This window comes from Mya arenaria, chromosome 5 (assembly GCF_026914265.1).
Source record: "Mya arenaria isolate MELC-2E11 chromosome 5, ASM2691426v1".
NCBI classification, from domain to species: Eukaryota; Metazoa; Mollusca; class Bivalvia; order Myida; family Myidae; genus Mya; species Mya arenaria.
The window spans coordinates 49,198,336-49,259,283 of NC_069126.1; the positions used below are offsets into that span (position 1 = coordinate 49,198,336).

General features: G+C 33.7%; 3 protein-coding genes across 6 annotated transcripts; 1 reads left to right on the forward strand and 2 right to left on the reverse strand.

Annotated features, from left to right (window-relative positions):
* Nucleotides 1-2,157: 2,157 nt before the first annotated feature.
* Nucleotides 2,158-8,500, reverse strand: LOC128233544 (Schwann cell myelin protein-like). The gene is made up of 9 exons (XM_052947264.1): nucleotides 8,406-8,500; nucleotides 7,886-8,185; nucleotides 6,988-7,272; nucleotides 6,290-6,577; nucleotides 5,750-6,058; nucleotides 4,465-4,620; nucleotides 3,740-3,785; nucleotides 3,561-3,616; nucleotides 2,158-2,362 (listed from the first exon to the last, which is right to left on the reverse strand). The coding sequence occupies exons 2-9, from the start codon at nucleotides 7,950-7,952 to the stop codon at nucleotides 2,256-2,258; spliced, it is 1,314 nt and encodes a 437-aa protein (XP_052803224.1). The 5' UTR covers nucleotides 7,953-8,185; nucleotides 8,406-8,500; the 3' UTR covers nucleotides 2,158-2,255.
* A 24,684-nt stretch (nucleotides 8,501-33,184) lies between these two features.
* LOC128233542 (hemicentin-1-like) lies at nucleotides 33,185-47,767 on the reverse strand. 4 transcript variants are annotated; one of them, XR_008260721.1, is made up of 14 exons: nucleotides 47,629-47,767; nucleotides 44,194-44,520; nucleotides 43,099-43,437; nucleotides 41,286-41,579; nucleotides 40,886-41,185; nucleotides 40,421-40,702; nucleotides 39,755-40,012; nucleotides 39,126-39,410; nucleotides 38,172-38,447; nucleotides 37,510-37,824; nucleotides 36,770-36,917; nucleotides 34,865-34,907; nucleotides 34,603-34,667; nucleotides 33,185-34,394 (listed from the first exon to the last, which is right to left on the reverse strand). XR_008260721.1 is itself a non-coding variant. In XM_052947259.1 (11 exons), the coding sequence occupies exons 1-11, from the start codon at nucleotides 47,681-47,683 to the stop codon at nucleotides 37,093-37,095; spliced, it is 2,850 nt and encodes a 949-aa protein (XP_052803219.1). In that variant the 5' UTR covers nucleotides 47,684-47,767; the 3' UTR covers nucleotides 36,798-37,092. The 4 variants fall into 4 exon arrangements, 1 of the variants encoding a protein (XP_052803219.1); XR_008260720.1 differs by having other exon boundaries at nucleotides 34,603-34,661; nucleotides 39,719-40,012; XR_008260719.1 differs by having other exon boundaries at nucleotides 39,719-40,012.
* Nucleotides 47,768-50,254: 2,487 nt separating this feature from the next.
* On the forward strand, nucleotides 50,255-59,705 carry LOC128235230 (uncharacterized). The gene is made up of 4 exons (XM_052950009.1): nucleotides 50,255-50,412; nucleotides 58,021-58,175; nucleotides 58,351-58,456; nucleotides 59,033-59,705. Exons 2-4 carry the CDS (start codon nucleotides 58,021-58,023, stop codon nucleotides 59,342-59,344), a joined length of 573 nt encoding a protein of 190 aa, XP_052805969.1. The 5' UTR covers nucleotides 50,255-50,412; the 3' UTR covers nucleotides 59,345-59,705.
* Nucleotides 59,706-60,948: the final 1,243 nt, after the last annotated feature.

Below are 60,948 nucleotides of genomic sequence, written 5' to 3' on the forward strand. Positions count from 1 at the left end.
TATTTACTCGCTAAATTGGTCTGAAACACGAATCAATGGGTAATATGGATGACATGGTGTGTCTCTGCGTGCACGCACGCGCGTTAGTGTGTGTGTGCGTGCGTGCGTGCGTGCGTGTGTGTGTGCGTGTGCGTGTGTGTGTGATTTATATTTGTGTAATGTGGTAATAAGCTGTTAAGTCAAAAATTGTTGTTGAAAAACGCTAATAAAATCTTAGACTTCTCGTTTTTTTATCGTACAACGCCTCATGTACATTGCTGCTGATCGCACTATATCGTACAGAATCGCGATTGTTGTACAAAAGTCCAATACAATCGTACCAATATGCTGTTACTCCCACCATTTCGTATACAATTACATACGTACTTGCGCGCGATGTATGGAATGAGACTCGTACAAGTGTTGATGATGAGTGAAGATAATAATTACCTACGGACATCGTGAAAGTCCGGCAAAATATCGTGACAGTGTGAAAAGGATAAAAGCTTCACTTAGTTGAATGTAGTTAAAATATGTTCGCGTATACTTGCAAATGTTGCAAAATGAACTCACATTAATTGAATGAATTTCTTAAAAAAAGGGAACTAGATCAATGGATGCGAAATATTTACTGAGTACTACTACTACTGCTACTGCTACTGCTGCTGCTGCTGCTGCTGCTACTGCTACTGCTACTGCTACTGCTACTACTACTACTACTACTACTACTACTCATACTACTACTACTACTACTACTACTACTACTACTTCTACTACTACTACTACTACTATTACTACTACTACTACTACTACTACTACTACTACTACTACTACTACTACTACTACTACTACTACTACTACTACTACTACTACTACTACTACTACTACTACTACTACTACTACTACTACTACTGCTGCTACTACTACTACTACTACTACTAATGATACTACTACTACTTCTACTACTACTACTACTACTTCTTCTACTACAACTACTACAACTTCTACTACTAATACCACTACTAACCACTACTACCACTACTTCTACTACAACTACCAATACTACAAATACTACCAATACTACTACTACTACTTGCGTGTTTTTGTACGGTATAGTCTTTGTTGTCTCTCGAGTTCCATTCCAGGACATTTTTCCCTTCGCGCCGACAACCTGTTTGGTTTGAAAAAAAGTGTCCACTACAACAACTGCTACTGTAAAATACGCCTGCACCACTCTTGTGAGTATTAGACGGTATCGGTTTCTTGTCAAAATATTACGATGTTAGCGAGTTTTCACAGCATGTAGTTGGTTTTTGAGAATGTGTACTACACATAGAAATTGGTACTTCACGAACACGAGTAACAGACTCATCAAGAGTTCGGGTTTCGTGCCGTTTAATGTGCCATATTGAACGTTGTTTTTTTTTCGAGTGAAGAAAATTGTCCAGGATAGTGATTTACATTTGTGATGGAAGGTAATAATGCGTGTGCTCTACCACACCATGTTAATGTTTTCCGGTCTACTTCACTCTTCTAAGTATCTGACCAAGCCAAAACTTGGAAACGGCATTTTTCGGTATCAATGTGTTGATTCTTTAAGGTAATACAAACCACATTCGTTGTAATAATCGCAATTATTTAAGTTTTTTTCTACCAGATTATTTAACTAATAAGGTAAAGTTTGAGATTGTAGTTTGCGATAAGATTAATTGTTGAAAATACCCGGAGATATGGGTCCGAGAAAACCTCTAGGCACATCTTCCTTACAGGTAAGATGTTATGATATGAAACATTTAAATTTTGTATTCTTACGTGTTGTAGCATATCTTGGGCCAGTGTAGAGACACTTGAATTGAGTTGTTTTGTGTTCATAATTCATTTCAAAGTAGGCTTCTCGAGGGTCAGTAGAATAACCCGACCTCTATTTCAAAGTTGAATATTCAACGTATTCCGATACTCCTTTATAAATAGATCTAAACTCTAAGCTATCTCGCTAAAATTTATATCAACGATGATACAACCACAACTATAACGCAGCGTATTTGTTTGAAAATACCATATACTTCTAAATAACTGATGTTTATAAGAATAAATATTACATTTATTATGAGGACGTAATTATAAAGGGAACCAATTCCAAATTGAATTGAATATTCACTTTTCAAAACACAGGCAGTTTGGATAGCAATCTAACCAAGATCCAACCATTCACAATATAAGTGGCACACAGCATCAAAAATCAAAACGACAGAGATGTACTTGTCCAATTCTAACGTTTATGTCAACGCACTACTTTTGGTTGGTGTCAGTTTTAAGTTTTCGTATACATCGCTCTCCTTAGTTTTAGTTTGCATTGTAGTAATTCCGGTTCTACATCGGAAGTCTGAAAATATACATCACTAATTAGTAACGCTTCATTGAAGATGATACTCAATTGAATACTACATGATATTCAAAAGTTTGGAAAGTTAATTGCTTAATTTGTTTGGTGTAATACAGTTTCAATATTCAACATTTCCAAGAACACTACAGAGACAGCAGTCATAGCGTATTAACCATATACACAGCAAAATGAAGTTCTCAATGGCGTATAGACTAATCACAAAGCAGTTATATCAATCGAAACCGTTTAGTATGATGGAAATCGCTTCAGTCTGCTACGAAGGGATATCAGTCGCAATTTACGTTTGTTATTGACATCAGTGATCAGTCATAATGAAACCGAGACACATTGGTGCATTGTGTGCGTTCAAATGATCACAATCGCAGGCTTAAACATAACTATACTGGTAAGTTAGTATTGAATGATTCGTCGATTTATCTAGACATATCATAGTGTTTTATATATTCTTGAAGCATTCATATATTCTTAAATAGTTAATATAGTAGTTTTGTTGCAAGAAATTGTATAACACATCCTCGGGTTTAGTGATATTAAACATGTTTAATGATTTCGAATGAGCATAAAATACCTTTTTTATACTAAATGAAGTGTTGACTTTCTCCGAAATTACATGTACAAATATGTGTAACCATATACAAATGCGCCAGTTTTTCCACTTTTAATGTGCACTAAATACAAAAACATCTGAAGTCAAAACCTTGTACAAAAAAGACAGACCATGCATAAAAAAGACATCATAAACTTTGTAACAAAGGTCTAAGACTTGTGACTAGGACTCAGATAGTTGACAAAAATGAAAGAAATTGCAATGAATTAATTTTTGTTTAATCTCTTTATATCAGGTGATCTTCTTGATTTGTACGAATCCATTCCTGATTTGCCATTTTCACTCGGTATTTGCTGCTTTTTTGCAAAGGTTTAAATCCGAACCTGTCTACTTTATCATATGTAAAAATAAAGTCCTATTTTGAGTGTTACATTTTAACTATTCCATGACGCTAAGACATTCAAGTGAAACAATAAAAATGTGTAAATAACTGTATATTGAGCTTTTCTTTGTTTTGTTAACGTTGACTACATGTACATATAAAAGTAACGATAACATTTTTTCTTTCCAATCATGGCAACACCCTGATATGGAATCATAATACCAGGAAGGAAAGACATTCATAAATACCAAGGTCAGAATAATCGGTAGGCGTTCTTGTGTAAGCCATTGTAAGATCTTCGTATCTGAAATAAACAATATATCCGTTGAGTATTGGAGTAATCCATGTTAGAGTGTATACTATAGTATTGCAGATCATTGTAATGCACTACTGCGATCATTACAAAGTTTAAAACGTTAAGATATACCGGGTATCATCTTTCAAGGCACTTCCATCTCTTCGTCGGTCACCGTCTGGAATTCAGAACCCGACAATTGCAAAATAATCAGAAGAATCACTTTAATATTATGTATTTTATTAAAGTAACTAAGTATAGTCATTCGTCTTTTAGTACATATCAAGATTGTCCAGAAACGTTTATTTAGATCCCTCCATGTACTTATGATTGTTAGACACCGCGTTGTACATCTCGAACAACGATTCTTGTTCTAGACTTGACAATTTTAAAATGGCATTGAAAACAAGACAAGGCGACAAATAATCGGAAACATTGCACAATAGTTAAATAATGTCTATGCAATGAATCTTCGGGTAGCGTGTACAAGATAGTGTGATCAATATATTTGACTTAGCAATCTACAAGGAGCTTACTCAACTGGATAATTTTTCGTATTTCAAAACTTGTTTTGGAAAGACTTCAGTGTACTTAAATTTGTATAATATATACATCTTAATGACACAATAATGAGTAAATGATAAGTTGTACGTACGTGAGATGCTATATCTGATACACGATGTATATCTAGCTTTCTCTACTTTATGTTGAAGCATTATTTGTACGTAGATATTTAAAATTGGAACAATTTGTCGAAACCCATGAACGGTGCCAGGCCCTGATTTTGAACATAGAGAGAAATTCTAGCTAATGATAGTCAACATTAAATCCAAGTCTTTGTCTTGTAGTATACTCACCGTGATGACATTGCCGTTTTTTATAGAAGAAAATAGCAATGAGAATTGCTACAGCTACCACAAAGCTCACAGCCCCGACTATACCTCCTACCACTGATCCAGTACCATTGTCAGAAGTGGGTGACGTATAGGTTTCACCGTCAGGCTCAGGGTTACCTAGACACATTTTTAAATGGTGAACAATTAAGAACAGTCATCGTTTGCAAACATTCCGGTGTAGATTTAAAGTTTTGATGCAATATATAACGATAAAACTCGTATACTTTGTAGTTTTAAAAGGATTGTATGAAGATCGTTTTCATACGACTATATGGCATTTCTTCCAGGGGTCATGTTAAGCATGATAATAATGTCTATACTACTCTATGTGCAACATGAACTGTTTGAAATATGACCAGCAAGTCGGTGGCGATGCCAACAACGCTAAGGCTTTTGGAAGATGAAAAATAAAACGAGCTAATTAAAATGATAATGAATGTTGTTGTTTCTTTAAAACGTGGATCATTGTTATTCACAAAGATGTACATTTATAAGTATTAATAGAATCATTTACATTTTTACCAAGTATAGTATGTTGTTATCCTTTATATGACCTTTTTTGTTTTAAAAGTTGTACGATATTGTGTCCGTCTAAATAAATTCCTATCCTGTAAGTTAACATAACAATGTGTACTATATCCGTCTCTAGAAACACCCTATGAAAGAAAAGTTGCCTCTTTCGCGGAAGTATATTTTCAGCCATATTTCTTCTTAATCATATGCCATATTTCGCCTAAGTTCAAGCATGCTTTGTTAAGAACAAAGTGGCATACCCTTACACATTCTCCGTACATTTTATCGGAGTATCCGACATGTAGGTAGTTATACTCACAGTAGATTACATTTTCTGCATTGCAAATAACACATTGAAAAACTTGCTTTGATATCTTGTTACTTGAATGCTAAATACAGGGAGTTGGTCCTTGAAGTGAATTGATATTATTTGACTGATTTAGAAGTATTGTGTTCATGCTAGCTTTATTCTCACAATACGCTTAATGGAAATGTGTGTATTTGATTTGACTGTAAGAAACATGATTATAATATGATTACGCATAAGTTGTTTTAAAACCTTCTGTTAGCATATTTCGACGTACAGTTGAAGTGATATTCACAAGTAAAGTAAGGTTTTGAGTAACGGTATTTTCAGATTTATAATATAATACGCTCATATATTTTTGTATATTTTGCTCATGTCGATGAAATTATGCAACCAGAAATGCAAAAATACATACATGTCACTTACTGTCTACAATAATGTGAAACGTTTCGACCATGCTGCCAATTTCGTTTTCAACCCTTACAGAGTAATTGCCGGAGTCCCAGGGTTCCGCGCTTGTTATAATGAGAGAAGATGACATGTCATCTGAAGTGTTGATAATAACTCTGTCAGATGTTGTGTCATTCGGAAGTTGCATACTGTTTGAAATATTTGTCCATATAAACTGGGTTGGTGGAGGGTTCGAAAATACACTGAAATGAAGTTTTATCTTTGTTCCCGGTCTAGTTTTGAAAGTTGAATTTTGAAAGTAATTCGGTCGATATAAAGGTGAACCTGTAAATATAATGTCAATGAAACAGTTCAGAAGAATTAAAACAGACGACAAGTCGTTATCAGGCCGACATGGTCAGAACGAAAAACTGAACATTTTCTGATTGGTAGACCTACGCGTAATATACAGTCGTTTTGAAGTTTTTGATGAAAAAATATTATTTTTAGTTAAATAAACATATTTTACTCTTTCTAAAAAGTAATTATTCTGATTCAATGCTAGTGAGCACTTACATTTAACATCTACTGAGACGTTTCTTTTGTCGGGTTGCCCACGGTTATGCTTGTTTGCTGATATACAAGTAAACTGACCAATGTCCTCTAAGCATGAACTGTTCTTGGTGTAAGATAACAGATAATTGTCATTGATATTCTTTAAAATCGATCCATTTGTTGATAATATCCTGATATCAGCAGGTGGGTCACTGTCTACTTCACATGCAAACCTTACTTCATCCCCATGGTGAACTGTAGTTGTAGTAGTAGTATTCATAGCAGTAAACGTAATGATTGAAGCCTTATCTACAAATTAAAAAACGTTTATTAATATTTATCAATTTCAATCACTGTGTTCAGTAGTATTTGCGAACTAATATAAGTATAAGTAATACACTGCTCTTACGATGTTAAGAGCATAAAAATCAACAAAGAAAATGTAACCAGCTACGAACAGAATTTTATTCATTGGGAGATTTGCGAGAGCAATTCTGTAAAAGTAATGTGATTATTGTAATAATAATAATAGCAACACCAAATGGCGTTGTGTTTAGGTGCTATGATTAATACATATACAAGAGGCTCAATTATCATTGTATCTGTGTTTTTGGATTTGTTTGTCCAACGGTATTCGGCAAAGGCCTTAATACTATCTCATCTAAGCGTTCAATCAAAGGTTAATATTTTACAAGTTAAAGTTAAACTAAAATACATACATTGAACATCGATAGTAATATTTTTCACATCGCTTCCGTTAATTTCCATACATCCAGACGGTTGCATTACATTTCGTGCAAAACATGTATATATGCCATCATCGGCTCGAGAAATATTCTGTATAATGAGGTATTGACCAAATATATTTATTCCAGGCAGTTGTTGACTTGTCCAAAAATAAGATGTTTCCTTTGAATTTCCCGGCTCTGCTTCACAAGTGAAACTGAAGTGAACACCCTCAAGGACCTTAACAAATGCATTAAGGTTTGTTATTCTTGGTGGATCTGAAAATGATTTACAATTTTATCAACAAATACTCTTCAATGCTCTTTGAAAGCAGAACCTCGTTAGTGAATTGAACCATTTTAATTTACAGTAGAATTTTCTAAAGCACAACGATATCTAAAGTGTCTGTTTCATTGACTATCAATGAACCTGTTAACACCCGCGAAAATTGAAACTTGATTTTGTTTAATTATCAATGATCCATAAATGCAAGTGAATTGGCCGAAAATAAAGGTTGTTTTTTTTAAAGTAAATTTCAATACAACATTTATGATTTACAAATTGAGGCCCATTTTGCGGACAATCTCTGTGACAGACATGTCAATTTCATTATGAGCACTTTATTGTTTTAAATCACTTTTTGTGCAGCATAAATTTAAACGGAGCAATTATTTAAAACTGGATCATTTTAACAATCAAGTATCCCATACTCAACATGTTCTTTTTGTTTACTGCATCTCGATTAAATACTCCAGATCAGTGCAATCATGCGGTTCGTAATTATGCACCATGCTTAATTTTAAATAAACGGACGTTATTTCCAAAGTAGTTATTCATCATTATTTATTCTGCACAATACTAATGTGAACAACTACAGAAAAGTAAACTGACACAATATATCAAGATAAAACGATGAATTATTTCGTCCAACATCTGTACTTCCGTATGATGTGTTCATTAGGTTGGAAGCAATGCAAACATAAGTTCCTTTGTCTTCTTTAGAGGCTTTTGTAATATCAAGTGTACACGATTGTGAATGATTGGTCCATTGGCAAGTTGGTTCCGGATTTCCAGCAGCAACACATTCCACTCTCACTCGATCAAGTTCTAATACTCGAATAACATTTTGTTCTATCGGGGAGTTTTTTATGCACGTTGAATTAATCCACAAAACAGGAGTATCTGGCGGATCTGAATACAAAACAAGGGATAAGTAACTCACCATAATGATGAAAACCCAACAACAAATAACGTTATAGAGACTTATTCAGCAGTAGCGGAAACATAACCTCGTGGTGAAGAAAATAGTGTTATTCTGCAATTAGCCTTTATTAGCATTTTATAATCCATAACAAAGTTAAAATAGAATTTAACACAATTGTGTTGAAAATATGTATAATTCCATACGTACATAAAACGTTTATTTTGATACTTGAATCCTCCGAAGCTTGATTACTTTGGTAACCACTAGGGTATAATGTATTAGAAACTTCACATGATACGTATGTATCACTGGTGAAAGCTGTAGTGAGTATTTTCCCCGCATGTCCTGTTGACCAAGTGTAAGTTGGTGGCGGATTTCCGTCAGCAATACAGGCAATGCTTATCTCTTCATTCCTTATTACCGAAATGCTGTTCGTTGTTATAATTAGGTTATTTGTTTCATATTTGAAGTGAGGTTTGACTGGGTGATCTGTATACAGAAATTGAAAATATGTGTGAAAAGGCAATACACGACTTTAAAGTGTGATGTCCTTTAGGGTTTCGATTAAAGGCTGCTCTCCTAAATGGAACAAGCAGTGAATTTGTCATGTTGGTCAACATATGGTAGGATGACTCAAAAACACTTAATTTATATGGTTGTATAGTAAATACAAGGAGTTTGAATCAACAATTTGGTCTAAGAAATATTATGACACACTTTTGATAGACTTAACACTACGTATCTTGTTCTTTGGAAAGAAAAACATGGAAAGGTTGTTTTAAAAGATATAAAGATTTTTAGCACAGCATATACTCATATACATTATACACACAAACTGTACGTACTTACATTGAACATGCATTTCAAATGATGCATTAGCATATCCCTTGATGGTCGGTCCAATGCTCGGGCTCATTACATTTTCGACCAACAGAGTGTAACTTCCTTGAAACCGACGTTGAATATTCATAAACGATAGAAGTTGTCCCATAGATGTATTATTTGTGGGCCATATCCAGGTGTAAATGTTTGGTTTAGGATTGCCGAAGCTTTCGCAAGCTAATGTAACATTTGAAAATATTGTGACGTTTAAAATACCCGGGGACAGTGTTTCTGTACCGACCTTGCATTTTATTTGAGTCGGTTGAACTGAAACAGACACATACTATTTGCCATACTAATAGTTATCATTAACGCCTTTAATCAGTGCAATAATATACATGTATAGGTATGGCTTGCGTATCGGATTCTGGCAATACTTCACTGTTGTTATTTCTTCAATCGATTTCAATTTAGACGTTCAATGAATTCAATAAGTGCTTGGTTACAAGACACTATATATGTTTCACAGTATACGCAATAATATTCGATCATGAAAGTGCCATCATTCCACTAAAAGTGTACCGGTTTCCGACAATTATTACTGAACATTATATCTTCGATTGACTGTTTTACCAGGCAAATGTAAATACACTCGTGTTTCAAAACATGATGTACGAGCCGGCTAACATCGAACTCGCATTTTCAAAGATGTTTTGGTACCAGAATAGTTTTTCCGATCATACTTGGTAATTTATTGAAAACTAAGTCAATAAATTTTGTATCCTATACACAAAATGAATATATAATCAGAATACAATTCGAACTGTTTACTAGTTTTCGAAATATTGACCGGTCAAATAGTAAAGTACAGACCGGTGATTTATTTAGACAGTCATGAAATAGTTTATGTGATAACTTACATAGGACGTGAACGGACACTGCATGAAACTGAGACCACCCAAGAACGTGAGAGGCAAGACAAGTGCACGTCGAGTCATTCCATTCACCAGCAAACCAAGACACAATGCTGACAGCACCGGATAGGATATTCATGTCAATCTGAGTGCCATTGTAACATGACCATGACAGGTTTGCGAGTGGATTTCCACCATGAACAGAACACTGCAGATTCTGTTCTGTGGCAGAATTCCGAATCATGTAGAAAGCTCCATAACTTTGGTGACCATTTATGTATACGAGCTTCTCTGGTAGGTCTAAAATTATTGTATGACATGCAGATTACATTTTGTACGGCGCTCAAGACAACTTAAAGACGTTCCGGATACTCCTCTTTTATATGTAGAGTCAGTGAAATTAACACACACGTTTTCCTCGTGAATTAGCACTTTACTTATCAATGTGTATATATTATATATCAGCCCTGAACTTCCGAGATAAAATGACACATTTCACACAGCAATTAAAACAAAACTTGCGCCCGTGCGTATGTGCATGTATCATTTTGCAGCCTTTATATTTAATTTATTTGTATAAAAGTAAAACTAACATCAATATTATATCTAAGTGTATACGAACTTACATCTTACATCAAGACGAATCATTTTGCTTGATACTTGGTGGTTCTCTTCATTACTTGCATTGCAATACACACCTATGGCGTGTTTTCCTCTGCTTACAAGGTACGTTAGGGTGCTCTTAGTGGTGTATGTTCTGTCAATATTCACAATAACCTCAATTTTCGAAGAATTTAAGATATTATCTTCGCCGAGGAAGCCATCTATTTTATTGTCCTGGTACCAGCTGATATTTGCCGCAGGTATACCATGTGGTGCTTCGCATATTAGCCGCAGTATATCCCCTTCGTTAACTGTCATTGGATCGTGCACGTCTGGGTTTATTGTAGCCAATCTAATTGGTACTATTAAAATAACATTTTAAAACTCACAATGGTGTAAGTAAAAATTTGCTTTAACATTGTTTGTGTTAAAAACAAAATTAGTTATTAAAAGGCAATATATTAAAATGATTTGAATTTATTATACTAAAGGTATTCTTTATATCGATTATAAACGTTATGAAAAATTCAGGTTCTGCCCTATTACCACTTAACTCGGTATGCGGGTTGTGGGTTTGTATGCCGATTTTATAACGATTGTAAGCTTCCCACTTTCAACCACAAACCGTTTAATACTGTTTATAGAGATTGTGCTTATTTCAATCACATATCGTGATAAGTTTCGCTACATCAACAGAAGCAATACAAAAGTAATTGCCAAGATAATCAAAAAACAAAATGTTTACCTTTTACAACGATATAAACGTCGTTACTTTTGGTTCCAATGCCATTCCGAATTGCTATGCATTGCCATCGCTCATTGTTATTCAATCTGGTTAGAGTGTTCGTTGTACACATGTACGTCGTGAGGTTTACACAGGAACAAGACGCGCTTGTTATTGCCGTTTCACAAACACCATTATAATAACGTATCTGATTAATGGAAATTGTATTGTTTGAGAAGCCGACATATTCATAGTGTGTCGCTGTTGAGCAACTGAATGTCAACGTTGAATTTTCTGTGGCAAATTCACGGTCCGTTGAAAGGACGACATCTATACATGCTGTGAAATTATTTAAAAAAGACATGCAATCGTAACGACAACAATTCAAATAAATTAGGGCCATTGTTTTCGTGAAGTTAAATATGTGTACAATACGTAGATACAAACGCAGTGATTGAATTTATTTACAATTGCTAATGATCGGAGCATTAGTATTGTGAACTAGTGTTTGTATTCACAGGCGTCCCACTACGTGTTTTTACGCAGGTTTAATTAAGATATTGATTTCGAAACAGTGATAATAGCTAGGTATGCGAGAGTCACCCTCATGAATGCATATGCATATTTCTAATCGACAAAACTGTATCAAATGTATTTATGCATTTTATCAACAATAAGTAAAAAAGTAAAGACCGTTGGTTATTCTCTTTAAAAAAAGGCAATTATGGCATTAGATCTGAAGACTACAAATTTTATAAAATAATAATTGCATTTTAAAATGCAAACAATTTCAATTTATCACCGGCCATAATGAAAGTGCAAATGTATTTGTGAAACGTTATTTCGTTTGTTTATACATTTGTACATCGACTGGCACGACTCATACAGTATATATTAAACATTTACTATGTTTGAAACTTTGGTATTATTTCTTTATAGTATAATGATATAAACATTATCTCTGAACGTTTTTTATATATATAAACACTATCAACACTCAGTAATGGTGACTTAGGAAACAAGACTGATAATAGACGGTTTAACCATACATATACATTATGTCCATACGTATATATACATATCAAATTAATAAATTCATAAGTGGACAAGAAATCGGAACAAAAATCACATTACATAAATAAGAGAAACATCATTCGACAGATCATTACAAAATCAAAGTAATTTTTAAGTTAACAATGCTTACAAGAAAAATATAAAAATTCAATGTTATAAATTTAATAGCAAAATGTTCAATAAAATGGAATGGTAAGCATTTTGACACTTGTGAAGACACACAAAAGTAACAATAAATGTTTTGGATGTCTAACACATCCAGGGTATTTATATTGAAATCTGGCAATGAGGGCTGCTCCTGCCCTCCGGGCATTGGGGTCTAACTGGCCACAAGTAAGGTGGTGTATTTTCTGGCGCATCTTTAATCTGTCCATCAAACTACACTCCTCTATCAATGCAGATGTTGTGCAGCAAACTTTTCTGTGTTGATCTGCAAAAATATTCCTGTTTGATGAAGGCATCTGTTCCAAAATAAATGATGTTGTTTAAATATAGAAAAAAAATCATTGGAAAAGAACATATAACAAATGAAATGCATTATGGCTTTCTATAATATGCTTTCAGGTGTACTAAAGAATTTTATCAGAGAAATATATTTTTATAGGATAATTTACTATTTGGATGTTTATAACACAATTTCACTACATTATATAAGAATTAAAAATATTGGTACAAATTTTTAAGGGATCAGTAAAATTCTAATATTCAACAGACTTGATAACTAGCTTTTCATTATGTTACCTTGAACAGAAAAGGTTAAAAAAAACTTCGAACAAAAAATAGCCTGCTTGACTATTCCACAAGTTTTAATATAATTCATTTAAAGACTTATGTCAATTCTTAACTAAATAGAATTAATTTATTTCATGAATAAGAATGTTCCTATTTGTCTAACTTTGCTTTGCTTTGTAGGTATTAAAACGTTTTAGGTATAAAAAACATTTAGTAAGCCTGTCATAAAGTTTGAATACATATGTATTGTATGTACCTCAGAGTCTATAATGAGCTTTGTGTCCAGTGTAAGCAAGTCGCCACTGTTCTCGTTAAAAGGATTTCCAATTTCTTCAAAGATCTCAACAAGAGCCTTCACTAGGCAGATGAGGTTAGAACAGCTGTAGTTCAAATGTCAGGTGAACCATGATTGGTGTCATCTTCAAACTTTGCCACCGTTTTAAATATTTCGAGGCCTACACACATCTAGCGTTGTATTGCATATGGACTGTCCGTCAAGCCGACAGTCAAGCCATTACCTTTCACATTGGCATTTGCCAGTGCTTGATAAAGTGTCATGGCTGATTATAGAAGGCTTGTTTTGTGTGGAATTAATTTTCCTGCGAAAAACTCTTTGCAAATGGCAGGGTACATTTCTAAAAGAGAGTATATGTCTCTGATATGCACCGAGAGCCATCTAGCATAATTGATATGGTCAAAGCTGAATACCCTGCAATGACCATTGCACGCGGTAGCTCAGACAATTTCTTGTCATAATTGATTCTATGATCTAAAATATATAAAGATCCATTTCAAGCACAACGGACCAATATTTAAACTACGGTTGCCCAGCCTTCATCTTGTCACACCAGTCTGTGTGAAATTCAGTAAGTTTTCTCCCGCTATGATAGCTTCTTTGTATTTATCGTAGGCATCATGCCGCAGGATTCAGATGTCCGCAGCTGTTATCTGTTAGGCATGCTTTGCCCTGGTTAAATGTATGGCTTTCAATGTGGAGTCATCGACTCCACTTGTTGCAATCCCGGCATTAAAGATGGCAGTTGCCTAAACACTTACATCAAGTCAGTTGCCAAAGACATTGAATGCTGTCATCTCAATGTGTATCTCAATGTGTATCAACCATGATAATATATTCATATTTTCCATGTGTTGCACTGTAATGATTGTGTTATTGCAAACAGTGGATAAATCATTACTAGCACTGGATTTCGTCGAGTGTTGAGGTATTCTGTTGCAGCCTTAACTACATTCATCGAGTGTTTTACTATGGTATCCGAATGTGCGAATTCAAGGAGCATTGACATGAAAGCCCCAATTGTACAAAAGTAACAACAGGAGCTGGTCTGATCATGAGACAGACATTAAATGGATGGCCAAAGAAAGGTAAGGGTTTAACAACATGATAAAAACAGTGGTGACAGAGCTATACGACATGGTCGTTTTTAGAACAGAAACATGGAATGGTTAAACTCGACCATAAGGGAATGCCGTTGTAGCCTTTTGTCCCACGTTGGAAGACAATCGTTAAGTAAGAAAGATTACTAGGAAAATACCATATATTATACAATTTTGGATTCAGTATTTTTTTTAGATTTCCTAGATACCAGGATTATGAGCGTTTAATATTCGTCGGTGATGTTGACAAAAATGGCCATTTTAAATGATAAAAAGATTAAATCTGGAACAAAAATACTTCATACATCATTTTTTTTTGTGCCCAATGGATTTCTTGGTCTTAAATCTGTAAATTAGATACCAAGAACGTGAGGTTATGACATATAGTTACAAAGATAAAAGCATTTGAAGAATTGGTAGGCCATTTTGGCGGCCATTTTGAAAAATGGTTGCCAGGGTCACTAGGGAACGCTGCTGAATTTCGTTCATATATAAAAATAATCAGTAGGGAATAATTTATACGTGTGCCAAGTTTCATGCTTTTAACCCAAAGTGCATGATCTTATGCTTAGCCGCCCCACTAAAAGCGTTCATTATTTGCAAAGATTAGCAATTCAGACATATACCTCGGGGACTTTCCGTTAAGGGTATTATAGACAAGGGTTGCACAGTTATATTTACATCTGTCTGTAAACGTTAGCCACTGAAGTTCTTGTAGCAATCCGTTAAAAGATGATCGTTTAGGATTTTTTTGCCCTATTTTGCAAGGATTTTATGTAATTAACTGGAGTTTCCTTTGCCCCAAATATGACAAGAAAAATCTAATATTGGAAGGATATATGCATTGTGAAACAAACGTTTCATCTCATCACTGAGGTAGAACAATAGAAGTTTCAAAAGTGAAATTTTACTGTAGTTTGTTTTGCAAACTATTTCTATTTCCGGACGCCATTTTAGGTTATTAACTATATAGATTTCAAGTAGTTTTTGCGCAGTCACATTTTCAAATGCTGTTTTATCGCATGTAAGATTTAATTTAATAACTTGTTTTGTTTTATGTATAGTTCCGATAACCATACACTTGGATTTAGATTTTGCAACTGTCAATATCTTTTACCCATGCATCTAGTAAACTTGTTAACGCTGTGCAACATGAATGTTTTTTTTTCTAAATCCAGACTGTTTAGTGTGTATAATGTTTGTAGAATGAAAGTAATCTTCAGCTTGGTTTGCACTGTGCAACATTTGTTGGCAATATCGAACTTGGACGATAGTTACTTGGTTCATCCTAACATCCTAATTTAAACAATGGTAATACACGTGCAGTATTCAAAATGTTAATTATAATAGACGCAATGCATGGTGTGATGAAGTCATCGCATATTTAATTATTCTAGGGCCAATCTCATATATCACAATTGATTTAATCATATCAAGTTTATCAATGATCTGTGTTACCTCAAGGGGTGTTATATAATTCAATTTGAACGTTGTGTGCCCTAATTTAACGTTTAGGTCATATTTTAGTTTATTAAAACGTTCGGGATTAAAGGGCATTTTTTCTATTATATTTGATATATTTGTAAAATGAGTGTTAAGGATCCGAATGTTATTAATAAACTATAATTTCCAAATATCAATTATTAACACAAGTACAGTCAGTCATGTCAACAATCTACGGAAGAGCCTTAATAAAATAATTGATGAATAATTGAACAATAAGTATTAAGCAAGCGGTATATGATGTACTTAGCAATTTATATTTTAACGTTAGAGTGTTTAATTGGAAATAATAGCATTGTCTTTTTTTATAGCTCGGTAGTAATTCAATCAAAGGAAGGAAGCCAAGTATATTCATATTGCTTTCCCGGAATCAAAACTGGCCACAACCAAGGAGTCAATTGTTTTACAAACACACATATTTGAAAAAAAAATACATATTCATACCAAAAACCATTACACTTAGACCTTAGATATTTGATATATATATATATATATATCACCGACTAGTAGTTTTGAACTAAGTTGCCTCAAATGACCACATCACTGGCTTAAATTGAATGTATTTATTTTTATTGCGGTATAGGATTATTAAAGTACTATTAGGTATAGGTCTGGTTACTCGTGCGTAAATCAGGAGTTTTCCTCGTGCATTTACTGAACTGAATTGGTTATTCGACGCTCAGACGGGATAGAGAAAACATTGCAAATTGTCAAATCTCGAGTTTTTTCTTAATCTTTGGTATTCACTTCGGGAAGATGTCATTTGACTCTGCGGGAATAAATGACCAAGATCAGCTTGAGTTTAGCCATAGGCAGCTTTCGTCTATTTCCTTGGGCCAGTCTATCCAGCCGGAAGACCGTAGCAGGAGACCGGAAGTACAACGTGGCAAGGAGCCTGTTTGCACATCTCGTAGCAGGGACTCGGAGACCTTGAATGATAGAGACCCTGGAGCAAGTTACAGCGGAGATATGGGTAGGCCTGGGCCCTCGGGGGATAGAGAAGGAGATTTGTTTGGAGCTTTTGATTTATTCAGATTTTATTTTGACACGAAACTTTCAACATTAAAACAAGAGCTAACGAGTACAAGTTGCATACAAAAGGAAAAAGATAAAATTCCTTATTTCAAGAATACCTCCTGCAAAATTCAGTTTCAGTTCAATACTGACATTTCAAACTTGTTACACTTTATCGTGGATTCTGACAGCCTTGATTCAAATAAAGAAAAAGCTTAAGAAGCGCTAAGGAAAATTAAACATAGAAACAAACTTATTCGTTTGGCGGACAATTCCCCTGGTGGCTGGGCCACAGTCAAAGAATATGAAACCCCAGAATTGGGCTCTGATAGCGATGACGAGCGTAAAATCAAAAGGGCTGAAGCCAAGGCTGTCAGAAAACTTAAAAAGGGTAATCCTACAAATGCTGATTCTCTTTCTTTTCTCCCTGATCGTATGGAGCGGAGGCCAGCACCAGCGGCAACCTTTGGATACCCGGGACGTTCTTCCGGTGCGGGGCCCATCTTCCCCTCACGGCCCATGGCTACGGGCATGCGGGATCTTTTTCGGACCTACAGTCCCTATCAAGACCAGTATCAACCCCAGCAACCTTATTCTAGAACGCCAGATAAAGTCATCTGCTTCGCATGTGGAAAACGGGGTCACTTCCGGCGCGAGTGCGAGTGGCTAGCCAGATTAACCAGTCAGCCAACCGTGATGTCAAGCCCACAGGAGCACACTCAGCCACTAAATGATGAGTATTAATTCAATATTTGTAATCAAGATCATTGTTTTTAGTTTGAATCTGATTCTCCCATCAAAACATCTTTGGTTAAAGGCAGCCTTAAAAACAATGTACACTATTGGAAGACTATCGGCACAAACCCTGATATAATAGATGTTATTGAAAACGGCTATAAAATTCCTTTCATTTCAATGCCGGAAACATCGTTTTCAAAAAAAAAAAATCAGTCAGCTCTTTCAAATATTTAATTTGTTAAAGAATCTATTGATGACATGTTGAAAAACGGTTTTATAGAAAAAACAGATTTTCTACCTCATGTAGTCAGTCCTTTAAGTGTTTCTTTAAACAAATCGGGTAAGAAACGACTTATTTTAGATCTCAGAATAGTAAATAAATATATTTGGAAGGAAAAGATGACATTTGAAGATTGGAAAGTAGGAGTCGAATATTTTGAAAAAGACTCGTATTGTTACAAATTTGATTTGTCTAAAGGTTATTATCATATCGATATATTCCCAGAACATAAAATATTTCTGGGTTTCAGTTTAGAAGGAAAATACTACTGCTACTCTGTGGTTGCTTTCGGTTTGTCGAGCGCTCCTTTTATTTTCAGTAAGGCATTGCGTGAAATGGTAAAGTTCTGGAGATTCAACGGTATCAAAATTGTTATGTTTCTTGATGATGGGTGGGGGACTAACAAGAGTTGTGATTTAGCTACACGCGATGCAATATTTGTGAAAGATAGCCTCAATCAGGCAGGGCTTATTATAAATGATGAAAAGTCAGTCTGGTTACCGGTTCAAAATCTAGAGTGGATTGGCTTGTTGTGGAATAGCATTGACTACTCTATTAGCATTCTAGAACGTAGAATTGAAGATTTTAAAATGTTGCTTTTGGAATTTTTAAATTCTCTTCCTATTTTTTCTGCTAGGAGTTTAGCGAAGTGCACCGGGAAAGTAATTTCTATGATGCCGGTTATTGGCAATATTGCACGGCTTATGACTAGATTTATGTACATTCAAATTTGTTCAAGGACTAGTTGGGATTTCCCATTCAGTTTAGAAATAGACTGTCCGTGTATTTCTGAGATTAGATTCTGGCTCGAACATGTAGACAATTTAAATTACAGAAAATTGGGTAAATGCACTGCTGTATATACGCTAGAAGTGTATTTCGATGCTAGTAGTTTCGCATGTGGAGCGCATATTGTCAATATGCCAGGTTTTGTATTTCACGACATGTGGTCAGAAGATGACAAGGATAAAAGTTCAATGAAGGCTGTATTTTTGGCACTGAGAGCGTATGAACATTCTTTAGCAAATCATAAGGTGAAATGGTTCTCAGATTCTCAAGTTTGTGTTCATGTTATCTAGATTGGCAGCCCCATTTTAGAGTTACAGGAATTAGCTCTGAATGTGTTTAGACTTTGTTTACAAAACAAGATTGATCTCGATATTCATCTATAACACTGTATTGCTCTGTTCATTCTATGATTCTTTCTGTAACAGTACTTTAAAATATCTTATATATAACATTAATTAAAGAAATACAACGATTGTTGGCTGTGTCGTTTTTAGCATCCGACTTATGGATAGATGTAATTAGACTAGTACTCCAACTGTCCGGAAATCCACCCGATGAAAAGATTTTATTAAATATTACATTCAATATAGGCGTTATCAATGTTATGGTATTTTTATAGAATTCAGCGCCTATGCTATCAATACCATGGGCCATTCCAGCTTTTAATTTCCTTATACTTTTCTCGATTTCCTCATTTGTGATTGGTGCGTTTAATAAATTTTCAATTTCGATATGTGCAGCCGTATTAAAAATATCCAAGCCAGCAACAGACTCTTGATTGTCTTTAAAAAGTAAAGATTTAAAATATTCAAACCACTCATTAGGCTTAATTGAGCTCACTGACTCAGGCTGTTTATATGTACATCGCTTTAATGTTGACCAAAATAACTTTGGGTTTCTACTATTATATATTAACATCTGACGTGCATGCTTTTAATAATCTAATTGTTTTCTTTCTACATACGTTCTTAAAAGATGACCGTGCTTCTTTATACATATTAAAATCAAACTTGTCATTGGTATGCCTAAAATGGCACATAATACTGTTTTAGTATGTTTCAACTGGTTGTAAGTTCGATCCCACCATTTTGGTTGATCCGACTTATTAAGCGATATCCTTTTCTAACACTGCATGACACTCGCCGCTCGTTTATAAATATTCAATAACATAGAAATAGCACTATCTATATCAATTTCGACTAAGTCTAAAATTGAACGACTGTGTAAATCAATCATAGAAGAAAAAGTAAATAGAAACTTATCTGCCATGCGTTCACTCCATTTAAAACTACCAAACGTTTGTATATTAGGTTCGCGGTCCCCTTGTATATTATTAGTACCGTTATTGCCTCGCATAGGAATTGAAATTTGAGTTACAATAGGAAAGTGATCATAGAGAGCTATCTATATCACCAATATTAAAGTAGCTTATGTAATGAAACAACCCTGATGAAGCTATATGATAATCTACTACACTTCGACCCTCATTAGCACAACATGTGATATTCCCCTCTATATCATTATGTAGTCTACCATTTATAATATGTACATCCAAAGTGCAACATAATTCAGTTAATGCTTTCTTAAATACATTGTATTGTTCAGAATCCTTATTGTTTCTATGCATACTATAGTAATCCGAGTTATAATCTACCTCTGCATTATATACATAATTTAGATTGTCATTTGGTATATAACTTAAAATATTTTTGGTTCGAGCATTAAAATCACCAGCCATATATATTAGACAATTGTTATATGTATGCTTAATCATTGAAATATTATTCTATATTAGAAAAATGCCGTCAGTGTCTTCTTGGTATATAGTGGAACCTTCTGGGGAGACGATTTAATAGGAAAAAATGTATTATACATATATAAGAAATTATAATTCCGACGGCTGATTCGGTTATTTAATAGTTTCAAATATGTTAAACGTAGAAAGTGTTCAGAAATTCAAACCATTGAAGTAAATAATAAATATGCTATAATTTGAATGAAATGCAATAAAACCAGACACATAAAAATCAAGATCCGTGTCAAATGTGTACCTAATAATTAATTAAAATACAACTTACCATACGTCCTAAGAAATGTTAAGAAGTACCAAAACGTTAACGTCTTTATATTCCGTTTCATAATGAAATAAGCACACTTCCCAGCACAATGATAATGAATTTTAACCTCAAACTTTAAAGTAATATCTCTACAGTTAACGATCAATACTTGCGGTCTTATTTCATTCTACTGAAACTAAACATAGATACCTAATAAAACTTTACTTCCGCGATCTTTCATTGATATTTGGGTATGCATACTTGTGTACATGTAACAGGTAAATATATAGTTGAATATAATAAATAGGTCGCCATTGATTTTTTATCCAATTGTAAATTGAATATCATGTTGTATAACACAGTCGATGGCATATATCTTAGATGCCTTTGCAGTAGATGAAACGTATTTATGTTGCCTTCTTATACGAGGGTTAGTCGTAAAGTTCCCGGACTCTGTTAATGATATCGGTACTGTTTACTTTAAAACCTAGATGATACAACAGTACGGTTGACAAATGTGTTGGAAATGGTGTTGCAAAATTTAACGGAAACAAAAAAAGCATACAATGAAATAGCATCACCATATTACACATAACTATGAACAACACAAAACACTTTGCATAGCAAATAAAACGCGTTTAACGTTACGCCTTTTCAAAATATTCGCCGCACCCACGGATACATTTTCAGTGTCTCTCTACCAACTTATCATAAACATCTCTGAGCCACACCGGGTCGTATCCCCGGATATGCGTCCGTGCAGCATTCGCCAGTTCCTGTCGAAATTCGAATTCCGGCCTCGAAGGTCACTCTTTAACCGAGGGAACAACGCGAAATCCGTTGGAGCCAGGTCTAGACTGATTGTGGAGGATGCTGCAAACACTCATATCCAAGGAAACCATTGTCTCTAGCGTATCTTCGGCCTATGCGCAGGATTCTTTTACATGAATTTAAATGTTTCTGTATTAGTCATACCTGGACATGCACACAACTTAATCACTGCACGTTGCTCCGTACGAAATGACGTCGGTGTTTTTTCCATTGCAACTGTTGCCGGGTAGCGATACTCAACTTGCGATTTCTCAATCGTTATAATGGACATAACGCTAAACCTTTCCAGAAGTATTGACCAGATACGTCGTGACGTCATGTCTTAAATTATAACATAAACGCGCCAAATTTTAAAAACAAATCGAGAGAAAATACATCTATAATAATAAATTATATTATAAGTTACGGGTTTAGAAGGTGACCCGATATGGGATATACGGGGCAAAGGAAACCATATCGGGTGACAGCGAAGTAACGTATATATCACGTCGACAACCTGTTAGCATGTTTAAATGTTTCATCTATTCATCGGAATCGGAAAATAGACGCCATTTTGGTACGATATAAATTTGGTGACAATGCATGGAACAATATGGGGTCATCGCTTGACCAGTCCTGGACCAATGGCGTTGCGTCATTCATGTTGGAGGCGTGATATATATTTATACCTATCAAAATATGTAAGATTGTGTTAACCGGAGTATAACGTATCGTATTTTAATATCACTGAGTATTTAAACGATTGAATAATAAGACGAATTGTATAAGGACAGTCTGGGAACTTTACGATTGTCCCTCGTATATTTATTTTTCAGGAAATATAATTGTAGAAAGATAAGCCATTTCATCCGCTTCTATTGGCTGCATTATGACTGCCACACATCCTCCTCGTAAGCCATAAAGATAATTCTGAAAACTTTATACATTACGCAGTCTCTGTTTTTCTAGAAAGGATGATACTAAATTCCATCCCAATTATTATAGAATTAATTATCTCGCACTAATGTATGTTTCAAAAGTATCGTGTCGGTGAACGAGTGAGAACTATTGGTAAATGTTCCTTTCGTATTGTCACTCTTGCTCGAGAACAACTCCATTCAAAAATATCACGGTCACTTATACAGCTATGATCAATTATGGAAACAAATATTGTGTAGTTTGTTAATTCTTATTTGTATTAAAATAGTTTTTGAACATAATTAACTAATAGCGTTTTTTATATGTTTATGAAGGATTGCAGATATTTTTCAGATGTGGTTTTTAAGCAATTATTTGATTGACTCAAGGTTAAAGTTTTTGTTTTGTTTATTCCTGCTGTTTCGTCTGAAGGCCCGTTGATCAATTTGTGTTTTCCCTCTTTTCCTGTTTTTCGTATATCTCTATATTATATTATGCGAATATACGCAAAATGGCGGGACAAAAATACGCCAAGAGGCGTTTCGTGGCGCTTTCGCTGCTCCGTGTATGTACGTAAGTCAGTGCGTCCATCCGTGCGTGCGTCAGTGTGTACGTCCGTCTGACCGGACTGAACCTTGACCGGGTTTTAACTTGACCATGCATTATAGCTTGCCAAGACGGTTCACCATTATGTGGTGGCGTGTCGTACACAAGTCTCAGATATGCACCTCAAAGATCAAGGTCACGCTTAGAGTTCAAGGTTTAAATTATCATTGTCTGAGCATGCATTATAGGATTTCCAAAGATCTTGCCATGGATGCTCACCATGATAAGGTAGAGTTTCGCAGGTTCCATAAACCCTGTCCGGGCCGTGAAATAATAATCTGCGTATTGTTTAACTGAAAACAGGCCAAGAGTAGAAGGTCACCTAGAAAGCATCTCTGTGGTTTCTGTTTCAAAAACAGACTATTGATAACTGACATGTCTTTATTGTTCTACCTGTTGACTTGACAATCAGGGTCCTGCATGCTCTACTTTGGGCAACATTGAAATACGACAATTGAAGATCACATCTGTGACAGTTTATGCACGAACAACCGATGGAACATTTTGTTTAAATAAACAAGTACAACCAAACTTAAAAAATAAACCTTCTTTCAACGAAGTGTTTATCGATAAAATTGATATGTGTACATAACTTCGAGTTCGGTTTGTAATCTGAACTAACGATATTTCAGGTAGCGGACAAGACGCTTACGATAAACTTACGTTCAATTCCCCAAAACCATACAACCAAAGGTGTGTTTAGATACTGAGCTATGTCATCTTGGCGCGTAACTGCAGTTGCCAAATTTGTTATTGATATAACAACTACGAATTGTTATACAGAATTAGATACTATGTACGTTATATAGGCCAGTCGATAGAGTATTCACTGGTCACTTTCTAGAATATTGCTGGTTTATGGTAAGGGGTCATAACTAGTTTAAATAATATATTTAAACACTATTAAAAATAGTTCCTAACGGGTCATGCATTCAATTGGGTTAATTCTTCAATATGTATGGATCTAATTCTGTGTAGATATTTATATTGTTGATATCGTCAGGTAAAGCATAGATTCCTGTCACATTTTTCTGACACCGTTTTAAATCACTACAACCTTGTTACTTGATTTCATTTCAATACTAAACTTCCCTGATAATGTCTTCAGCTTTAATATGTTTTTAAATAATACACTACTAACGCTGAACATTTTGTTATCTCTTTTTAAAACTTGAATTGACACCTAATTTTGCATACATTTTAAGTCCTATCAAATGTATTTAGAAGTGGGCACGAACACTTATCAAAGGTTAAGAAAGGAAAGGTTAGAACAAAAATAATTCAACCATGTGTTGCGTTATATATTTTTAGCGTGGCAAGACACACATAGAAACCTAAGGTTATCATATTTACACTGATTGTGAACATGACTCACTTTCTATATGATAAAACAAACAAAGCTGCATATTTGTGGTTAATTGTCTGAACGAGGTAAAGGCGCCCAATCATAAACAAGAGCAATAATAGACCTGCGCATGTATATATATGTGCATTTTCTTTTGATAAAATGATTAGGAACAGTCTCGGAGTACTTCTTTTCAAAACGAAATGCACGTATAACACGATTACGGTCAAAAACTGTTTACGTATTGAATGATAGTGTGTAATGATCAAATACAAAACAAAATAACATGACCCTCTTACCTTATTTTGCTAGACCATTCAACACACACAAAATTGTATTTATTTTGATAAAATTTTCTTGTCAACATTGCCATATTCACAACAATCGCAGTATTTATTATAGAGACGACAGTTGATTTTAAGGTATTAGATGGCAATGATAAACAGTTCAATTTGCCCTACATTTAGAGACCAATGCACGATATGTATCTACCAGGCAGACCCGGGCTAAATTCTTAGTTTAACAACTTAACTTCAAAGATCAATAACAATCCAAAAGAACGTTGTTCGTATAATAGAAAATTTGGATATGTACTCCGCACCTGAACACGAACGCGACACCTAACAGAGATAATGGTCTACAAAGTATAAATATGTCTTTGAATTTAAATCATTTGCTTCTTTGACAAATATAATGTTCACGTCTTGTTCTAGTAGTGGGATAAATTCAACTTAAAAAAAATTTGATTATCGCCAACCTTGGATGTCAGCGATGTTGATTGTACGCAATATGTGTTAAATTACCAGGCGTAACACGACAGTTAATCAATTCTGTAATTTATACACACTTTATATGATCATTAATTCTCTAGTTTGCACACAGGTGACATACATTATTTTTACTCGCCGCTTCCCCCCCCCCCACAGCCCCCCACCATTTAAATTCCCCCAACGAGCTAGCTTGTCACAATTAGGGAGTAATTTTTACGCTGATTTTTCACCTTCCTTTAACCATGTTAAATGAATCAAGATAGATCACGTTACCACTCGATAAACTTTTTTAACTGTAACAATGTTTACACAATGAAGGATTTTCATTTCTTTAAGGTACTTTAATTGTTTTTATTAAAAAAAACAATAACTAAACGGGTACAAGGAAATTTATAGAACACTTGTGTATTAACATTATAATATTAAAAAAAAATCATTATGTATGCCATAAAGGTTTTATTCAATGAATTAATTGTATATATGTATCAGTAAGTACTCGTTAATCAAATCGCATATTGTATAATATATCAATCATGATGTGCAATCTCGAAGCAATTTAGTTGTTAAAATAAAGTAGCTTAATAAATAAAAGAAGATGTAAGACGCATAGATATCTTAATCTTATTAAACCATCAACATTTTTTTGTCCTCATTGTCTACGTGAAAAACCTCTGAGTTTTAGTTTACATTCATAATAACAGTGTTTGCGGCATTATTCAACGGTGAAGGGGAATGTACCGGAAATGCCCGGTATCAAAATATGCAATACAGGAACATGATTAAGCAACATATATACCAAACCATTTGTTTATTAAACACACGGTCCCGCAGGTGGCCTTTATCCGCATTCCATTTCTATCCCTGCGCAGTTCATTTAATTTATTCTCTGTTTTCGGAACATAATCAATTAAACACTATGAACAAACAGAGATGAAACAACACAACAACGAAGCTTCTCTCTGTCATTTTCTAGACATCAACCTTAGGTGATGACAAATGACCTGCATCGAAAAGGTGTATATTCGGCGGTTGATATTCCCTCCTATGTCCTGAAGTGACACTCTTGTTCAAAATCAAAACACATATACAATATACATGTATAACAAACATCAATTTTGACTGGAAAACCTTTAACTACTTACTCAGTGTGTGTATACCACGTGATGAATTGCGTCATAAATGCTACGTCAAAAGGCAATATTTTACTTCGGATGAAGACTTAAAACAAAGATAACGTCACTATTTCTTCATCATTTTAAATGAAATACAGCACAGTCTACGCCGCTTACGGATCCCCGTTTTCGGTCTTTAACTAGATTTTGTTTGAAAGTTTAGTTTATTTAAACACTTTTCTCAATACGGCCGTCTGATGGAGCACTGTCAAAACATTATTTTGGAAACCGGTTTGTCGAAGTTTTTGATGAAACCTTATCAAACTTCTGTAATAACACGATGGCGGGGCTATGTAAGCGGCATACACTGCCCTTTGTTGTATTTAAAATGGTGTAGTAAAACAAAAGTTATCTTTGATTGAAGTCTTTATTTTAGGAAAAATGTTGCCTTCCGACGTAGCATATATGACGCACTTTATCACGTGGTATACACACATTGTTACTAAATAATGCATTTATAGAAAATATTACTTACTGATAACAAGAATGCAACCGTGTATTTAATAGCTGAACACGCAAAAAATATGAAATGATTTGTGAATGCTTATAGATTTATTGCGACCTTCTATCGTCTAATAAGGTAGAAATACTGTGTTTTTTGCTTATTTCTTTCATATTGAACTCGTTATGCTTCATAAGAACAATTGTTTTCGACATTTATTAATCCCTTTTGGAATATTTAAACAATACTATTGATTGTGGTAAATCTTATTTGGTAGTAAGAGTGCATTTTAAATGATTTAAGCAACTTCCACGATTTTTAAAACATACTTCCATTTTCATATCGGTATATCATTTTCAGACTTTTCATCTTGCTTTCAGATGGTGGTTATATGCGCCGTCGTGATAGCTGTACACGATATGCAAGTTAATATATAAACGAATAAAACATGTTTGTTATGATAAAAGCATCCATGCAAAGCATGGATGTATTGTCCAGCGTCGTTCTCCGCGTCTTCGGCATTGCCATCCCAATTTCCAATTTGACCATTAACTTCCAAAGCTTAAACTATTAGTATCCACATTGGCTATGATCAATAAATCATACCGACTGATGTTTGGATGATTAAATCAAAGGAAAAGGTCAAAGTTACCTTAACTAGAAAAAATGTTTGGCGTCATTTTCGGGGAAGGCTAGTCTAACTCATGACGGATGTCTGCCATTCAGACTGTTATTTCTTAAAATAAAAAAATACCTTTATTTCTTTTTTTTCGCCATTATTATCCGTACTGAAATAAGTCTATGCTGCATGACAGCTTGTAATGCAAGTATAAACATTACCGGAGGAGACATATTATTTTTTCGAAAAAAAACAGAAAAGCAGTCGATAACGTGTAAAAATAATGATAACGCTATCATACATTATAGGAAAGAGCGATATTTATCTATATCATGCGTACTTACTAACGCCTGTTATAAACGTGACGACATATTACCTATGCCACAAACTGTAATGTCATCAGAAAGGCAGTACCTCTTGGAGACGGTCGGCAATTTTACCACATATTTGTGTAGTTCATACGAATGTGTCGATATAATAAATGGGAATAACAATACTGTCAATGTGGCCTTAAAAGGTAATTTTTTTTTCATTTGGAGTACTTTAAACTTGGGTGCACTTGTAGAACTAATTAACACGAATGTGCTGTTATTTAGAACACTGTCGTTTATATTAAACTTACTTCATAAAATTATAGTCGCGTACTGCGTTGTATATGGCCGTGTTGTCATAGCGACGTCAAATGAGTAAAGCGTCCTAACGTCCCTTTGGTCATTGTGTACTAAAATGAATAGAAAGCGTGTGGTGTATAGTCGAAAAAAATGAATAATTAAACTCATGAAAAGAATATATTGTATGAACGATTAAAATTCAAAGATTTAAATAATTACTCAGCTTTATCGAAATAAACGATTCTCTAACGCGCTCTTTGTTCTTTGCTCCATTGGATGAATGTTTCATTTTTATGTCTAAGTATTCACAAAATAAAGTAGATTAAGATAGGCTAAGGGATTCAGTCTTCTATCTCTACAGCACACACATAACTTTAACTATAAATCATAACTCTTTGGCATCTTATTTTAATTTAGACTTTGCTCTAGAAATGAAAGACAACGTGTCAGTTTCAATTGCATGCGTTTTTCCCGCCATTCTTGATTATATAGAGATAACTTGGTACACGGCCGACGTAAGTAATTATTTGCCAAATAATAGTACTTTCCGTCCCCTTATATATAAGTTTATGTGAAATTCAAGTAAATGCAAAACGCTCTTCGTAAGCTCAAACGGGTAATAAAAACTATTTGTGAGTTCCCTGTTTACAAAATTATGGTGTAAAATTTTGAAAGAAAAAAATCCATCTCTCGTTTTGCATATAATAAGTTTTCAACCTTTAGCTATAAAGTTAGGATTAGATACCGGCCGTTAGAAGCGAGAGCGCATTCAAAGCGATTTAACGATTCTCGACCTTACAAGTACTCAGAAAAAATAGAGAGGTAGCGAAACACTTCTTGTACGAGAACATTTATTTTATGACAGCGTTTTGAGTTCTACAATATCAATATATTTGCGGCATTACAAGTTCAATGCGTCTTATATGACCAGGTAGCTACACGAACAAGTACAATGAGTGTTTAGCAACCTCTGTAATATGTTTACGATATGTTTATACCAACACAAGTAGAAGAAACGGATCATAGCTACACGTTTAAATCAACCAAACAACACCAACAATTATAAAATCAAAAAGGCTAAGACGAAAAACAAGTGACAGTTTATTTTTACCATGATTATAGACATCAACATATTAGACATTAGAAAGGATTCTGTACTAGCGAGGGCAATTATACAGTACGTAGGGGTGTATACTGACTTATAAATAGTTTTTATTCACAGTATCTCATACTTGCTTTGAAGATATAAATTGAAATATTATATTCTAAAAACATAAAATAGGACCATAAAATACACTGCTGTTGTTTAGTGCCGGTCTTCATTTGGAGACTTTTCACTGAGATGAAAGATTTTAACTCATGATGATAAATGTGGTATCTACATGTTCATTTAACATATAATCAAAACAAATCTTTCAAAAAAAGAGTATTTTAATAATCAAATATACTTTCAGTATTGATCGGCTGTATGACTGTGTTTTAGAATTAACATTAATTAACTTGCATTATTGTGTTATATCAGCCTTGGGTGAGCCAACTATGAGCAAGGGAAACCCTACCAAGAACCAGAACACAGAAAACAGTTAACCTTTACAATGACACAGAGGACATCTTCATACCTTCAACATGGAACAAAATATTAAGTTAGTGGATACAGTGACTATATCTATAAGGGAGGAATACAATTATGTTGATGCCATTGAAAACTTTGAAATGTTATTAGATAGTTGCTAAACATTATACACGTGTGGACTATATTGTGTGCTCTACGTTATTCGGGTATTTGCAATGTGTACAATTTAAATATGGCATGTGCAATGGAACGAAAAAAACGATATAAATGAGTGTCTTCGAATCTTAAATTTTAAAGATTAAAGAGAGATTTTAACGATATACCTGTTGAATCGATCTTTATTTGTGATATGATTAAAATATTTGGAGATTTTTTCTTAATACCTTTTTCGCTTAAAACATTAATATTTTGTTATAAATGGGCTGTTATCTACTACAAGAAGAAGTGTATCTATATGTTGATTAAAGGACGCTTTCGATTTGAAAAGTTTTTTGAGTTCAATCCGTCCTAAGTGATTAAGATATTTGGTTAAGTTCAGAACTAAGAATTGGAAGCTGATATAATATAAAGCAGATTAAAATGAAATGTTAACTGTGATAAAAATATTGGTTGTGAATTCATTATGTAAATGAATGTTGCTATTTTGCTTAATACAATTTGGAAACGAATAAATGCAAAAACAATTATATGGATTCTAAAAGTTTAAAAATGCAAAGAAATACGAAAATTAACGCTGATAAGAATATCAAATTCACAAACTATGTAATTTTCTACACATATGTTGTTGATTAATATAATTTAGGGAATGAAACGTACTATACATTTCCATATGTACGTATTTGTTTGACTTCATTAAGGTGTGGTCTGTAATTTTACAGATGTAACAGATATAAATGTTTTTATTTTTTTACATATGAGACGAGTATTCATCTATATATTCAAGATGTAAAATGATAACATTACCTTCATCTGTGTACGATCAACGTTATTATGCTCTTTTATTGCTTGTGACATGTGTTTTGAGAAATAAACTTGAAAGTTTTTTTTTTTATTATGAAATATTCACAAGAAAAACACATATAAAGCAGTATACAAGCAATGATAATGATGTATTTACTATTTTAACAAATATACTATGCAACTGGATCTATATGAGTTTTTGGTTGCGTTTTGGTAGAGTGATGTTATTTATGTAGGTTTTTAAATTAGTGATAATTGGTGTTACTGTTTGAAATTTGAGTATTATTATTGTGAATGATGATTAATGGACAGTAAGGAGTATGGAGCATTAAATAGTGTTGTTGTTGTTGTTGTTGTTGTTGTTGTTGTTACTGTATGGAGCATTCAAAGATTTAAATAATTGTTTAAAAGGTTCCATTTTTTCTGATGGATATGTATTCGATTGTAAACGAGGGCAGTTTCTCGTTCTATGGTTTCTCTTAGTCTGATATAATTCAAAAAGAATGCAAAGGTTGGAATTATACCTCTATTTTTCATGAAAGTTGGCAACCTCTTTGTTTAAGCAAACAAAAATCATTACATCTCAATCTGTTTGTGAAATCGTCCGTATGAACATCTAGCCTGATAGTGTTTCCAATAAGGTCTCTTCGGATTTAGTTTTGGTGTCAATTGATCAATATTTTTTTTTGGAGTAACACCAAAGACATGAATCGTTTTTATGAAATTCGAGGCAGGCTCTACCGACGATTGAGTATAACATTGACCTTGTATTGAAAACATAAATTGTATACGCTGCACTCTCTCCCATGGTACTCTACAATTTTGTGAAGTTTGAACACAACCTGCTTGAATGGGACAAAGTAAAAGATTAAATACTTCATCGTTTATTTGAGAGATCTCTTACTATGCCTTCCTACATCTGCATCTTCCTGCATCTACAATTATGTGATGGTAGATTCAAATCGTATCAATGGAGATGACGTTCGGATACAGATTGAGCTCAATTGAGCACTTACTTACTTATAAATGAACTTGAGCCTCGGGATGAGTGCACATATGCTAAGTGCGACGCACCTGCGCATCCTCGCACACACTTGTTTTAAGTCTGATATAAATCTAATAAACAAAGAAATTATTACAACTCAGACAGGAAATATTACTATGAAAGCCCTTCCAGACCCTATTGGCCACCTTTGGTGACATTGACCATTGTAAATAAAGATACAAACTTGACCATTGAACTTTATTTAATAATACTTTAGGTAGAGAGATTTGTTTGCATTGATCCTTACATTGAAATTACTACTAACATCAGCTGTGGAACATTTCTGCTAGGGATTTCATCATTATAATATGCTTGCATGAATTATTTATCCCATTACTCATAAGTTCAATTATAATTAGTGCAAATTAGTAATAACACTATTTAGACACTGACTTTGTCACAACGTTGTGACAAAGTTATAAAAAAACTGATTATGATGCAACTCTTAAACAACGTTATACTTACGTTATTTGTTAGCCGAGACGTTCGACTCGGTCGCCGATATGACATTTCATCTAGGTCATTACCAGTGCTCTGATCGCTAACAGGGACATTCAATCTGCAATTAACACTTAACTAACCTTCATCTCGTGACCATATCGATGGGATATCATTACCACTTTTACTAATACTGCATTAGTGGCCTTGTTGTTACGGAGTCCGCGTATGACTATGAAGGTCAAAGGTTCGAGCCCCACTATAAGCCTTGTCATGGTATGGTAACCATCAGCTAGTTAAATAATGTGTATCGATCCAAGTGGAATGATGGGCCAAGTATATCGGTTGATGGCATATTACTTGTTATTGCACTAGAGTCATCTCAGTCCATTTTCAACGCACTGCACTCCTATATGTAGCAGTTATTCGTTATGGTAACAGTAATTCGTTATGAGTGCTACATTATGGGGACCCCGTACCAGTAGACCCAATTTATAGATTGAAAACTGCTAAATGGCTAATATCCGGAACAAACACGAAAGGAAACACACTTGCCTATGGCCGCCAATCTTAAAATTCGTTCTCTCTAAATTACCGATCGTTTGCAAATTATCACTGTTTTCAGCCGTCTATAGTATTGCATTATTCGGCCTTTTATGAGTTGTTCAGCTCAACCTGTCCGGAGGTAAGGTTCCTAGAACATTTCCACATTTCCGATTGCAACAGATTTGGAGAAGATATATCTAACTTACTACAGTGTACACGCAGCCGTGCATAGATGACAATCACTTTACGATTTTCACTTTCATAGTATAATTGAAGAAGTGATATATTGTTCTTGTTAAGGTTGTTACGGTTACACTTTGAGGATGAAGAAGAATACAATTCTTCCTGAAGTGAAGTTCGTTCGGAAATTATCGATAGCAAGAAGTAGCTCGACCTAAATATGATTTACCAGAACTGTCTAAAGATTGTACGAGAATGTATCGTAAATTCGGGTTAGAATTAATATAGTAAGATAAGTTGTAAGAGAATAAAACATCGTGTAGCATATTATAATATTATGTGTCAGACAAGTTTAGAGGTTAAAGTCCAGTTTCAATATAGAGATTGATATGGAACTAAGTTTTGTTGCACGGAAAAGCATTTGCACAGCCTCGAAGAAAACAAAACACATCCCGATGACATAATAAGTAAATGTTTTTGAATTGCTTATAAATATTACATAGCACAAATTGGAAGTTATTTAAAACAGTTTAAAATCACCCTATTTGTTAATAAGATCTAAATATACGAGTAGCATGTATTCTACGGAACAATTTTTTATTACAATATATTTGTTAAAATTATTGTAACAACTGATATTAAGATGGATCTGTCTGCTGAAAACTTGGACCTCAGCAGAGTTATTCGTTAGTTGATGTAGATGACCAGAGTATGTGTTTGTATACCATCTTATGGCATAATATAATGGATGATATTGACCAACAGTAGATTATATCTATGGAAATTATCAGAATGTTACATTACAGCAAAGCAGGTAATGTTTATATGACATTGTTCTGTTATGGTATGTGTCAGCAAATAAGCCAACTCGTTTGCATCCAGGCATCATAGATGAGGTCAATTGAACGTGTATTTGGCAATTTCTGAAATATATGCACTAATCGCCACGGATAGTGTATGCATTTGTAAATGAGTATGAGAGCTTTTCCTTCTCTTGTGTGATTAAACAGATTCATCAAATAGATGACAATGGTTTATTGTCTGTGAATCGACATAAAAATTCATGAACCGCTGCAGGGATCATCACTTACGTTTTTTATATTTATGTTTGTCAACGACGGAGAAAAACATGTTTGTGCCGTGATCAGGGAAAGCATTCTGGCAAGGAAACTGCAAAAGGTAGCTTGTTTGATTGGTGTTTTAACAGTAAAAAGCGAAGACGAAGCACACGTTATATAATGAGGTTTAAATTAGGTGTTTTAGTGATCACACAATTAAAGTGAAATTGATACATTGAACAATACACAGTAAAGCTAGTGGAACTTAGTTTTAAGAACACAAAATCAATATAAACAAACAAACAAAATATTTGCTAAAACTCGTCATAGAAACAGCAGATGTCTATGTCATTGCAATGATGTTTTACTTCATCGTGTGCCCAGTTTAAGGTTCTCATACGTTTCGTTTCCAGCTGACGGTTTGTTCTGATTGGTTTTGTCTTTTCTCTCTTGGAAATCTGAAAGTATTTGTAAAGCTAATAAAATTAAGATAAAATCTCATTCTAATGAAATATATTTAAGTAAGTCAAAGATTATGCTGATAAAAATCTGTTTAATCGTATTTCACCATTATGTGTGTACGTTGTTACAATTATGGACTCTTCAATTGATTAGATTGTATGAACAAAAAAGTGATAAAATCACGTAATGTTGTCCAATGCGTACCAAGTTCAGAATACTCCTTTTCGCCAGTCCGTCGTCCTATTATAGCTAATTCCTCGTACCTGAAACTAATCCATAACAAGACGAATAGCATTGTTTAAACAAACAAAGGCAATTGTAAGCCTACTTTTGCATGATTCTCTCGTACACTTTACCCCCGATAAATTAGGTATAAACTTATTTATAAAGATATATAAATAAGGTGTTAACTTATATGTTAGCAGAGTTAAAAGTTAGCAGGTTCAAAATTTCAGCAGAAGCCTACCCGTTTTCATCATGCTGAGAATTGTCGTTCTTGGCGTGAAGATCTGAAACGATGCACCAAAGAACAATGGAAATGAATGCAACCATTACACAAGTCAACAATGTTAGTAATATGTCAGCAAGAACGTATTATTTGAAACATGCAATTACAATAAACAGTGATGATATGGTCTGAATTTGATAAATATGAGAGTAAACAATTGATTTATAGGAGCTCTTTAGCATATTTTGACCGGCTATGATTTCGCTTCTAAAAGCAGAATGCTCTCATATCGCAAGATATGTACTGTTGATGTAAGAAGTTAATTTGTTTGTTCTTTCATTGATAAATAAATAGAATGATAGTAGAACATTTTTGTTTACGTTGATATTTTTTTGATATTTCAAAATCCATTTTCTAATTAAAGTTGGTAAAATAAAACTGATATATTTATGTATTGACCCATAATAATATTTGGGTGCATTGAATTACAGAATAAACCCGGACTGATAACTTGCAAACAAGACGGACATAACATACAGAGAACGGATAGCTGAGACGTTTCAGGACACGGACATTATTCATTTATTAAATGTCCACGCAATAATAATAATAATAATAATAATAATAATTATTATTATTATTATTATTATTATTATTATTATTATTATTATTATTATTATTATTGTACTACTAATACTCATAATATCCATATATAAAAACCATAATCTTCTTTTTACATGTCATAATTTGAATTGCTGAAACATTGTTTATATCATGTTTATGATCATTAAAACATCGCTTATGTTTCCTTTTGTTTTGGTGAAATTTTTGACACCTTAACTCATACCACTGACTGTTTTATTAGTAGTATGTGTGTTCGTATAACCTTAGACTTATTTCCTGAAAAGAGGATCATACGTCAGAAAGTTTATAAGTGAAAGAAAATGGTAGTATTGTTATCATCTTCCAGAAAGATGCATAAGTTGTTAAACATTCCTGATATTTTGAGATGAATACTTCAAATAACATACACATGATCAGCACTTTATAATCACCATGTATCGATATAAGAATTTGGCAATACTCCAACTATACTGTATCTGCGTAAATGCAGCATTCCATTATGATTACCTCACCGTGGGACCTTTACCTTCAACGCAGTGATGGAGGTCTTGCGCATGACTTACGTTGTTTGGCGCGTACATATGCTATTTGAAAGCCCAACCTTGCATGACAAAGTTTTATACCGGACACGACACCTATACTGTTTGTTAATTATACAAAATACAAATATATGCAGATTTCCACTATGATTAAGCATCTCTGAGTGATCTTGCCGCAAAGTAAGGACGTTGGTCTTGCATAAGATACGTCGTATTTTTGTGTCGTCACCGTGCATGAGAACGCTACAACACGGACATGACCGCCTTTACTCTTTGTGTATATAAGCAGCATCCCATAATGATTAGACTCTTAAGTGTGACCTTGACCTTCGAAGAAGGGATGAGGGTTTCGCACGCGACGCCTTTGTGTGCTTAAAAGAATGTGCTAGTTTTTTTGTTGTTGCTTTTTTCAAAATCGCACCATTCATGACAAAGTGCAAAACGGATACGAACAAAATCCTGATGGAATGACGTACGAACGGACGCGTGGACAGATCATGCGATTTTTATTTGCCCATATACGTAGGTATATCAAAATTTAAATATACATAAACATAAAGGTACAAACAGACCACTTCCGATCAACACGTATTAATAAAGGGTGTGAGAGTAACTCTCATAGAAGGAAAAAGAGGGTTTATAAATAATATGAGTGCTCTTATTTTAGATTTAATGATTGAATACAGTTTGCTACTCTAGATGAAACCATTGGTTTCCCATGGTTTCAATACCAAACATTTTGACTATTTAATATACTCACCATTGTTGTGTTTAGAACTCTGCCGTTTCTTGTAGACGTATATGACTGTCACAATTAGGAGAGCTATAAAAACCAAAGCAGTGCTGACAAAACCACCAGCCTCCAGATCCTCCAACGTTTGCAGAGTTGATAGATGTTGGTGATGTTTCTATTTTATAAATGTTTAAGCAACTGAGCATTTTTGCAATGAAAAGTTCGTTTAACCGTTGTCACATATTCGTCTTTTGTACGGTAATTTGGTTCATAATTGTATCCACGAAAAGACAATTTTCAACGGACACACATCGCCCGCATTTAAGTCATATTCAAAGAAAAGGAAGCAACTACTCAAATGCGCTCTTATTGGTAATATCTAATCCACCAAACACTGTCACGTGTGCAATTATATTTGTAGTTGGTTGTGAAGCTGTGAAGAGGTACGGCATAAATAGATATTTCTAATTTAATCGATTCTTAAAGAATACATTCACATCATTCGCAATGTGTAAAAGCAGATGGTTCCATTATATTAACCAATGCAAATACGCAACTCAGCTCAACCATAAACATATATATGTTTACAATAGCGTAATGATAAAACGTCTAGATTTGGGATACTACCTTTTCATGACTGTTCTCACTCATTCGGCTTTTGTATGATAATTGATCCACTTAAAGAATACATTCACGCCATTTACAGTTTGCTCAACAAAAAATTTATTATTAAAATAGTCCATACACATACCGTGAATTGCACTTACCGTCTAAAACAATGTGAAATGTTTCGGTCAGGTTTCCAAATTCGTTTTTTACACGCACAGAGTAATTTCCAGAATCCCAGGGCTCTATACTCTTTATGACAACCACGGATGACCGCATGTCATCACTTGTATCTATAAATACTCTATCAGATTCACTTGTGTTCGCGTGAAGTTGCATGTTGTTTGAAAGATTTGTCCATATAACACTTGTGGGTAAGGGATTTGAAAATATACTGAAATTTAGTATCGTCTGGTCTCCAATTTGTGATTTGACAACCGTCTCTGGAGAGTAATTACGGGGGTATATCGGCGAACCTATAAATAAATAAAACACTGTGATTGCTTGAAATTAATTATACTCTGTTGCAACAGTGTCAGCTTCAAATCATTTTCTTCGTGTAGTTAATTGCCAATTCAAAAATAACCAATGATAAAGCATTCACTTCTCTCTTCCTCTAAATAATATTTACCTTAGATTACCTATATTTTATCTTTTTAATTTTATTGTAACAGTTGTAAAATTAAGTCACTACTATAATTATGTTTTATGCCGTTTGTAATTTTGTCAACGTTTATTGTAATATCGCGTAATTAACTTTGTCCGTTTGTTAAATTGGAAGTTCTGTTAAAAATATGTTAATTTTATTAAAATAAATGCTTACATCTGACATCAACTGTAACATTTCTGCTTTCGGGCGACCCGCCGTTATGTTTATTTTCAGAAGTACACGTGAAATTGCCGTTGTCATCCAAGCACGAACTATTCTTTCTATATCGCAGCTGATTATTTCCACGTGTAAAATGCAATGTCGTTCCATTTGTAGACATTATACTAACACTAGCAGGTGGGTCACTATCTATATCACACACAAAACTTAATTCCTCCGTATGATTTACCGTAGCAGATAAGGCAGCAAATCTCTGTATTCTTGCTTTATCTAAAATATGAAAAAGCACATTTAGCTAACTTACGTTAATAATTTTAAACTACAATGAACTCTATTATTTTCTTCATTGAGATTAGTGAAAGAAAATACGAAATTGGTACTTTACCTTTATGTGTTTACACTGTGTGTATGAATTCTGTGATCTCTGCACTTTCATAAAATGCCATCACATTCTGAACATTGCCTATAAGCCTTTTAATATAATTTCTTAGTTTAGAACAATAAGCTTTAATTAAATCCAATAGAAATGTTTTGTTTCTTGTTTGTAGTATACATTTTAAGACGCATTATAAGTTCAAATGTTGGATCTCTATATTTCTATGAACATAAAATCAACAAAAGGTAGAACATAATAAATAAAAGAAAATCCCGCCAGCAGCAACAATTGAACGCGGGATTTATCGTGTATAGCCATTACATAACGACAGTAGTCAGCAAATGAATGTGTTTGTAAATTTCAGTGAGTAACATACTTTTATTTAAAACAAACCATATTTGTCGTCACTTTTCGCTATCAGGTAAAGACAAATACAGATAGGTCTTCGTTGTTCGTGCAAAAATACACAAATATGATCGGACCGTCGAACTTATGTCTGCCTAAAGCCGAATCATCGTTCAAAGTATTTAAGGTGCTTCAGAAATATATGCATTACAAGAAAACAGCCTTACACTGAACATCGACATAAAATTGTTGTTTGTCGACTCCATCTTCTTCTGCGCAGCCAGTTGGTTTCATTCTGTTTCTTGCAATACATGTAAAATTTCCTTCGTCAGTTCGAGAAATATTCAGAAAGTTGATTAGCTGTCCAGCTTTTTCGACTTCCGCATCGGAATCACTTATCCATGTTACAAAGGTTTCCCTTGGATTTCCTAGCGACACATTGCAATAAATACTGAAGTTTGAACCTTCAATAGCCACTAACTTAGTTTCAGCATTTGATATTTGTGGTGGATCTGAAAGAAAATATACAAATCGACATAATCCCATTGGTAAAAGTAAATCATATGTTAAAGATAAATCGACAGTAAGTTGTTTAGGCATCATTTGTTAATAATAACAATTTTACCAAGATTTAAGTTCTTTTTTGTCGACAAAAATATTTATTCTTATATCAAAATTTAAAAAGCAATGTAATTGCGCAAGAAAAATTAAACTCTTTAGTGGATAAGGATATTGTTATAATATCATTTTCAAATAAAATACTTTTAAGTTCTATTTTAGCAATGAACAGTAGAAATATTCATGATATACTTGTGCTTACATATTACATCGAGGATAAATAATGTCTCATTTTGACCTTTAACAGATTTTCCATACGACGTGATCATCGTGTTACTTGCATAGCAAATGTATGTTGCCGAGTTATTTTTTGTCACATGTGCAATAAACAATTCATTCGCCAGTGAGTTGTTCCATCTATAGGATGGTTCCGGCTTTGCTTTTGCAAAACATGTCACAATTAAGAGTTGATTTGAAACAACGTTAACAATCGAATCTTCAATTTCTACCATACTGTTGCAAGTATTAAACCTAAGAATCGGAACTTCTGGAGGATCTGTAACAAAACAATAGTGAATACGTTATATTTATTATCAAGGGCAAAAACAGACACTTACATTTGAATTTATTGAAAAAAACGTCTCTTTTATTCTTAACGAAAAAAAGAGTTAAAATCGAAAGGCAAAGCTTATGTATAGTTTTCAAAATTCTATGTCAATTTCCCTAATATATCGTTTACTTTGTAATTCTCACATTCGCACTTGGTATACTGTACTATATAATTTTAAATACAAGTCAATGATAAATAAGGTTATATAATACACGGAAAACTCTTTTGTCGCTGAATCAAAAGGAGAATTAAGATTGTTAATTTCAGTGGTTAAGTGGTTTATATTTTCTATAGACATAAATATGATCTTACACTGACATATACAAAGCAAATATATAGATAAAATATACTTACACAGGACTTGAACTTGAAAGGTTTTTGTAACACTCTTTTGAATTGTATTAAAACCCGTTGGATATAAAACATTTGAAACATTGCAAGAAATATTCGTGTCATAATGGAACTCGTGTGAGATTTCTTCTCCAACTTGAAAGTTGGACCAAATGTACGTCGGATGCGGTCGTGCATCAGCAAAGGCGACAATACTGGTTTCATCGCCTTTTATTACATAAATGACTCTTGATGTGATGTTCTTTCCACTTTGACGAAAATAAAACTGTAGACTCCTAGGACCATCTAAATATGTATAAACACTATTTAGTTTGCAAACGCTGAAGTGAATTTCTTTTCGATTATACTTAATCTGTCTATCGGTCTTTTTAACAATAGTCATCGTCTAATATAAATATTATTTAGCAAATCAAAATTATTTAAAAACTGAACAAAGATATGATTTATTACTAACAATATGTTACTCACATTGTATATTCATATCAAACGTTGTATTTGAACGTCCGTTGACAATCTCTCCAATGCTAGGCTTCATGATATTCTCAACACTTAAAATGTACAAACCATCATGTGATAATTGGATTTGACTTAATGAAAGTGTTTTTCTTTCAAATGTGTAGCCTGTAGGCAATATCCAAACAAAGTTTTCAGGAGACGGGTTCCCATCACTTTTACAAGTAATGCGAACGTTTGAGTTTAAGGTTATGTTTAAAACGCCTTTGCTCACATTTGCACTGCCAATCGTACACGTTGGAGGATTTGGTTCATCTGAAAGCAGAATAAAGCGATAAATAGTTAAACATTTCTTCTTGAGTTTGATCGTAATAAATATAGACAAAGCATGTATTATCAATTCATTTTAACTTACAATACACGTGTATATACACAACTCGCCAATCATTCCATCCCAGTATATGTGATGTATAGCAGATGCATGTTGAGTCAGTTAAATCAGCAGCGATCCAAGTGACGGTACTTATAGCACTGGACTGTGAATTCCCGTTGCTTTGAATACCATCGTAGCAAGACCATTTTAGAGTTGCCATAGGATTTCCACCGTCTACTTGGCATTGCAACGACTGTTTTGTGTTGGAATTTCGTATCAAGTAAAAGTCAACGTCATGTGTTTGATTGCTAACGAGAACATGTTTATCTGGGTTGTCTGAAACATTTATTAAACAAATTTTAACTGCTTAGACGCTAGTCAGGACACTATTGTATAAATATGTTAATCGTGTTCAAATATAAATGTAAATATAAATACGTCATTTATACAAGTCGTATTCATTTTACTGACCGTACCAAGGCGGTACCTAACAATCCTTGATAAACATCTTCAGTTTTTTTATGTATGAACTATATGTGTTCACTTGTTTGTGGATTTTTTTGCTATATGTCAATGTTTCTGGTTTGTGACAGTTTTTGTGTTTGTGCGTTTTCCCTGTGCAATTAAACGGAGTTTATGTTTCCGCATGTTAATGCATATTTTGATACGATTTAACGTTTTTATTGGATTCGGGATTGTTGGGATAAGAGTGAGGTTGTGCACATACCTAGTTTTTTGTATATAGTATTTATTTACTGTACTGTTTGTGGAGTTTCGTGCTGTTCTTCCATGTTTCTTGTTTGTGATTTTATGTTCTATGTCTTTGGCGTTTACCCAGTGCCATTAAACCAGGTTTATGTTTAAACTTCTTGCTACTGAGCTTGTTTCTTTCGCTTTTCGCATAAATATTCAGAATTAACCATTTTACGTCGGGAATCAAATAAGCCTTAGACAGTGCAACAAATGAAGTTATTATTGCAAATACTTTAAAATCATCAGATCAATGACACTGTTGACTTTGGCTATGACAAGGTATGTGTTAAATTGTTAATTATAGTGCTTTTTAATATAGGTAAAATGGGGCATCCAGATTATTAAAAAGTTAAACGTACGAACAGATGTCTTATTCCAATGTAAAAGACCTCAATGGACCAAGGTCCTCTTCTATGTCCACATTGAAACATAATTGTGACTTAAGTGTATCCTATCAACGTGTTCCGAACGAGGGTTATCTTTAATTAAAATTTGAGTTTAAATATATATTCCGAAACTTACAGCCCAATTTATTTTTAATGGATGTGACTTTCTAGTAGAATTTAATTCATAACATTCTCTAAATATTTCGAAATGCAGTTCTTGTTCTTACGATATTGAGTCGTACATTCATTTATAATAAGGCCCCATTGTCAGTTAAAGGTTAAATTTAGAGGATCAACTTCAGACAAACTATCCATTAGAGTTTTATCTTAATCATATACAAACTTTAACATTTGTGAAATATTTTGAAGATGGGTTGAGGTCAAAGTTTTATAAATATCGTAGACATTAAGGTAAGATGAATGCAAAATAAAACATTCGCAGAAAACAAAATATCTGTTCATATTGCTAGTATGTATTTATGAGTTAAGCACTTCTCGATGACTCATTAAGTAACAATTTTTTTTAAAGTTGCTTTTAAATATTACATAACACACATTCTAGTAGTTCACGCACACAAAGAAAAGCAATTATATTTCGAAATGTGTTCAAAAATCAATCAATTTCTTTATAAAAACTTATTAGACGAGTCGTACGTATCCTATGAAAATAACTGTTTTTACAATTCTTCAGTATACTAGTTATAAACGACACTTACATATAATATTAAGATGAATCCGTCTGCTGAACACATTCACCTCTGCAGTGTTATTCGCCGTACAGAAGAGTGTCATTCCATTATGTTCTGCACTTACGTTAAAAGAAAGCGTGCTTTCAGCAGTTTTTGTTCCATCATTTTTAGACCAAATCGTGACCGAAGAAAACTCTGTAATATCTGTATCATCAGTTGACTGATTGGGCGTTTGTTTGTCCAAGAACCAACTGATATTTGCCACCGGAATTCCATTGGGAGCTTCACATATCAGGGATAACTGTTTGGTATCGTTTATAGTCACATTCTGTACATCCGATTGTATGGTAGCTTTTTGTATTGGTACTTATAAAATAGAAAAAAAATATATTAAATGATAGATAGGTATTCAAATACAAATTGAAAATATAACCGAGTATTACATAACAAAGGAGAGGTCCGCGTAAATAGAGCTCCCGTTTTTAGGAATGAAAACTATTTTTAATTATTAGTATGCCTGGCGGACATAGGGCGATATCTTTTATTAATAAACATATATTATATCATAACGTTCATATATTGCTATGGTCTAACTTGAAACAGCACAGTCCAAAATTACACAATGAATAATGTACTCTTAACTTGTGCAATTTGATATGCCGATATGGTCTAGTAAACATTGGTTAAGTAATTATTGAGTAAGGGAGCATAGCTGGTCAATTTGACGCCATTTTAATAGTTAAAATCTGAATAAGGTATATAAAAACGAAAATAACGCACCGACTCCATAGAAATTTGCAATGGTGTACAACTCAATCTCAAGTAAATTTTTTTTATATCATTCGTCTTAATAAGCAAAATAGTGAGTGTTGGTCAATATTCAACTGTTCAGTATAACCGTTACAATTCATTAGAGTTAGTCGTTGCAATTGTGTTCTTATCCTAACATAACAATTAAATCTTCCCAACTTAAGCATACAGGATAGCAATAGAAACAGAAGATGTTTGTGTATGGTCTTTCTGGATAAATCTCGTACTTAGTTATTGATGCGTTATAGCTTCCGATACAAACAAAATCATTCGAAGGGAATCAGCCTATCAGAAATGTAATTGTTAACTCACCTGTCACTCTCAATGCCACAAAGGTACTTAACGTGGGTCCGAAAAAGTCTTCACACTGCCACAATCCATTTTCCCTTCTTGATATCGTTGCAATGAAGCATTCCAGGCTTTTTGTTTGATAATCACAAGTGCACTGATCAACAAATTCTGGTCTGGTACCAATGCGTATGACACAACTGCTATCATTAAACACTGAATAGACTACCGTTTTAAATGATTGACTGAAAGCAAGCGTGAGTGCATCATATCCTGCGCTACACTTAAACGACACCGAATTGTTTTCCAAGGATAATTGCGGTTTGATAGACATAGAAATATCGTTACAATCTGAAAATTATAAATACAAGTTTTTCATAATTTGTTTTTTAACAATGAATAACCAAGAACTATGCTTAAACTTACTAATGTTTGACCTGTATGTTTAATCAATGGCAAACCTAGTAGTTAGTGGGCTTTTTCCGGTGGAATATAACCATTACGTATTTCCTGTTTTGCCCATGTGTAATATAACAACAGCACTTTCACGTTTATAAACACTTTAATTAGAAATATTTCAGCACGTCACACTATTATCTTTATTTCTAGTTGTGTTTTATGATAAAGATGATTTTGAATCAGTAGTTTTTTTTCCATTTAAATCATTATATGAAATCTTTTAACAACAGGTGAAACAAACTGATGGTGATTATTATTTGTTTCTTATCCTGTCGGGTATATAATTTTAAATTGAAACAGTCAATGGCAGCTTATGATTACGTTTTTTTAATCATAATGAAATATGTATATACTATAACCACTAATGCTAATGGAGAATGATTATAATTTAATCTTTGATAGGATGATTTAACAGAATAATGTTAATTGAACAATTCTACTTTTAGTTTTACAGTTCAAAAGAAAATTAAGTTTGTAATAACTATGATGGTTGTAATAGTATTTTGGAATAGGTTTCTTCCTCCCGTCAAAGAAATGGTCACATTCAAATGAACAATGAAATTCGTCAACAATGATATTCTAATTACAAACATTACCAAGTCTTTAATAACGTTCAATGCCTAAGTGACACTCTTTTCTATTGGCATGAGATTATTCATAGCTCTAAATTTACAAAACAAGTATCTAAAATGAACAGGAAATATCTCTTAATGTCTTCAAAACGATAGTCAGATTGTATACATGTTAAATAAGACACCATCGGGAACTATCTATAGTTTTCTTCCATTTTTGACAGAATTGGTCTAAAAATCTTTTTGAACAACAGTTTTAATATGATTTACATAATCTTTAGACATACCCTAAGTATCTTAACAATTCTTGACAAAACTGATTCACGGAGAAATAAGTATAATATTACTATAAAAGGACAAAGCATATAAGTACAAAATGTTACAATTTAATTTTGTCATTTTAAAAATTTAGTACTTTTTCCCAAAAGCAAAGAAGTCTGATTTAACTTGTAACATATCAGGGTCTTAAAACCTTCGTCACCTTTTGTATTTTAATAGTGAACGACGCCATGAACATATTTCAATATTGAGATATTACAAAATTACGTCTCATCTTACCGTTTGTGACCTCATCAGACGATCAGTTAAAATATAGGAAAATTCATTGTGTTTTAATTTTTTCAGGATATCATCAGATAATTTATTATACTTATAAACGGAATTATTTTGATCGGATATATTTTGTTTCATACCCTGCCAGGTATATCATTTATTATTAAATGCATTTAACGCGGGAAATAGCATTGATTTGTCCGTGTGTGGTATTCAGCTCATTATCAACGCAGGTGAAAAGGGAACGTATTGTTATTTATACTGGAATAAAGCTCAGAATGGTCACTGACAGTGTGGAATGACTAAATACCCGTGAATCCTTACACACACTCTAAAGCTAAGTAAGAGGTTTAATTCAATGAAATCCGCAAAAGTTTTGCTAACATGTTCGATCTTTCAAATTTTCATTCAGTAAATGGCGACGTAATAATTATATAATCTGGTCATGTACGATAATCCTGATAATATTTATCAACCAACAAGAAATAGATAACGACAGCTACGCAATCAATTGTTAACTTTGCTTGAGGGGTGTCCCACAGGTAGCGGCGTAGCAAGAACACTCTTTCAAAAAGGAGTATTTAGAAAAACAAATTTAAATAGTAGTTATACTCCAAAAATAAGCATAAGAGTAACGTAAAATTTATTGATTTCAGTGTAAGATCGGCTTTAATTTTATTCGTCATAAAAGACAAAACAATTATTTGACACTTGTAAAATAAAATTCAATTTTACACTGAAATCAACAAATAACCTATACTAATCTGAAACGATATCATACACACTATTTGTTCAAAGATAGTTCAACATGACTCATGATATAAACATTTCAATACATACACTAATGCAATGAACAATACAAGGACAAGCTCAGTAGTTGAAAATTCAAAAAATACATGCATTTTAAACAATTATATGGACGGACATAATATGGTATATATTGACAACTCCAAATATGTGATATGTACAGTTATAATCTGGTCAAAATTTGTCAATGAATTATTTTTAAATATAATTATCTAGAATAATGATAAATTGTGTTCACAATCTAAGCGTCTATTCACTATTCATACTAGAAACAAATGATTACAAGTATTTTTTTCACTAAATTCGGAATGGCATGTATTCCAATATTTCTGATATAACTGAACATCTTATTGTACAGCAGAGTTACATTTTACCATCCTAATAATTTGCTTTGTGTGGAATCAAAGGTGAGTAACTCTTTCATTCAATCGAGACGTTTTCATATACACTATTTTGAGTTGTGTCCCATATACTAGTCTAAGTGAAAGTAATTTAGGCTAGTACAAGGACAGGTTAAATCAATTATCATTTTCGCCGACATTCGAACTTTAAAAAAAGATGTTATGCTATTCTAGACAAACGGATTGTTTATATTCACAAACAAAACAGTATACATGGTGTAATTCAATATTCTGTGCCTCTGCATTGGCTTTATTCTTGTAACAGGTCATAAAAAATACTAGTTCAATTTAATAACATTTTTCTTGTACACAACATATAATCCTAGTTAGGCTCGACTCACTGATCGTCAGATGACACCAGAAACGTCTTGTTGCCGTATTGTTAATGTTTTCGCAAAATACAACCTTTAAACTATTTCTCCCCATTTTAATCATAACCATAACTGTATACAAGACCATTACTGAGGTTTGAGTAACCTCGTTTATTTTCTGTTAATACCTATTGAATCAACGCGTCAATGACTGTATGTATTTGACATTAATTGTATTTAATTTAATAGAAATTTCGAACATAGAGATCAGGACATACTTCGATTTACTTTGCATAATTTCACAGCAGAAATTTATCGAATCATGACTAATTAAAATATACACATAAATCGACTCACCAGTAATCCTGAAATATACCAAGAAACATAATATCGTAACTGGTGTCACATACATTTTAATCCTGTTAATAAAGTCTATATAGAGCAAAGTGAGGTTAAATTAAACTTTATGAGGGTTTGTGTATATTTTACATTGATTTAAGCTAACTAAAGGTTTAAAATTTACTTCCTCTTGCATTCATTGATAACGTTATGCATGCATACGTTGTCAGTCCATTCGTTTATCGACCTATCAATTTAAGTATTTTTGCTGTTCAAATTTCAAATGAACGTATATGTACATACACACACATCGTAAGTCTACACAAGCGAGTTATACATGGAATGATGAAAGTTATAAGTGTACCAATTCTATTAAGTAGCAATATTTATTTAATTACTTGTCAGGCAAAATTATATATCGTGCAAAAAATGAATGTTTTAGAAATATGCTCGCGGTTTGAAATATCGATCAAATAACCGAATTGTATAACATTGGCAAAGTTTCAGGATTATATGTTTATTTAACATTGTGTTTTCCACATGATTCAGCTAGAATTTCAAGAAGAATTCAGTATTCGTGAAGAATTCTGACATAAACAGTCAATATACATTCGAGCTTGTTTTCGATGGCAATTGGGCGACGTGTTCCGATTGACCAGCCAAAGGACGCGCGGAGCCTCAATTTAGCATAAAATTACCGCCCAAAAGCTACTGAGTCCTGTCTCAGCCATCCCCTTGAAATTACCCAATAACAATTAATGTTCATATGAACTAATGCAAAAAATTGACCGGAACCTTTTATATAACATATAAGGTGTCGAGCTCGTGGATAAAAAACATGTAAACGAAAAAAGAGTTGTTGACTCAAACATGTTGGTTTGCAAATAATAGTGGTTTACAATCCAAATAAGTTTGTATTGTGTTAAAAGGAAGCATATTATTATTAAATTATACATAAACAGCACGGTAAGCTTATGTTATTCGATCCATAAGAAAGAAATTTTAGATTTCAGCACTCGTCATATAACATATATATAACATTAATACAATAACGAATTGCTAAGAATATGTATATTAAATGATTTAAATGTTAAGCTGCGTCTGTGATGTATAGCATCAAAGTTTGTCTTGTATATCTATGTTATATTATGAGAGAACGTTGAGCCACTTGATATATGGGGTTCTAACTCTGTAACACGAAGAAAAGTCAAATGCCGAGTTTGTGCCGAGTTTGTGTTATGGCAGCCTGAAGATAGTGTCTCAGGGTTTATCGAAACAACAAATATTGTCTTCATCAAAATGGTAAGAACCATAGTACTTTTACATAACATGCATTAACCTGCATATGTTTAATGTAATGAATATATTTGGTACACACTTCAAATCATTACTTAAATGTCATTGTATGGTTAGAAATATAATGATATGTGATGTTACCATGTGCAGAGTTTAGGAAATCGTTATTTTACAGCTGTCGCAGTTTATTTCATTGATGTCATGAAATAAATGTCGATAGTATCTTAAATGTCACAGTTTTCATGACGACAAAAATACATATGAATTTCAATACATATAAGCAAAATGCATTTTTTTAAAATAACAGTATAAACTGTTCGCCATTTAGCTGTCAACATCCTGAAAAAATAAATTAAACATTAAGAGTCTTAATCGACGACATTTAATAATAAATTGTAAAACTATTAGAGTTTTAACTTAATTGCGAGTTAAAGAAAATAACATTCGCGCGAACTAAATCTGCCTTTGACACATACTCATAAAGAGTTGGTTCCATCTTTTGCCATAATGAGTTCCGCATAGATTTTACTGAAGTATTGTAATAGTAAAGCATATGTATAAATGACTTTATTTAATTCATATTAAGAATACTCGTGTCAAAAATACGACAATTTTAACCAATTTGATGAAGTAAAAAATATGTTTGATGTGGAATCAGTTTAATCTGAGACACAATCTAACGGCTTCCATGTCACAAACTCGTCATTCAACTTTTGTTTGTGTTACAGAGAGTGTCAACAAGGCACTTTATAATATGTGTACGAATTATGTCCCATTTTAAACCAGCAACAGGCCGAGTTAAATGTACAATTATTAAAATGAATATAATAAACAGCAACAAGGTTTCAGGTGATCGAAATACACTGATTGTTCAGTTTAAAAATGCATTATGTTTAAAAGTTCAATTTTATATTTATTCAGCTACAGCAATGAAAACAGCGTAACTACCATACTTAAAAGTAACTTACAGAAATTGAATTCAACATGTAATAAAAATTAAACGGCATCAAAAGTATTTCATCTGACTAGCAGTTTTATGTTTGTTGACTTGGCAAAAATAGGATGGTCAGCTTGAGTCAAAAGTACACTAAATGTTATTAACTTAAACCCCAAAAATGAATAAATTTCGTGCGTTTATATGGGTCAATTATCAACGTTTAATAAATAAAGACCCGACTGCAGATTGAGTGGTAATCTTGTCTTAATTCGATCTATTTTGAGTTCGCTAATCTAGATGAAACTTTGCATGACAGATTTAGATTGATGCCTAGTGACGCGTGCCGTCGGCAGGCTTAGATCTGTGTCATGACCGGATCGAGGAGTACTCTTATTTTTCTAGTTCATTGATAATAACTGAGGCGGTAAGACTAAACCGAAAGAGGAAGGTGTGGGAAGTAAAGGGAGTTTTAAATGGTTAATCCATGCATACAGTCTAAATATCTAACGTTGTCTTTAATATTTAAATAATTATATATTTCATTTGGGACAAGACAGCAAATAATTAAGGTAAACACATTAGATGTTAATCTTTTTTTATAACTATATTATTTTATTATTATATGTTTGTCTTTACAAATTGTTTTTGTGAACAAAATCCAAATAGAAATAGTTCTGTTGAACAATTGCCTTTCTTTTAAACATCAAAATCAATCATTTCTTAATTGTTTGTAATGCATTATGGTAAAACTGACCCCGTATGTGTATCGGATTATTCTTGCTGCATAGCATATCTAAATCGCATGAAAAATATAAATGAGCCAGTCTCTGAGAACACCTGTAATAATGGTATTGTATAATTGTATTGAAATACAAAATAGAAATGACCGAAATGAATAACATTTTAAACAACCATAAATCAGTTATAATGTGTTTATTCTGAACAAAATCGATAATTTGTTAGAGAGTTTTGTTAGAGAAAGTCTGTGTATACTTAATACGGCAACCGTCTCTGCAAAGTAGATATTACCCCTAAAACAAGAATCCTTTCATTTTATTAAATTAATAATATTGATTTCGAACTACAAATAATGTCTTAAAGTTTCTGAAATATATTTTTTGTAAAATAAGACACTGTAGAGTAAAAAAAGAGTACATATAAACATGTTTTATCATACTAGAACATTGTTATAGTTTGCGGTCTAGTCCATAAAATCTCATAAAAATAATATCGTTTAAGAACATACACATAAAATAATAAAGTGTCACTATTAATCAATGATTGCATGTCTGAAAAAATGATTGATGACAGTAAGACCTCTTAAATACATTTACAGTATTTGCTATTTCATTAGATTGAACCAAAAGTGTCTATGATAGTTATACCGATTCGGAAGTGACTACTCGGTGTAATTGTTGCTTTTTCTTCTCTGTTTTGGACCACACGATGGTGAATCAACGCATGGATATTCAATTTCATGCACACCATGATAGGCATTTTCGGTAAATTTACTCATGCTTGAAAATCCAATCTGGTACGTCTCATGCCAGATGAGTCACGCGCTACAAGGCGCCCTTTATTATTTTGAAATGTTCATAATGTCATTTCAATTACGCGAAATTAAATATTAAAGTATGCAAGTCTTAAATAAAAATAAATAATCGTCACCATGCAAATGATTTTTACAGGCACTAAGCACGCGCCTTCAAATGAAATGTTTGAAAATGCGTTTTCTACGTACTGATTAGCTCACATGAGCACAAAGTGCTCAAGGTGAGCTATTGTGATCGGTCTATGTCCGGCGTCTGTCGTTCGTCGTTCGGCGTCAACAATTGGTTATAATCATCTTCTTCCCCTAAACTGCTTGGCCAATTTTGATGAAACTTCATAGGAATGATCTTTGGTTGGTGCTTTTACGAAATTGTTCAAAGAAATGAATTCCATGCGGAACTCTGGTTGCCATGGCAATATAAAGGAAATGTCAACAATTGGTTATAATCATCTTCTTTTCCATAACCACTTGGATAATTTTGATGAAACTTCATAGGATTCAAACTTGATTGGTGCTTTTTCAAAATTTGTTCAAAGAAATGAATTACATGCAGAACTCTGGTTGCCATGGCAACCTAAAGGAAAAGCGTCAACAATCGGTTATAATTATCATCTTATCATAAACCCCTTGGTGGACAATTTTAATGAAACTTCATAGGAATGATCCTTGGTTGGTCCTTGTTCAAAATTGCTCAAAGAAATTAATTCCATGCAGAACTCTGGTTGCAATGGCAACCTAAAGGAAATGTCAACAATTGGTAATAATCATCATCTTCTCCTTAACCTCTTGGACAATTTTAATAAAACTTCATAGGAATGATCCTTGATTGGTGCTTTTTCAATATTGTTAAAAGAAATAAATTCATGCAGAACTCTGGTTGCCATGGCAACCTAAAGGAAAAACGTCAACAATTGGTTATAATCATCTTTTTCTACTAAACCCCTTGGACAATTTTAATGAAACTTCATACGAATGATCCTTGGTTTGTGCATTTTCAAATTTGTTCAAAGAAATGAGTTCCATGCAGAACTCTGGTTGCCATGGCAACCTAAAGGAAAAAAATACAAAACTTTTTTTGGCAAATACTATGATGACTAGTGCTTAAATATTTGGTGTGTAACGTTGTCGATTGCTTATCTACCATGTTTATTCAAATTATGCCCCTGGAGAAAAATTGGCCTCATCCCGTGAGTTAAAAGTTCATTATAAATACATTTTGTTAAAATCTGATAGTTATATAAAGTTTAATCTTGAAGCAAGGGCAGCAAGTATTGCTTTTTGGTCTCCCTTTTTGTTGGAGATTTCTCTACTTTCTATTTTAAGTAACAAGATTTTAAATTTGATCATGTCTTCAACATAGTCACTTCTGATGTAATTATTGTTCTTTTTTTAGGTTCATAGATTCAAATAATTATTATACATTTTATTTTTTAGAAGAAATCTCATTTTTACTTAATAATAAATTTAATAATCAGACTTTTTCATTGAACTTCATGTAGATTATTGTTCATGCAGATGCTTCAATCTTATCTTCTGTGTGGATAGTGTTATTCACTTATTATTTATATAAAGAAAAAAATCAAATAAACATTAGAAAGAATGAGATGACCTAGATGGGCAATTATGATATTTTAATTTGAAGGTGTTGAATGTGATCTGAAGAACTTTTAAAGCTTTAGGCGTTTTATTGATTTTATTGGATGGTGCACTGTTTGTTGTGTGTGTATCTATACTAAAAGTTCTTTCAGTGTGCAAGCAATTTAACTTAGTTTTGTCAGTGTGCAGGCAATTGAACAAAGTCCTGTTACTGTGCAGGCAATTGAACAAAGTCCGGTCAGTGTGCAGGCAATTGAAAAAGTCAGTGTCAGTGTGAAGGTATCTGTAACAAGTGCTGTCAGTGTGCAGTCAATTATCAAGTCCTGTCGATGTGGTGCGCAGGCAACTGAACAAAGTCCTGTCAGTGTGCAGGTGAGAATCAAATATGTCAGTGTGCAGTCAATCATCAAGTCTTGTCAGTGTGCAGGCAACTGAACAATATCCTGTCAGTGTGCAGTCAATCACCAAATCCTGTCAGTGTGGAAGAAACTGTGATAAGTCCTGTCAGTCATTATCCAGGCAACATGGTTGACCAGTATGTTTTTATGCCCCCGAAAGTGGGCATATTAAAATCGCACTGTCCGTCCGTCCCTCTTTCTGTCTGTCCGTCCGTCTGTCTGTCTGTCCGTCCGTCCCTCCGTGTGTCTGGCTCAATAACTCGTGTCCGTGCTTTACCTTTTCTTGTATGGACAGATATTAATATAACTTGCCACATGTATTTGACATACCAAGACGACGTGTCGTGTGCAATACCCGTGTCCCTACCTCTAAGGTCAAGGTTTCACTTTCGTTTATTCACAACGGAATGCTGCATATAAGAACATAGAGTTTTCATGTCCGGGCTGTAACTTTCTCTTGTATGGACAGATTTTAAAATGACTTGCCACATGTGTTCAACATACCAAGACGATAGGTCACGTGCAAGACCCGTGTCCTTACCTATAAGGTCACGGTCACACTTAGATGTTTATTCACAATGGAATGCTGCATATAAGGACATAGAGTATAGGATGTCGTGTCCAGGCTGTATGTAACTTTCTCTTGTATGGACAGATTTTAGAATGACTTGCCACATGTATTCGACATACCAAGACGACATGTCGCGTGCAAGACCCATGTCCCTACCTCTAAGGTGAAAGATAAGTGTTTATTCACAATGAAATGCTGAATATGAGGACATAAGAGTGTAGGCTGTCAAGTATGGGGGGGGCATTTTTTATGTTTGGGGGCAATTTAAAATAACTTGCCATATGTATACGACACGTAAAGGCAAGATCAACTTTTCATGTACTTGTTCATAGGTCAATGTCACATTCGGGGGCATTCGTCACTTACTGTGACAGCTCTTGTTCAATGTTCTTTGAGAAACAATCTATATTGGTTACAAAGGTTAAACTCTTTTACTCATGTGAGCGATTTAGGGCCATCATGGCCCTCTTGTTTCCACATATTGTTACTTTTAGGAATGTAAGAAAAAAACATTTATCATGTGTTTCCGGTCGGGTTCGAAAAATCCAACCCTTAGGCACGCTGCGTGCTTAGTAACTAGGAAAGCCTCGTAACCGTCTTATGCACGTGCCCTCTTGTCGGATGTTCTCCATTCAGACCGGATACACATGATTAATATTATTTATCAGTCTGTTGCTTATTTTTTTATCTTTGTAGGTATAGAAGCTAAATGGTTTGTGATTAATAAATCATGCTGTTCCTATGCCATGTGTTTGTATTGTTTTCGATTTCCTCGCATTATTTGTTCTTCTGTGCGGGATAACGTTACTTTATCGATTACAAATTTGATACATTTAATCAATCTTATTTTACTTACAAGAAACGTGTTTGTTACAAGAAGTTATATATGGAATATTTAAAAATAAATTTAATGGTCTGTATCCTTGATAATGAAGACGGAATTGTCCGAGCTTTTCCGATGAACAGCAAAACTATACATGTAGTCCCGCAAACTTAACACACCTGATATCAAAGGTTTACACTTCCGGTATAATGTATACCTATGTTTAATACCTATTAGTTTCTGATATATCGTGCTTGCGTGTTTCGACCATTGATAATGTTACATTGTGACACACAATTTAGGAAAACCTCTTTTTGTGGCAAATAAATTATTGACGTCATGTTTCACGAAAAATATGTATACATGATTAAAGACAGCAGCAGAAATAAACAGATTTTGCATTAAAACCATAAATAATTTCACATTCATTTTTACTAAATATTTTTCAGTGAAGAAAACAAAATCACTTCCTCGTTCGTGATAAAAAGCGATTTTATAATCATATAAGATTGAATGAAGTTTTTGTTAACACTATTGAAATAAACGTCAAGGTATATGGAAAAGGTTATCGATAATCGAAGATTCAAGGTTGAAAATTAAAAACAAACATTTAATCACGTATCAGGAAGTTTTGAATTTTGCATTGGGCTTAAAATCATGTACATCGCTTTAGTCATCACATGTCAATTATGTAACGATGTATTTTACATGAAGCGAGCTGTACAGGAAGTTTAATATAGATGATGTTATGTTAGACGGTAACATTGTTTTGGACAAAAATTATTTTCCATTTATAACTTAAGCCGTTGTGTGCAACGGTACCATATAAAACAATCGGCGCCATATGTTAAACGCTGAATCATTTGAATGTCATAAAAACTGCACAATATGTGAAATATTTGATAAAAGGTGTGCTGTGTCAGCTGTGTGCCATATATAAAAACAATGCATCATATTTGAACCTTTATGAGCAATGCACCAGATGCAAAACGATTCATTATGCTAAATATGAAACTTAAACATTTGGGGTTTGATTTGGGATAATTTGACAAGACGAGATGGAACGCGCAACCACAGAGGCAGCAACAGCAGCAATAGCAGAAGCAACAACATAATCGTTATTATCAGCATCAACACCACCTTCACAACCTCGCATTGTCATCTTTTCATTTTCAAAGTAGGATGTTTTCCTTTCAATAGTTTTTGAACTATTCCCTTGACATATTTTTGCCATGAAAACCATTATGGGGAGTTAACTTTAAACGTAAACGTAAGATACTGCTGCCAAGGTTCACAACTTCGTATTGCCATCTATCTGTTATCAATGTTTAATTCAATTCTTTGTTTTGAGTTCTGCACCTGACACAAACTGGTTAAACAATTAGAACAAGACTTTGTTTTCGAAGCACCGCAATGGAACACTAATGTATCCCCGGAAGCATTCCGAACAACTTTTATCTAAAGAGTGAATACAGCTTATGTCATTTAAGAGTGAAATTAGCAAATGTTCAATATTTGATTAAAATCAAGAAGTTAGGTGGGATAACTTAACAGAAATGAGTCCAAGCGACTTGGGAGTTTTGCAACAATGACAATGAGAGTTATCTTTAACATTGTCATCTGCCAATCGACCAAATAGATTTAATTCCACTACGTAATCAAAGAAAAAGACATTATATATTTTTACACATATCAATTATCAAGAGCACATAACTTTGATAGCGACGACAAGTTAGAAGTCCTGTGCCAGAAGTTTTCTAATTCTGGTTCGAACAAACATCTTATTAAGAAGCTCAATGTAGAAGGCGAGATAACTCAGGAGTTGGACCAAGAGTTTTAACTATTGCGATCTGCCTAATGTCAGTGTCAAGATTTAATGTCCAACGTTCAATTACTATTCCATCAAGAAGTAAGGGAAAATAATTTCACCGAAGTGAGTCTATTATGTGGTATAATTGTTGTCATAAACCTATGTCCCTTGTTTCATTAAATTCATCTATTTAATGTCATCATATTAATGGACATCTTTCAATGTCCAGATCGCAATTTCTTGAGTGTCCATGAGTTGTATGAGAATGAGAATTGTTGTTACCTATCACTGTTCTAGACTTCAAATAACAATAAGATGAAGATTAAGTACAAAAAGATGATCGAAGAAGATCGTTTTTTCTAGATGCGACGAGGGTTGTGGTAGATTAAGTACGCTTAAAATCTCCATTTCAGCTTTAACGTAAACATAAAGATGCACTCTTACTCCCAAATAAGATTTACCACAATTAAAATTGTTTTAATTTTCCAAAAGGGATAAATAAATGTCGAAAAATTCACGGTTACAATATTGTTATCATTAGTTAATATTTTCCCTAAATGCATTTTTAGTAAGTTGTTTATCAGTCGAAATTGATGTTTGTTATACACGTGTATAACTTGTTTTTAAGTAAGAGTGTCACTTTAAAAATCAATACTCTGTGAAAGATACTACAACAATACCCTGCCATCGACATGCAAAATAATTATAAATCCGTTTTATTATATCTAATTCCTATGAAGTTTCCTTCAAATCTGAAGCGCGCGCAAGAAATTGTATGTACACTACATCAAAAGGGACTAGGCCGAACGAACGATGTCGCCGACGGATTGCATCACTTTTCTTAATACCAAACACATCTGTTAAGTTCTATTATAATGCTGCCATGGATTTTTGTGATATGATTTGCACAAGATCGGGTCTACAAACAGAAGGACATATGTACGAACAAGCTGAGTCCAGTATACGGCCCATCCTTTCGAGTGTAACCGAGAAAATACCGATTTTTTTGAAAGTGTATATATGGTGCGGAATCTTTGAACATATGGCGCATGGTGCAAAATTCGCCTATGGTGCAGATAGTTTACATATGGTACAGAGCAAATTTATATATATATGATGCAGTTTTTTATATTAAATTGGTGCAGCGTTATATGGTGCCCAAGAAAAATGGTACTGTATCAATATGCTAAATTGTGTATTTATTGATTTATTAAGCATATAATACTGTCACTCAAAAAGCTTTTAATCTAAATATCCACAGTAGTCAGCCTGGTTTAAGGTTTTAAATGATAAATAGTAAAAGGCTTATAGGTGTGTGCAGATAGTGTTGCTCTTTAACCGACAAATAATTTCATTTAAAGCAGTCCAACCACGGTGAAAACCCCTAATCGGAATACTTAATATATCTTTTATACTAATTTTAAAAGATGGCAGCATTAATGGGACGGACTGAAGTTGGCGTGAAGAAGTTTGGGGGGACGGTGACAATCCCTGATGACCCTAAAGCGCGCCTCATGTACTATCTCGACTGTGTATGTGTCATTCTCGACATGAGTGCTACAGCAAACCTAGCCAAGTTAAGGTAAGCCATCGTAGAATACCCAGACGTATTTAGTCGGTGATTAAGATGATAAGATTGATCGAGTAAATGACGATACTGAGTTATCAGTTTGAATAATACATATTTAAACTTGGTCTTATAGCAATGGATTTGATAAAGACCAAGATGATGGTGATGGCGTTTTTTTTCTTATTAGGAACTATAAACAATATAACATGTTGACGGAGGCGGAGACGGACGCTCTTGTGTCTCTTTGCTTTCTCCTCTCACCTGACGAGCTTAACGACAAGGTCATGATTCTGGTACGTACCTTGTGTATGGTTGGTAATGATTATCAAACACGAGCCTATATGAAGCATTCAATTCCACCTTAAGTATACTTTCTTCTTTGGATTTATGCATGTGTCCATTCAAAAGGATTTTCGGTTTATTTATTTGATAAGATTATCCTTTTGCATTTTATCTTAATTAAGGATTGTTGGGATAAGAGTGAGGTTTGTGCACATAAACTGGCTTAAACCCCCAGTAAATTTACATTTTACTGACAGTTCCAAGGCGGTACCTAACAATTCTTGATAAATATACCAATTATATATATAGTATTTATGCACAGTGCTGTTTGTAGAGTTTTGTGCTGTTCTATGTTTCTTGTTTTTGATTTTGTGTTCAATGTCTTTGGCGTTTGCCCATTGCCACTAAACCGGGTTTATGTTTAAACTTTTTGCTACTGAGCATGTTTCTGTAGCTTTTTGCATAATAATTGTTAGTAGACGATCGTGTATACCAGGTATACGTTAATTACTGTGAAATCAAAGAGGGGGGAAAGTCAGATTAAAGGAGTGCGTAATTCGTGTTATAAAATGTGTTGTGTACTTTAGGACGATGCCATGTGTGGGGACAGTCCGAACGCCTTTTACGAGATCAGTGCGGTCCGCCACAACCTGTTGGTGACAAACAGTATCCTTATAGGTGGACAACAGCGCGCAGTCTCCAAAATCATGGTATACAAACGTCAATGGGTTTTGAACTACTGGATAACACCGATGCAAGCGTTCGCAGGTCGCCTAGCGAGGATTGCGACCGGTGGAGCGGCACCTCAGCAATGGCCGGCCATTACGTACAACCAACTAGCCACCGGACAGCAGCGTAGATCGGACACCGGCAACGACTGCTGCTGTACTATTCTTTAGTCCGAATTCATTATTATGTATGCGTTTTAAAGTGACACTCTTATTTAAAATAAATACAAACACATGTATACCAAACATCAATTTTGACTGATATACCTTTATCTACTTTCTAAATAATGCATTAAATGAAAATATTAATTACTGATAACAATATTGTAACCATGTATTTAATAGCAGAAAGCGCAAGTGAATGATAAAAGATATACTGTTGTCAACTATAGTCTCATAAGGTAGACATACCGTGGTTTATGCTAATTTCTTTCAAATTTAACTCGATATCCTACGTAAGAACCATTGTTTTCGATATTTATTCATCCTTTTATGAACTTTAAAACAATATAATAAATTTGGGTTAATCTTTTTTAATCTTATTTTGGAGTGAGAGTGCATCTTTAACAAATACCATTGTATAACTGATTTACTGAAACGTTTTCTCTAGTTAGTACATCTTTTACTGTTGAGTGCAAGATAAATCTCCGATGATATGACGGTACAGAAATTGTCCCGGTGGTGACAATAACATGTGGGCTCTTCCTCATGTGGTTCATGTTTGATTGCAACACGCTGTCATGATACATGTACTGTTTGTTTAACTCGAACAAATAGACCAACACAGATATGCTGCAAGTTGGCCACTTCTACACGTACTTTGTATGACTATGATCGAATATTTAATGTATGTTCATACGTTTATATACACTCATAACCATTTAACTTCAGTTTCATCCACCATTTTTATTATGTTTCCTAAACCAAACAATCGTGTTTTTGCTGTTAGAATATACCAGCTTTTAAGTCTCATAGGATAGAATACTGTGTTTTAAGCTCATTTCTTTCAAATTAAACTCGATATCCTTCATAAGAGTCATTGTTTTGACATTTATTCATCCTTTTTGGAACTTTAAAACAATATTATTAATTGTGGTAAATCTTAGTTGATGGTAAGAGTGTGCATCTTTAAATCATGTTAATCAGCTTGGAATCTCTATCTTATTAAATAGCTCGCCACAGTCCAAACGGTTCAGCAAAAACAATGGCAGTGTTACTTCAATGCTTGACGAACTACATTGTGCTTGACACTTACTCGATGTTCATAACACATGCGCGATCTTTACACCTAAGAGTGTGGGTAAGGAAGATAGTCACAGGCTATGAATAATTTTTTTTTGTAACGGTCATTCTGAGAGATACGTGTTTGGGCATAGTATCAAACTTTGAAAGCTTTTGTTAGGACTTTTTATTCTTAGATTTAAAAACGCGTTCATCTGTTTAAATGCTGGGTGCTAAAATTTCTCATTAAGGAAACATGACTTATATAGAACGTACATAGGGGATGAGAAGACAAATAAGAGAGAGCGAATGAGTGATCTTACCTTTGACGAGCTGACACTGATAATCCAACTAGAAAACTCATTTGCAGTTAATCACTGTATCAAGTCGTTGAATAGTTGGAGCTCTAGTATTATCTTATAGAATTTGTTTTTTTGTCTGCATTTTAATAATTGCTTCGATTAGTTTTTTTTTTAATTTCGGAAGTATTGATTGATAGACACATGAAGGTAAGATGGTACAAGTTAACGTACACCTGTACAATGAAACGCCAT

Coding starts and splice junctions, on each gene's coding strand:
- LOC128233544 (XM_052947264.1), bottom strand. CDS start 7,952: ATGAACACATCATACGGAAGTACAGATGTTGGACGAAATAATTCATCG. Junction 6,578..6,987: donor TATTACTATCGATGTTCAAT/GTATGTATTTTA, acceptor TTTAATTTGTAG/ATAAGGCTTCAATCATTACG. Junction 4,621..5,749: donor GTTTCACATTATTGTAGACA/GTAAGTGACATG, acceptor AAATGTGTCTAG/GTAACCCTGAGCCTGACGGT.
- LOC128233542 (XM_052947259.1), bottom strand. CDS start 47,683: ATGTATGTGACACCAGTTACGATATTATGTTTCTTGGTATATTTCAGG. Junction 43,438..44,193: donor TGTGGCATTGAGAGTGACAG/GTGAGTTAACAA, acceptor CTATTTTATAAG/TACCAATACAAAAAGCTACC. Junction 37,825..38,171: donor TGTTACAGTTGATGTCAGAT/GTAAGCATTTAT, acceptor ATTTATTTATAG/GTTCGCCGATATACCCCCGT.
- LOC128235230 (XM_052950009.1), top strand. CDS start 58,021: ATGGCAGCATTAATGGGACGGACTGAAGTTGGCGTGAAGAAGTTTGGG. Junction 58,176..58,350: donor GCAAACCTAGCCAAGTTAAG/GTAAGCCATCGT, acceptor TTTTCTTATTAG/GAACTATAAACAATATAACA. Junction 58,457..59,032: donor ACGACAAGGTCATGATTCTG/GTACGTACCTTG, acceptor TGTGTACTTTAG/GACGATGCCATGTGTGGGGA.